Genomic DNA, 72,089 nt, shown 5'->3' with positions numbered 1-72,089 from the left:
TTACACCAAATTGGGCAGAACCTTAGAACTTTACTCAGAAAGCGTGCATTTGTTATTTGGTGTAAATATATTCAATTATTCTTGAGAAATTAGCATTTAAAGAAGTGCTCGGTAGGTATAAAAGAGTTAAAAAGTTAGTTATATTTGGACAGTTGGTCCAGCAGGAGTTCAGTGGTACTGAAAATTAAAACTAGGGAGCTCTGACTCACCAAGTGTTCTGATTGGCTGGCCACAACTCAGAAGAAAATGTTCCAGATACCATTACAGGACTATGGGACTCCGTCCCTGCATCTTGAAAATGTTTTTGATATAGGGCCTAAGGGGGCAGTGTAAAGATATCCTGATATGTATGGGAGGCCCACAGGGACCTCCTGAGAAGCTAAAAAAAAATGTCAGCCGTAGGTACTATAGTACTCTCACCATGCATTGCTTATGACCTCAAGTATTACATCGGGGCATGGCTTGGACGTCCATGCACTAAGATGTATCCTCTTCAAGCCCCCGAAACCGGGAGCCCCGGGGACCCCAAAATCCTGGATCCAAACAACTGCAGACCCCACCAAATCTGCAATGGCATCCTACAGATCATCGGGGGCCCCGCAAATCATTGGCGGGAACTCCAAAATTGCACTTAAATATCGGGAGCCCCGCTCAACCTGACCCCAAGATGGCTCCTGCAGTGTGCAACGCTCCAGATGAAAAGGTGAGGGCCCCGGGGGTGGGGGGCGAACAACGATGAAGCACAACTAAGAAGTGCTTCAGAGACTCTTGACCATGGGGCAGCTGCAAAATATTGCATACTCTTCCTAGCAATTTGTCTGGAGTCGTGTGGAAAGTGCCGGCCGGCGCCTTCCACGCTCATCGCACTGGCAGGAGAGACCGAGTGGTGAACTGGGAGGCTGGGGACACCAATCAGAAGAAACGCGGCACGACTGAGAGACACTGCAGTACAAAGGTGCAGCAAAAGAGAAGAGCCGAAGACCAAGCTGCCATGACTGCCTGACACTGCAACTATTGCTGACAGCACCACTGGGAGGAGTGCAGGAGCGGCTCTGGAAAACAGCTGCCTGTCTGCCCCCCAGCCATCTCCAGTCTAAATGAAATGCTCTAATCTGGTCCTTCTGAAGTACAACAGGCCAAAGATAATCTAATCCAAGGGTGAAAGGAGACAGTTGGCACCCTGTCTGCTAGCTTAGACCCAGAGAGCGACAACCCTAAAGTGGCCATTGGATGCTTCATGCCAGGTGGCAGAAACGTATTGAGACATAAGGGACTAAAACATGGTTCGCCACCAGGGTAAGAGAGAGACACTCCCCGATAGAGGGGCAAAAGGCCCAGACAGACGAGTATGATTGAAGATAGCACACCCCTGGCAGCTCACACAGCCACTATTGTACAAGCTATCAAAGTCACCAAACCATCTCTAGAAAGCCAAATAGCTGCACTGATGAGCGAAGTAGGGCTGCTCAGGTAGGACCATTAAAAACTATCAGACCAAGTCAAAGGCTCAGAGGACAAAATCAACATCACACCGCAAGTAACAGATCTTACCAAGAAAGGGGCAGCAATGGACAAAGATCTAACGGGCAAGATCAAAGACGCAGAGGGTATATCTTGACGACATAGCGTGAGACTGGTTGAAGTGCCAGAGAAGGCCGAGGGACCAAACATTGAGCTATTCATGGAAGAATGGCTGGTCAAGACGGTCCTATAAGGTAATCCTTCCCGCTTTTTCTCTGTCGAGGTTCCCTGCGCACCTGCCGAAACCGGGAGGGCCCCGGTCAAATAATAGTAAAATTCATGAACATTCGGGACATAGACATAATCCTACAAACAGCTAGGAAATATGGCCCTTGACTCATAGGTTGACAAAATGTACACAAATATCCAGACTACACAAATTTGGTACAGAGCCAACACAGAGCATTCATACCAGTTAAGACAATATCAAGGCAAGCTGGTCATACATATTCTCTACTCTTGTCAGAAAAGCTACAAGTGGAACACAAAGGGAAGACCTACTTTTTTATGGACTCACAAGATGCCAGGACATAATTTGAAAATCAGGGCCTGGGGAAAAACAAGGTACCAGGAACAGGAGGTGAACAGGAATGGAAAACAGTGTTGAAAAAACAGAGGAGCAGAGGTGGACAGGGGAGGACCTCTGCCTGTGCCACAAAGGCACAGATGAAAGCGGCACAACAGCAAACTGTTCAAGAGCTGAATCAATACACCAGCACCCTCAGCATAAAAAAATGGAGCTTCAAGAAGACGGCGGATTGTGGCAGCTGCCCAAAGCACACGGAGACTGAACTGGAGGAGGATGAAAGACCGGTGGTAATGCCCATGACAGCGGATCAACTGGGATGAGAGGCCCCTATCAATAGCAGGGTCGGGTAAGACACAACAGGGTCCAGGAGCCCTGGGAGATTGGACAATGACCTTTACTCTCCTTGAAAGGTAGAGGTACTGCAGGGAGCGCTAAGACAAAGTGAACTACTTGGCAGACATAGCCTAATATGTGTTAATTGTTAGTTTTGGTTTGGAATGTATATATACACACCGGTAATTGAGGTGTGGTTAGTTTTCAAATCACAGCATGTTGAGGTAGGGAGAGGGGTTGGTTGGGGGGGAAGGAGGAATTTGTTATGACCCTACACAGCACAAAAATCAAAACAGACCACGGGAAATGCTTAGTCAGACGGGCCAACCGGGTCAGAGGAGGGGAAATGAAAATACACACCATGACACTAACAAGCTCCTTATCATTGACATCATTAGATGTCAATGGCCTACAAAATAGAGAAAAGAGGAGGCTAGTCCAACGGGCTGTAAACAGGACCAAATCAGATGGGGACACTTGCAAGAGACTGATCTAATAGACAGGCAACACCATAGTATGGGGCATGGCAGATTCAAACTGACTGGCTACGCTCAGTATACCGCGGGTTCATGTGGGGCCATAATTTTGATTAGGAAAACACTTCCATTTCATGCATCACGCAATGGGCAGACACAAGTGGCTGTAACATAGCAATCTTGGGTGAGTAAGAAGAGGAGAGGATATTATTGGTTAATGTGTTTGCTCCTCAAGCCTACAAATGGAGACACTGAGGAAATCAGGTGGTGTACTGGCGGACGCCAGCCCAGAACTTGCACTGATGGAGGGAGACATTAACCTGGTGATGGACACTACCATAGACAGGGGGAGTGACAAGTTGGAGGGAGACTCTACCAGAGGGAAACTAGCGGGTTTTACAAGCACTGCGACTCTGCGATGTGTGGATGTCACTACACCCAAATGACAGAGGGTATTCCTATTACTCAGGGGCGCATAGCATGCACACAAGAATGTAGTATCTTTCACTAGTGGAGACACACACTCTAGATTTAGATAATTGGAATATCAGGCAAGAGGTATTAGTGATCACTCTCCATTGATGGTGGTCTTAGGCACCAAGGGGCATTTTAAGAGCACCTAGTGCAATTCCAAAGCCACATTAGTGTCATTTTTTGTATGCTAATGTGTTATTAGGAGGCCAAAAATGCTGCGCCATATTTATAAAGTGGTGCAATGCATGCATTGTACCACTTTGCAACCCTTTTCACTAAATTATGCAATTTTTGGGGCACTTTTAACGCCTGCCAGAGCAGGTGTTAAAAGGAGGCTTCCATTGGTTACAATGGACCTCTGGGTGCTTTGCAGGATTAGTGTCAGAATGTTTTATGCTAATCTTGCAAAGCGCTGGACTAGGATCAAAAGCCTGATGCTAGTTCATAACTACTGCCATGGTACGGACCACACAGGGGGGCACTAAGGGGCGCAAGAAAAGTTGTGCTACTCTGTGTGCAGCACCATTTTTCTTAAATATGCCCCCAAGACTCAAAAACCCAAAGAGAAATGGAGGCTGGAAACGTGGCCCCTCACCAACGAGCAAGAGGTCAAATGCCTAGATAAAGCAACCAAACACTATTTCAGAGAAAATAAACACTCAGTGAAAAGTTCATTGGTGTTGTGGGAGGCATATCATGCTACGCTTCGGGGTGTCATTATTACGGGGAAATAGGTGATAGACTGGAAAGCGAGAGAGACTGACTATCCTAGAGGAGGAACTAACACATCTAGAAAGGGAATACATGTGTAATCCACACCCTTCACGGAAAGAGGCCATGGATCTTAAACAAGCATAATATCAGTCAGTAGCAAGAAATGAGGTGAGGACGTCATACTTGGCAAAACAAAAATGCATCTACAATGGGGTGAAACAAGACATGGAAATCATTACTGAACGCAGACATCAATATACTGGCCAAAGTCCTGGCAAAGAGACTGAGGGAATTATTATGGGAATAGATATGCCTGCATCAAAATGGATTCATACTGGGAGGTTTGATCAAACTGAGCCTAGGTAGACAATATAATAATCTGGCTATGATCGAAGACATGCCAACAGGAAGAGCTATTGCGCCCCTAGATGCAAACAAAGCCTTCACTGTAGTAGAATGGCCATACCTCTTCGGGTATATTGGCTAAAATTGGATTCGGTCATAAATATATTTAATGGGTCAGACTTCAATACGACTGTCCCAAGGCTAGAGTGAATGTTAATGGATATTTGTCAAGGACATTCCACATTAGAAGAGGCATGAGGCAATGATGCCCACTCTCCCCATTGCTATTTGTGCTAGCTATGGGAGTGTTGGCAGCCTGGGTGCGAGTAGATGCACAGGTGGGGGGAGGTGAAATATATGTCACTATATGCAGATGACATCTTGTTATACCTGCCTAACATACTTAATTCCCTTGCTAGACTGGAAGCATCTTTAGAATAATTGGGGAACATTCCGGCTTTGCCATAAACTGGGATAAATCACTACTGTTCCCAATGTGAATTGGGACTTGGCAAAGTGACCCAAAACTTTACTGAGGGTGGAGACGATACACTTTAAATACTTAGGAATATGGCTTATGTGACACCCTGCCATGCTTTACAAAGCCAATCTAGAACCCCAGATTAAAAGATTAGAACAGGAGTTAAGGCACTGGCAGACTCTTCTGCTCTCCCTGCTAGGTAAAGCAGCGATGATTAAGATGGTGGCCCTCCTGCGCTTTCTGTACATCCTACAAAACAGCCCATATCAGATACCAGAGAACTTTTTTACTAGAGTAGACTCCCTGCTTCAAACCCTGCTCTGGGCAGGGGGACAAATCAGGATCACTCTGAGAGTAATGCAAAGATCAAACTGTGAGGGAGCATAGACTTACCTAATATTCGGACATATCATGAAGCTGGACACATCAGTGTGGTAAACGATTGGGCGTATGTGGAGTGGGAAGACCAGGCGTTTAGAAAAGACAGAATGGCGCTAGGTGAAAATAGTTACATGCATGTACTGTATGGGGATAAACTACCACCAAACCTATGTCCGGCAACCAAAACAGTAGTCATGGTATGGCAGAAACTAATATCAGAGATGGGCTGAAAACGTATACTGACCCCCGAAAATGCCACTGTGGGACAGGGCTCCAAATTCAAGCCAGTTTTGACATTGTATAGATTTACAGGCTGGAATGCCATAGGACTGTCCAGCTTGGCGGACGTGTAGGACGCAAACGGAGTGGTGCTCTTCAAACACTTAAGACTCAAATACAAGATGCCAGAAACACAGTGGTTGCAATATGGTAAACTGCGTCATGCGCTTAAGGCATGTATATAACCAGACACTGCAAACCAGGAAGAATCCCCACTAGAGACTAGACTCCTAAATGGTAAAGTAAACAAAAAAACTGATCTCACTGTCATATGGCATCCTCATGAGGAATACACAGACATCTCTTCTGTCCTTACAGGCCAAATGTCACGACTCACGTGCTGCTTGCGCCTGGAATTTGCAGATCTGGTGGCGTGAATCTTCAATGTTCGGCTTTGGCCCAAAAAGGGGCGACTCTTTCTGGTAGCCACGGTGCTGTAGGCAATGGAGACACCAAGAACAGACCGTGCCCTTCAGAAAGTAGCGCCAGAGGGAAAAACCCCTTCCAAAGGGGAAAAACCTCCAAACAGGAAAAGTCCTGGAGAAAAACAAGAACAACAAACAGGAATCCAAAAGGAGCAAAAATCAGAAAATACAGAATGCTGAGTCCAAAACCAAAAGGCAAGGAAATCAGGAGCGAAGACACCAACTGAGCAGAAAGTGTTGCAGCGCAAGGAAAGAGGAAAAACACAGCCCTTATATACCAACAAACAGGAAGTGACCCACAGGAAGTAAAAGGACACCATCTTAGATAGGGAAACAATATATAGAACAGAATAGTAGAGGAACCATAGAGAATAGGGAACAAGGAATGCTGGGAAAGCACAGGAATCTGGGAAGGAGGAAAAGACATAAAGAAAGGCACACAACAGACTGCAAACAGAAGAAAGGACAAGAAACGAAGAAAAACAGGTAAGAGGGTTCAGAGACCCCTGGGACAGTGAAAGGCAGAAGGAAGAACGAGGCCCCAAGCAAATCTGGGGCCTCGAAACGCGCAGGAGAGGCTGGGGGCGCGCCGCGTCTTAATAACGCGGTGCGCGGCCCGAGCCGAACGCCCGGCCGAAGTCGAGCTCTCGGCTCGCGCCGCACCGCGCGGCGCGACAGTAGGTCCCCCTCCCGAAGGCCCAGGTTTAAGAGGGAATAAACAGTGAAAGCGTTGAGTCAGGAGAGGAGCGTGAACGGATGAGGCATCTTCCCATGAACATTCACTGAGAGGATAACCCTTCCAATGAATCAGATACTGAAGTCGTTTATGAAAAAGACGAGAGTCACAGATTTCCTGCACTTCATATTCAGGAGCATCATTCACAAGGACAGGAGGTGGACAAGGAAACTGACGTGAGTAAGGATCAGGCACATAAGGTTTAAGCTGAGAAACATGAAAAACCGGATGGATCTTCCATGTATGGGGTAAGTGAAGACGGACAGTGACAGGATTGACCAACTGGAGAATACGGAAAGGCCCATAGTAACGAGGTGTGAACTTGTTTTGAGAGAGACGTGAGGGCAAGAATTTGGAGGAGAGCCAGACTTTATCTTGCAGATGATAATTTGGATTGGTTGTACGTCTCTTGTCTGCAGCCTTCTTCATATACCTCTTGGTATGTAACAAATTAGATCGAATTAGTTTATGGAGTTGGAGAAGGCGTTTGGAGAAATAGTTAATAGCAGGTAGAGGAGAGTTGGATTGTGGAGAAGTAGGAAAAGAGGTAGGATGAAAACCATAGGAACAGAAAAAGGGAGTGACCTTGGAGGCACTATGGACTGAGTTATTGTAGGAAAATTCAGCTAAAGAGAGGTAAGTGCTCCAGTTACTTTGGGTAGAATTGCAAAAGCATCGAAGATATTGCTCTAGTCCTTGGTTCAGACGCTCAGTCTGTCCGTTGGTCTGAGGATGGAACCCTGAAGACAGGGCTCTATTCATATTCAGTGTTTTACAAAAATGCTTCCAAAATCGGGAGATGTACTGAGGTCCTCTATCAGAGATTATGGTATGTGGAAGTCCATGGAGACGGAAGACATGATCTATGAATATTTGACCTAGTTCTTGGGAAGTAGGCAGCTTTTTTAGGCCAGTGAAATGAGCCATCTTTGTGAAAGAATCCACTGTGACCATGATAACCCGGTTTCCTGCTGATGGTGGGAGCGAACACATAAAATCAGTAGAGATAGTATGCCATGGGGCCGATGGAACAGGCAAAGGTTGTAGTAATCCTGCCGGTCTGGTGTGAGGTATTTTGACTTGGGCACATATGGGACAGGCCTGAACGTATCTTTCCACATCCAGTTTCCAGGTAGGCCACCAAAAAAATCGTGAAAGTAAGTCTTGTGTGGCTTTGATGCCTCTGTGACCAGCTACAGGGGAATCATGGCACATTTGTAATGCTTTCTTTTGCACCTTGTTTGTAGGGAGGAATATCAGGTCTTGGTAATAAAAATATCCTTGTTTCTTGTACAATAATGGTCTTAGTTCTTCTATGTCATGGTCCGATAGGTTGGCGTATTCTTGTTGTACTTCTTCCAGGAAAGACTGAGCCACTCCAATGATCTTACTGGGTTCTAGAAGATACTGGGATGAGGAAGGAGAACACTCTGGATATCGGCGAGACAGAGCATCAGCCAGAATGTTTTGGGATCCTGGAATATATGTAATATAAAAATCGTACTGACTGAAGAAAAAGGCCCAGCGGGCCTGACGACTATTCTGGCATACAAAATTTCTTAAACATTGTAAATTACGGTGGTCTGTCCTCACCTCAAATGGTTCCTTGGAACCCATCAGAAACTGCCTCCACTCAAGGCAGGCTGTTTTCAGAGCCAATAATTCCCTTTCAAGTACGGAATAATGTTGTTCAGCTGTGGAAAGGATATGAGACAAATAGAAAACAGGATGTTCAAGGCCATCATCCTCTTGTCGTTGGAGTAAGACAGCTCCGATGGCTCTCTCAGAAGCATCAGTTACTACTATAAATTGCTTGGTGGTATCTGGATGTCTTAAGATGGGGGCTTGGGTGAAGGCTCTCTTTAAGCTTTTAAAGGCTGCTTCAGCAGTCTCAGTCCAGACAAACCCCTTCTTTAAATTGTCCTTCTTTAAGGTGTGAGTTATGTGGCTAGTCTGACTGGCAAAGTCTAGAATGAATTGTCGATAGAAGTTTGCTAAACCTAGGAAACATTGTGTTTCTTTTATGGTAGAAGGAGAAGGCCACTCTAGGATAGCTTGTACCTTTTCTTGGTCCATAGCTATGCCGGTGGGACTTAAATGATAGCCCAGATATTTGACTTCCGTTATGTCGAACTCACATTTCTCTGGTTTGCAAAATAGTTGATGATCACGAAGTCTTTGAAGAACTTGTTTCACATGGGAAGTATGGAGTTCAGGATTTCTAGAATAAATAAGAATGTCATCTAGGTAGATCACGACTGTCTGATTAAGTAGGTCTGAAAACACTGAGTCCATAAATCTCTGGAAGATTGCCGGGGCGTTAGTAAGACCAAACGGCATAACCCTATATTCAAAATGGCCAAATGGGGTCCTGAATGCTGTCTTCCATTCGTCGCCTTCTCTTATGCGTAAAAGGTGGTAGGCTCCTCGTAAATCCAATTTAGTAAAACGTTGGGCCCCTCTGATTGCTTCCAGTATGTCCCTGATGAGAGGCAAAGGATAACGATCTTTAATGGTGATTTTATTCAGACCTCGAAAATCCAGGCACGGACGAAGATCCTTAGTCTTCTTGGGCACAAAAAAGAGAGGGGCCCCAGCCGGAGACGACGATGGAACAATAAGACCACTCTGTATATTTTCGTCCAGATACTCCTTTAGAACTTCCCTTTCGGGTTCCGTGAGGGAGTACATCCTCCCAAAAGGAACAATTGTGCCGGGTTCTAATGGAATTGCACAATCATATTCTCGATGTGGAGGTAGCACAGGTTTTGACGGTTTTTGGAAAATATCCTGAAACTCCAAATAGTGGTCTGGGACCCCTTGGACCGTATTAATGGACATACCAGTGGCACCTTCAGTAGCTAAGGATCTTTTCGGAGACCAATACTTGTCAGAAGTAAAACAGTTCTCGTGACAAAATTGCGAAGACAAAGAGACTGTCCGGGTAACCCAATTTATATATGGGTTATGTCTAATGAGCCACGGAATTCCAAGAATGATGGTATGGTTAGGGGACGTAATAAGATCGAAGGAGATGTGTTCTTGATGGTTTCCCACCTGTAGACTTAACATCAGGGTAGTGGTGTCTACAGGACCAGAGGATATCAAAGATCCATCCACAGTGTGTACCTGTTCGGGTACTTCTTTTGCTTGAGTAGGAACTAGGTTAGCAGCAGCCCATGTCTTGTCCATGTATATACCACTAGCACCACAGTCTAGTAATGCCATAGTCTTTTCTTGACGACCGTCAGGAAGTTGTAACAGGACAGGAAAGATGAACAAGGCAGTTGTATTGTCATTAAAGGAGCTGATGGAAGGTATAGCTGTAGATCCCGTCCCCTCCCTTCTTACAGAGGACGGGAGGTGGCGTTTCCCGAAGGTCTGGACGGACGTACTGGACAGGTACGGAGTATGTGACCAGCAGAACCACAATACAGGCACAACCCTCTCTTGCGTCTGTCTTCTCGTTCACTAGCAGAGAGCGGACCTCGGGTAGTATCCACCTGCATGGGTTCCCCTTCGATGTCTCTAGCAGGAGTGCGAGGTTCCTCGGAACGCTGCAGGTATGCACGGGAGCTACTTGGTTGGGTAAACCCTCTACTCCTTTTCTTTTCCGATCTCCGTTCCTGAAGACGATATTCGATGGACAGTGCTTGATCCATCAGGCCACGAAGATCTTCCGCTCTGGTAGAATGCACTAGTTCATCCTTTATTTCTTCTCTGAGTCCTCTACGAAATAATGTTACCAGAGTACGTTCCACCCAAGTGGTCTCTGCCGCCAGCTGACGAAAACGGGTTATATATTGCAGGACGTCTTGGGAGCCTTGTTGGATGTCGCACAAGGCTTCTTCAGCGGAGGCTTCCAATCCAGGACGGCTAAACATTTGTTTGAAGCGACTCACAAAGGCGGAATAGTCTGACAATACAGGGTCGTCGGAGGACACCATCGGGGTTGCCCAGGCCAAGGCTGGGCCGGATAAGGCACTGATAAGATAACCCACCTTGGTCCTGTCGTGGGAGAATTGAGTAGGTCGGAAGGCGAAATACACCGTTAAAGCATCCAAGAACTCGCGAAGCTTGGTTGGTTCACCAGAGAAACAAGGGGTAGAAGCGGAGATTGTCGGAACATCACTGGTGCGGAGGGCCAAAGCCTGTCGTAACGCAGCATTTTCATTACGTAGTTGTTGCAACTCCTGGGCTTGTTGCTGAATCGTGGTTAACAGAGATTGCTCCGGATCTGCAGCAGCCGCCACTGTATTATCCATGGTGTTTGAGACGTCGGAATGGTTAGGCGCTGCAATCTGTCACGACTCACGTGCTGCTTGCGCCTGGAATTTGCAGATCTGGTGGCGTGAATCTTCAATGTTCGGCTTTGGCCCAAAAAGGGGCGACTCTTTCTGGTAGCCACGGTGCTGTAGGCAATGGAGACACCAAGAACAGACCGTGCCCTTCAGAAAGTAGCGCCAGAGGGAAAAACCCCTTCCAAAGGGGAAAAACCTCCAAACAGGAAAAGTCCTGGAGAAAAACAAGAACAACAAACAGGAATCCAAAAGGAGCAAAAATCAGAAAATACAGAATGCTGAGTCCAAAACCAAAAGGCAAGGAAATCAGGAGCGAAGACACCAACTGAGCAGAAAGTGTTGCAGCGCAAGGAAAGAGGAAAAACACAGCCCTTATATACCAACAAACAGGAAGTGACCCACAGGAAGTAAAAGGACACCATCTTAGATAGGGAAACAATATATAGAACAGAATAGTAGAGGAACCATAGAGAATAGGGAACAAGGAATGCTGGGAAAGCACAGGAATCTGGGAAGGAGGAAAAGACATAAAGAAAGGCACACAACAGACTGCAAACAGAAGAAAGGACAAGAAACGAAGAAAAACAGGTAAGAGGGTTCAGAGACCCCTGGGACAGTGAAAGGCAGAAGGAAGAACGAGGCCCCAAGCAAATCTGGGGCCTCGAAACGCGCAGGAGAGGCTGGGGGCGCGCCGCGTCTTAATAACGCGGTGCGCGGCCCGAGCCGAACGCCCGGCCGAAGTCGAGCTCTCGGCTCGCGCCGCACCGCGCGGCGCGACACCAAATGGGAGCAGGAACTGGGATAATTAGATGAGGAAGACTAGCAAAAAGCGCTAGCACATCCCGCAGGGGTGGCTAGTAAGGCAGGTTTCAGATTGATTCAACTTAAAGTTTTACATAGAGTATACTATACCAATACCCTGCTCCATACGATAGGCAAAACAGTGGATGTACACTTCCTTAGAGGCTGTGGTATGTAGGGGACTTTCTTACATACACTGTGGACCTGCCCATTCATCCATCCCTTCTGGGTGGGAGTGGGAAGATCCATAGAAGAAGTGACAGTCATTTTGTTGGATTTGGCACCAAAACTGGTACTACTGGGATTGTGGGAGAATACAGATCACACACGTTATCATAAACACCTGATTAACTTGGGGTCTATTGTTGCGAAACGAGGCATCGCACAGAGATGGGGATCAGGTGCTCCCCCCACCCACAGGGATTGGAAAATGGGAATGGAATACTGTAGGGTGCTGCAAAAGGAGGTGTAGAGGGAGTGGGTGTGTGAACAAATTTGAGAATATATGGGGCGATTTGGGAGTTTATGGTAGATAAGCAGAGGGCCTTAATGAAATGTGTCCCCTGCAGGAACCAATTTCCTCTGCTTGTACTATTAGTACAAATATCCGGATTTCAAAGATCGAGGAAACAACTGTTGACTCACAGGATCACTATAAGGAACAGGAACCAGGTGGAGATGTCAGGATGGGAGGGGTAGCGATCGGGTTCTATGTTATTAATATCAGTGTAACAAATGTGAATAACATGGGTTGTAATAAATGTGATAAATGAATAACAATATATTTTTAAAAAATTACATCACTGATAGTATTACTGATCATTGATAACATCAATGATGATACGTTAAATTACCTTTTGATGACATCACTGATTACATTATCTAGTCATTCTAACAGCATTATATAGGTTTTGTAGACTTAAAGTAATTAAACATGCTACATCTGTGGACAATTTTCTGTTCACCTTAATGATGTTATCCTCTAACAGACTTCACAGGACCCACACTTTAAGTCAAGCAGTTTACAGCAGAGGTTCCTAAACTGTGTTCTGCGGCACCCCGGTGTGCCATCAAAACTAGCCATGGGCGCCACAAACATAGTTTGGGAACCTGTGATGAAGCAGAAAATGAAGGTTTTGATTTATTTACGCTTAAACGTAGTGCTGCAATTATCATGTGTGACTTTAACCGAACTAATAAAGATTGTACAGGGACAAAATGTGCCCTCAGAGTAGTTTGCCAACATTTATAAGCGTGCTTTATATAACGTGATGTATTAGAATTGCACTAATCCGACATAATCATAAACGTGTGCTACAATTTGCTTGTTTGAAATGTTTTAGCTTAGCATAACTTTAGTGGAGGCTTTGGCCTAGTTGCCTGGTCTCACGGTTTAGATGCTCGTATTTTTCCAATGTGCTATTAAACGTGTATTTTTGCTTGAAGCTGTACTTTTCCACTGAGATCGTTCACATGCTTATCTTAAGGTTTCGTGCCAGCCTGGCATATTTTCTCTTTACTCCAAGGTCGATCTGCAGGTGCGGACAATGGAGGCTCTGAAAGTGAGCTAATTGGTATAAAATGTTGCAACTTGCGTACCCATCTCCAAGGATAATGTATGCTTAAGTAAAAGCTTGAGAACTGTCGTTTTTGATTGGACAATTTGAAGCTAACCTATGAACCCTCCAATGGAAGACCCTACTGGATTTGAACTGTTGTCTATTTAAACCAGGTGCACGAGAAGAAAGTAGCCATTGCAGCCATTACTGGACATCCCGCCATTTTGCAGGACATTGCAGCTATTATGGCCCACTTTGCTGCGACGCCATTTTGAAAGAGACTTTTGATGCTTTCTCTAATCGAGAGGAAGAGACTTTAAATGATTCTTGCCCTAGAGACTTTAAATTTGATCCCTTGCATGAAGTAGTAGTTTTACCTTGCCGCCGTGAGGCAATTGCCCCGTCCACCTTGCCCCTTTGCCCCGTCCCATGCTGATCGAAACGGTACCCATGCTGATCGAGAAACGGTACCTGTGAGACGAAGACTTCCTTGTATGCTGATCGTAATTGGTAAATATGAAAGGAAATTGTACAATTGCATTGTGTTTCTTTTAGGTAACCAACTGCTGATTTTGATAAGATCCCTAGTTAGGAGTTTTCCAAATTTATGTTGCTAAATTGTTTTTGCATGAAGTCCCACATGCCGATGCTAATTTGAGGTTAGGTGAGGTTTCCTTTTGTTGCACGATGCAATTTGAGACCTTGTTATGCTGACTAAATGTATGCAATTAGCTCATTACAGATTATCGTATTAGTGATTTGCATTGCTATTATCGAATGTCTTGTGATTCAAATGCTACATAGATTGCACTTGTTTCGCCGTTATGGACAGCTATTCATATACGTTTATCATTTGGTGTTGAGACACATCTATATTGTGCTAGCTTTGTTAATATAGGGAAATAAATTTACTAACTTTGCAATAAACTGGTGTGGTTATTCCTGACTGAAAGGTCAGGATTCGCCGAAATGTATTCTGGATTAATTGTTAAGTGTTATGTTGATCAGGGTATTGCTTATGTCCGTTATTGATTATTGATGCAATTGATCGATATAGAGTACAGAGAGTCCCACTTAGTCAAAAGATTCATCGGCCTAAAGAGCGTCCGAATACAGGTAAATTATTACTACGGACAGCTCTATCAGTAGATGGTAGCAGAGGACGGTTTCGTCTTTTGGGACCCTGTACTCTTAAAGTACATGGTGTTGAATTAACGGTTACGCCCTTTGAGACCCCACTCGAGAAGTTGAATTAGATTTTTCTTGGGTAAAATAGATTGACAGAATGATGATGGGCTAGGTCCACCGCGACTTTCCCGGGATCTCGGAGCTTGCGAATGGAGAGAATGGAGGTGTGAGATCAGCGTTGGCGGTACTAGTGATGGTATGAGTGAAGTTAGGGTTTTGCGCTTGCACAGCTTATTGCCGCAGGGTGTGTGAAAAGGTTGCGAGGATTTTTCCTTTTAGAGGATAGCGGAGGTGCGACTCCGAGTGTAGAAGTAGAGAAGTCGTCGAACTTCATAGAAATAGCGGAGGTGCGACTCCGAGTGTGAGAGTAGGGAAGTCGTCGAACTTCATGTGCGTGTGGCGCTTTGTGCATAAAAAGGTCCACGTGGTTGTTGTTGTTGAGACGGGCCCTGCGAGGTCAAGAGACTCCGGAGTATGTTGATCCATGTTGTGGTCTGGGCGGTTTAGTAGGTTGATCGGGCGTGGTCAACGGGTCGGTACGTGTGTAAGGGAGTGAAAGAAACTTCGACTTCGGGCTTTGACAAGATTCTAAGTGCACTAGAATAGATCATTGACAAGTTGAGAGTAGGTCTGCGGGTCAGATTTGCTTGCGAACGTGGGGACCGAGAAAGACGGAATAACTGCCGAGGCTAGTGAAAAGTCCCTAAGGTCCTGAAGCGACTGTGTTACCCTTCCTGTAGTAAACCGACAGATCTGTCTTATTTTTTGGTAGCTCGCGATACATGCAAGAAGTTGTTACGAGAGGAGGTGAGTGAAGGAGGACTAGCCGCGAGGCTTTGTCAGCCGCAGTGTGTGTGAGTGTGACGTCACTAGGAGTCGCGCTGGGATAGGTTGGTTGCAGGGAAGGGTCGCGCACGGATTGGACGCAGTCCGTGGGGCTCGATTGGAAGGAGAAAGGCAAGCGAAGAGTATTCCGGGAATTAAAGTCACCTATTGATTACAAATTTTGTGAAATAAAAGACGAGAAAATGAAATTCTTTAAAGCATTCAGGAGTGCGATGAAGGGGGGGTCTTACATTAAAGCGAGCGTAGGAGAGGAGACGCCGCCCGAAGGTACACCAGCTTACATTGTAATGGAGGAAAAAGGGGTAGCCCCGTGCCTTTGGCTAAAGCGATGGCACAAGCTGACAGAGAAACATGGGAGCGTAGCGTTCCCGATACATGGGACATTCAACATAAGGATCCTAGAGAATTTGAGATTCACGATGTACGACATGAAGGTACCTCCAAGGCCAGCACAGTTTGAGGCTCTAGCGATTTGGGAACTGATGGCTAGACAGCAACAGCAAAATAAGTTCAAGAACAGGATAAGGAAGGTAGAAAAGACACTAGCGGATGCTAGGTGGGATAATGCACAGAAGGTGTGGAGGTCAGATGTATTGCAGGGGATAAAATTGTTCCCCGCAATTACTAAGGAAGAAGAGGAGACAGGTAAGAAAGCTACCTGTAAGACAAACAGGAAGTGTTCCAAGGATAGAGAGGACGAGGAAAAGTTGAGAAGAGAAGAGGAGTTAGAGGATGAGGAGTTGATAATGCAATTGCTGAACGACCGTCCACCACCCTATGCAGAGAGTGGACAAGGTCCAAGTACCAGTTCTGCCCCTCCGGCATCGGTACAGAATAATGAAACTCAGAGTTCAGGAGCACCATCGGGATCTAAGGACCCGAGTCTACTGTTCACCCCGCAGATACCGCAGGTTAGGAGAATATATCCAGATGTGCCCATGTTGAAACCAGCAGAAAATTATCAGCCGCAGGTCCCAAGATATTACGGCAGTGACAACAGTGCAGGAATGATTCTAGATCCAACCGTAAGGGGAGTACAGAATGGTCACAACCCAACAATGGCACAAGCTGAATCAACTCAGTTTTTGATGCCTCAAAAGCAGATGCAGGGGGGAACAGCACATGCTCAGATGACGGGGAGTCAGATGGGCATGCCGGCAATGATGACCCATGGTGTGGGAATGAACATGCCTCAGAACATGGGGAATGGACAAAACCCAGATGCAATATCGCTACCCATTACTGTAGGTCCGCCGGTACCTTTGTACAGTCAGCCTAATTTGGGTATGAGCAGTCAAGGATCAATGCTGCAGAATGGGACAGAAAGGAGGTGCATAGAAAACACTCCAGGGATAACTCCGATAGCGGCTCAGCCAAATGGATCTGGATCCTTGATGGAGTTTAGTCCCATATGTGCTCAGTCCACACTGGTGAGGTCGAGTCCCCCACTGATAATACCTCTGTCATCGAACACTGAAAAGTTGCCGCAACCATCAATGGCAGTCGATGTGAATGCTACACTGATGGGGTTGAACGCGCAACAGCTGACACAGTGGTTCAACAGCTTGAATTCCACACAAAGTTCAGCCAGTGGGAAGGGAGAAGATTATCTGAAAGGGTCAGGTTGAACATGGAAGCACAAGAATTGGTGGAAGGGACTATGGGTGTGAATAGGTTAGAGTCCTACTCGGAAGAAGAGCTGAGATATCTATGTCCCAGGATTACGAAGGAAGTGAACAAGGTACACAAAAGCTTGCAGGAAGTAGCTGACAAAAACGGGGTGGATATAGACAAGACAAAACACTTGAGCAGAAGCTACAGATTGGATTTTGGGACCACAGACTTTGAGCACATGAGGTCAGCAGGCATGAAGGCGCACCTTAGAGAATTGTTGCAGAGTGCACAAGTGTGGAGGTGCTTAGACAAATGGGAAAGCAGATGGGTAAAGAGAAAGGAAAAGAGGAAAGACAGTGTCCCAGAGCTAAACGAAAAGAGACCACAGAGTAGTGATGCAGTAACCATGTTACCAATGAGGGAGACAGCAGGGGGAAAATTAATACATGTACCATGGCATAGAAGCGACATTCAGTCTTTTACGGATGATTTTCCTAAACTGAGAGAGAAACCGATTGAATGGTATCAGCAGACTGACAGGTTTGTGAAGCTTGCAAAATGTCTCTGGGAAGACCTGAACACTCTCTTTGAGATTGTGGTTCCGGCAGATTTGTGGGAGGATTGCAAAAGAGCTGTAGGTTGGCCGACAAGTGAACCAGAAAGAGACAGGGAGACGGGTGCACCATCGCCTATGGTGATGAGCCTGTACTATAAGGTGATTGAGCATTTGAAGACGAAGGTTGCCGCGAAAAATGTGGATTGGCAGAAGATCGATCGAACCGCCCAAGAGGCTAAAGAGTCGATTCATAGTTACTATGAGAGGTTGTTGAAGACGTTCAAGAACTACAGCGGCACGGAAACAATAGAGGCGAAGGACATGCTTCATTTTGTGTTTAGATTTGTGGAAGGGCTGAGACCAGAGATAAGTCAGATGATAAAGTGGCATTTGATTTGCTGGCAGTCGAAACCGATTGATGAGGTGTTGAATTATGCGAAATACTGTAGCGACGAAATTGAAGTGAAACAGAAAAAGTTGAAAGAGAAGGTGATGATGATGCAACTTAAAGCAGCTCAGACAGGTCTGCAAGGGTTGCAAGGGTTGCAAGGGTTGCAAGGGTTCCAACAGCAGGTACCGCAACCGCAGCCGCAGTTGCAGGGAAACATGGCGTTTCAGCCACAGGCCAGAGGCAGAGGCAGAGGAGGTTTTGCGAATAATGGTCCGGATTTGAACACTGTTGTGACTGGTGTGCAGGCAATGAAGAAGGTGATGCCGTGTCACATGTGCGGAATTGTCGGTCATTGGAAACGCGAGTGCCCGATGGTGGTGCAGGAAGGTGCAGGTGCAGGTGTTGGTCAGCAAAACAATGATGTCAATGCATTTCAGACAATGAGGGGACCGAAAATGAGAGGTCCAAACCCAAATTTTCAGACCGTAAATCAGTTGCAGGGATTACAACCTATGCAGCCGCAGCAGATGCAGATGCCTCGTATGCAGATGACTCAAATGCAGCCAATGCAACAGCAGTTACCCATGGTACCTAATCAGCAAATGCAAATACCTTTGGCACCAATGAGTCAGCAGCAAGTGATGGTTCCTCCACAGGTCTCGGGTCAGGTAATGAGTACAAATGGCACAGTACAGCAGTTCCCACTACACAGTGAGAGTGGAATAAACAATGTATGGGAGAGAGAAAGCTCAGAAGAAGAAGGAGATTGTGTGCTTGCAGCATCCTTGGAAGTTGATCAAAAGGGTCCGTACGTAGAGGGAAGAGTAATGGGTCATCGTGTTTCATTCTTGGTTGACACGGGAGCCACACGTTCGACTGTTAAGAGCAGTGAAGTACCAAATTTGCCACTCTCAGGGAGGACAGTTCAAGTGGTGGGAGTAGCAAACAGGCACCTGACGAACCCAATAACAGATCCGGTACCAGTCAGCATCGGTAACTATCAAGGGGTGCATCAGTTTGTGGTATGTGACTCAAGCCCGATAGCACTGTTAGGAAGAGACCTATTGTGCAAATTGGGTTGTTCGATCATGTGTTCGAACGAAGGAATAACAATCCAGACGAGCAGTGATGGGGAAGAAGAGGACAGTGTAGAGGGGTATGAGATGGAAACTGTCGATGAAGAGTACCCTCTGATTTGTCTTTTCCCGATGATAACTGAAGAAGATATTCCAGCCGAATTACGGGAAACAGTCGGAAAGGAAGTGTGGGATATGACAGGGAAAGAGGTGGGATTGATGAAAGGAGTGGAACCAGTGAAAGTGACTGTAAAGCCCAATGCAATCTTTCCCCAGACCCCACAATACCACATGGCACAAGACACCCTCATGAAAGTTGCCCAACCTATTGACGAATTTGTAAAACAGGGGGTACTGAAAGAAGTGTTAAGCAGTCCATGTAATTCACCAATAATGGGACTAATAAAGCCAAGTGGAAAGGTCCGACTTGTGCAGGACTTGAGGAAAATAAATGACATCATAGTCAAGTGTTGCCCTGTCGTACCAAATCCCGCTGTGATAATGTTTCAAGTCCCTTCCGATGCCGAATGGTTCTCAGTCATCGACTTGTCACAAGCATTCTTTTCTGTGCCTCTTCATGAGGACAGCCAATTCCTCTTTTGTTTCAAATTCCTAGACAGAGTGTACAGTTGGTGTCGAATTCCTCAAGGGTTTTCTGAGTCACCGTCAATCTTCAATCAGATTCTAAAGAAAGATTTGGAAGCATTAGAATTGCCATTCGAGTCAACCCTAGTACAGTACATTGATGACTTACTGGTTGCATCAAAGACAGAAAGTGGCTGTACAGCCGATACCATTGCTCTGTTGAACCATTTGGGAAGGAATGGACACAAGGTGTCTCCTTCCAAATTGCAGTTTTGTCAGAAGAAAGTGAAATACTTGGGTCACCAGATAGAGAAAGGGTCACGGAGAATAATGAAGGAAAGAATAACAAGTGTGCTTCAAATGAGTCCACCCAAGACAAGGAGGGAGGTGAGGAAGTTTTTGGGAATGGTGGGCTACTGTCGCCAGTGGATTCCCAACTTCTCAACTCTAGCAAAGCCTTTACTGAAACTGACCCAGAAGGATGCCTTGGATCAAATTGAGCTGAAAGGAGATGAGATGGATGCTTTTGTTGAATTGAAAGAATGCATGTGTAGGGCTCCAGCTTTAGGTATGCCTGACTACACAAAGCCTTTCACATTGTTTTGTCATGAACGTGATGCATGTTCTTTGTCTGTCTTGACTCAAGCCCATGGTGGCATAAACAGACCAGTAGCGTATTTTTCAGCTACTTTGGATCCGGTTGCAGCAGCACTCCCAGGGTGTTTGCGCGCCGTAGCAGCAGTTGGTATCAGCCTCACTCAGAGTGAAGGAATAGTGATGGGACACCCAGTAACAGTCATGGTCCCTCACTCAGTTGAGATACTTTTGACCCGCTCCCGAACGCAACACATGACCGGAGCAAGACTCACAAGGTATGAAACGATAATTCTGGGCTCACCGAATGTGCAGCTGAAAAGGTGCACTACGTTGAATCCAGCAACTTTGCTCCCTGGTGAAAATGCTGAAATTGAGGACGCTGAAGACGTCGAGCATGACTGCCTTCAGGTGACAGAATTTTGCACAAAACCTCGACCTGACATTAAGGACACTAAGCTTGATGAAAATGATCAAATTGTTTTTGTTGATGGTTCATGTCTAAGAGATGGGATGGGAATTTTAAAAGCAGGATATGCTGTATGTACTGTAACAGGTGTCTTGGAAGCGGGATGGCTTCAAGGAGTCTATTCTGCACAAGTAGCAGAACTTGTAGCCCTTACAAGAGCATGTCAACTGTCCGCATTGATGAAAGTCACCATTTACACTGATAGTCAGTACGGGTTTGGAATTGTGCACGACTTTGGACAACTATGGTCACAGAGAGGTTTCCTGACTTCTTCAGGATCCCCAGTGAAAAATGGGGAGAGAATAAGGGAATTGTTACACGCCATTCAAATGCCAGCCGAAGTTGCAGTGGTAAAGTGCAGTGCTCATACAAAAGGACAGGACTATGGCCCATATTTATACTTTTTGACGCTAAACTGCGCTAACGCAGTTTAGCGTCAAAAAATTTTGCGCCGTCTAACGCCATTCTGAAGCGCCATGCGGGCGCCGTATTTATGGAATGGCGTTAGCCGGCGCAAGCAGACCGGCGCTGCCTGGTGTGCGTGGAAAAAAACCACGTAGACCAGGCAGCGCCGGCGTTGGGCAAAAATGACGTTAGGGCGTCTTAAAATGGGGCAAGTCAGGTTGAGGCAAAAAAATCGTCTTAACCCGACTTGCGCCATTTTTTAACGACGCCCATCCCCCATCAACATGACTCCTATCATTGTAAAGATAGGAGTCATGCCCCCTTGCCCAATGGCCATGCCCAGGGGACTTCTGTCCCCTGGGCATGGTCATTGGGCATAGTGGCATGTAGGGGGGCACAAATCAGGCCCCCCTATGCCAAAAAAAATTATTAAAAAAAAAAAAAAAATACTTACCTGAACTTACCTGAATGTCCCTGGGGTGGGTCCCTCCAGCCTTGGGTGTCCTCCTGGGGTGGGCAAGGGTGGCAGGGGGGGTCCCTGGGGGCAGGGGAGGGCACTCTGGGCTCATTTTGAGCCCACTTGTCCCTTAACGCCATGCCTGACCCAGGCGTTAAAAAGCGGCGCAAATGCGCCGTTTTTAGCCACGCCCACTCCCGGGCGTCTCTTTTGCCCGGGAGTATAAATACCACGTAAAGGCCTGGGAGTCATTTTTTAGACGGGAACGCCTCCCTTGCATATCATTAACGCAAGGAAGGGGTTCACGCTAAAAAATGACGCACATTCCGGGAACTTTGGCGCTATACGCCTCTAACGCCATAGTATAAATATGGCGTTAGTTGGCGTTAGTTTAGCGTCGAATTTGCGTCGAAAAAAACGACGCAAATTCGGCGCAAACGGAGTATAAATACGGCCCTATGTTTCTCTGGGAAATGCATATGCGGATCAAGTCGCGAGATTTTGTGCCTTGAACTGTATATTACTCAGGGATGAATGGAATTCGATAAGTGAGCCAGAACTCGAACCAGCTGAAGCATTTGCCTTGAAGGTCGTAGATACAATAGATGAACTAAAAGCATTGCAGAATAACGTCAGGGAGGATGAGAGAGATTCCTGGATTAAATCACAGTGTATAAAGAGACCAGACGAGTTATGGGTTTCAAATGAGGGAAAATTTGTTTTGCCAAACAGTCTCTTATCACAGCTTGCGCGGTTCTATCATGGGCAAGCTCACCTAGGGAGAGATGCCATGATAAGATTGTTCAAAACTGATTGGTTTAACCCCAGATTTCGTCAAGCTGCAGAAGCAGTTTGCCATCGATGTGTCACTTGCCAGCAGATGAACCCAGGAAAGGGAACAGTTGTGAACGCGAGCCACATTGGCAGAGCCAGTGGCCCATTTAGTCGAATGCAGATAGATTTCATTGAGATGCCTGTGCATGGAGGTCTGAAGTATGTGTTGGTGATTGTGTGCATTTTTAGTCACTGGATTGAGGCATACCCCACACGTAGAAATGACAGTCTTACAGTTGCAAAGCTACTGTTGAGAGAGTTGATACCACGTTTCGGATTCCCGATCTCTTTAGAATCAGATAGGGGAAGTCACTTCAATAACGAGGTGATAAAGTTACTCTGCGAAGCGCTGAACATTGAGCAAAAGCTGCATTGTAGCTATCGCCCTGAAGCATCAGGATTGGTGGAGCAGATGAATGGTACACTGAAATCAAGAATGGCGAAAATATGTGCATCGACAAATTTGAAATGGCCTGACGCATTGCCTTTGGTGTTAATGTCAATGAGAAACACCCCTGATAGAAAGACTGGATTGTCTCCGCACGAAATTCTCATGGGCAGGGCTATGAGACTTCCTGCAGTTCCCGCAAACGCGCTTTTGAATATTACAGATGATATGGTGTTAGACTACTGCAAGGGTCTGGCTGACGTGGTTCGCTCTTTCTCTCACCAGGTGGAAGCAACCACCTTACCACCGATCCAAGGTCCAGGACACGCACTGAAAGCAGGTGACTGGGTCGTGGTAAAGAAGCACGTGAGGAAGTCGTGTCTGGAACCCCGTTGGAAAGGCCCTTTCCAAGTGATCCTGACGACAACTACCGCTGTGAAGTGTGCGGGGGTTCCCAACTGGATTCACGCCAGTCACACAAAGTAGGTGTTGTGTCGCACAGATGAGGAAGTTGAAGCGCTGAAACTGCCAGTGCCTGATAAAACAGTGCTGAGTGCTGAGACAGAACAAAACCGAACTGAAAACGAACAGGCACAAACGGAAGAGAGAGAGATATTATTGGAGGACGAAGAGACTAACTCACTTGGGGAAGACCAAGGAGAAAGTTCAGACAGCGACGAAGCAGCTGAAGGTGACAAAGAACCTGAAGCAGCTGAGGGTAGCAAAAAGCCTGAAGCAGCTGAGGGTGACAAGGAACCTGAAGCAGCTGAAAGTGATACAGAGCCTGACGAAAGTAACGGTGACGAAGGGCTCGAAAAGGGTGAAAAAGCAGGAGAGCCTGATCAGAGGAGGGCTTTCCCAGAAGCAGACGATACAGAAAAAGAAAAAGAGAACGTGATCGATTCCCCAGAAGGAGGGGACAAGGCAGAACAGAACGAAACAGTTCAAGCTTCTACAGAAAAGGTCGCAGGTCCGTCAAATGGACACGGTGCAAAGAGGAGACTAAGTATATCACCAGTAAAACAAAGGACTGGAGAAGGTTTGAACGACGGAGAAAGGCCAAAAGTGATAGAGAAAAGAAAGGAAGTGTCTGTCGTGGTACCAACCTCGAGTGAAGAAAAAGACTTGACAAAAGAGGAAAGTACCAGCGAGGCAGAATCGAAAAGAGAAGCGAAATTGAAAAGGAAAAGGATACCCAACAGGAGATATTCCGGTCCAGAATGGGCATATGCAGTCAATGACGATTGGACTGACGAGTTTGTATCTCTAAGCATCGAGAACGAAGAAGAAGAGATACCAATAGAAAATAAAAGTTTTATGGACTCTGTTGATTGAAAGGGTAATAAATTATATTGCTTGCTACAATATAACGTGAAACAAACAACCAGCTGAGACATTGCTAAACCGGATAAGACACTTGCTGAACTGATAAAAGACTGAGTTATTGCCGAATTGAGACAAATGCTGCTAACTGATAAGTGACTGGCCTCCTGAAGAAAACTGTGTGAACATTGCGCTCATTCAGCTTTGTAACTGAATTGCTAAATACTGTAGTTTCATTTATAGGTGCTTCTAGCTCTCTGATTCTATACAGATCATGACGCAAAACAGTAGAAAGAAATATTGTAAATATGTGTGTATAGGCTTGATAATTGCATGTGTACTAATAATAATGGCAATAGTGCTTGCAATGCATGGAAGGGGTGAGAATGAGAAAATTGACGCTTCTACTTTTGCTCCTGTTACTGTCACTGAACTAACCGCACTGAAAAGACTAGAAATAGATGAGAGACTCTTGCATGATAAGAAGGAGCTTTCGTATAATGATTTCTATCGCTTGCTAACAGAATATGTTGAGACTATGGATGCGAAAGATTGTTATGTGTGTACACAGATACCAACATCAGTAAAGGAAGGGGTGACTTATCACCACATGCCTCTTACATACGAGATTACATGTAGTATAGTAATGTCTAGATTTTATGGTCAAACTAACATACAGTATTTTTACTCGAATTATGATGTTACCTTTGCATATGTTCCTATAATAGCGCAGCTAAGCCAGATTGATAAAGATTGGGATGCTAAAATAATGAGGGAATTTTTCGAGCCAATGCTACCTTTTGAAACGGCTCACGCTCATAGGGAAAACCTTACCTGCTCGCTCTCTGCAGTAGAAATAAGCTTTTTAGATCGCACAGATGATAGAAGGGCACAAATGAATGCGAAATTAGAAAAAGAGCTACATAAGAGGACTTCAGTAGATAATTATGATTTTGCCGCAATAAAGACACAAGGGAGAATTGCTTTAGATGCTTGGCATGTAGGGAAATTTTGTATATATCGAGGTGAATCTGATTATGACAACATTTTTGTAGGAGCGAGTGAGTGTAAACATACGTTTATCTTTAAGGCCAAATGGACATTCATGATGAACGGACTTGACCCTGTCATTCCAGGTGTATATTACATTTGTGGGTATAATGCCTATTATCGTCTTCCAAAGGGATGGTGGGGGAGATGTTATTTGGGTATAGTGTTCCCAAAGGTTTATCAGCTGGATGACCTATCGATGATTCAAAAGACATCTGGATCCCATCGTATCCAGAAAAGAGAGACCGCAGCTGCTGTGGTAGGAGATATATTTGGAGCCATGATTCCTTCATTGGGAGTTGTGTTGAATTCCATCAAAATAAGAAAGTTGTCTGCTATAGTGGATAACATGTTGACAAAGTTTTCAGGTGCTATAATCCTGATAGATGCTGAACTTGCAGCGGAAAGAGCTATGACTCTTCAAAATAGGCTTGCTTTAGACATTCTTTTAGCAAAGGATGGCGGCGTTTGCAAAATGCTTGGTGCGCGCCACTGTTGTACGTATATTCCCGACAATAGTGTGAAAATTAAAACTATGCTTGCTAATCTAACAAAAGAAAGTGCAGATTTGAAGGAATTGAAAGAACCAGGAGTGTGGGAGAAGGTTGGAAAAGGACTTGCTTCAGTGGGAAATTGGATTGGTGGAATTTGGAATGGGATACTGCTAAAAATAATAGAGGGAATTATGATAGTTATAATTTACGTAATTGGAATTTGGGGAATTTAAAGGGGAATAATAATGATTATGGAAAGAATTAAAAGAAGGAAGGAGGAGAAAATAATGAAAAGAATGGCAGAAGAATACAAAGCGAAAACTAGGGGAATTAAAAGGAAAAGAGAACTGACAGAATTTTAATGGAATAAAATTTGTGGGCATGATTTGGTGTGATGACAAGTAGTCATCAGAGGAGGGATTGATGAAGCAGAAAATGAAGGTTTTGATTTATTTACGCTTAAACGTAGTGCTGCGATTATCATGTGTGACTTTAACCGAACTAATAAAGATTGTACGGGGACAAAATGTGCCCTCAGAGTAGTTTGCCAACATTTATAAGCGTGCTTTATATAACGTGATGTATTAGAATTGCACTAATCCGACATAATCATAAACGTGTGCTACAATTTGCTTGTTTGAAATGTTTTAGCTTAGCATAACTTTAGTGGAGGCTTTGGCCTAGTTGCCTGGTCTCACGGTTTAGATGCTCGTATTTTTCCAATGTGCTATTAAACGTGTATTTTTGCTTGAAGCTGTACTTTTCCACTGAGATCGTTCACATGCTTATCTTAAGGTTTCGTGCCAGCCTGGCATATTTTCTCTTTACTCCAAGGTCGATCTGCAGGTGCGGACAATGGAGGCTCTGAAAGTGAGCTAATTGGTATAAAATGTTGCAACTTGCGTACCCATCTCCAAGGATAATGTATGCTTAAGTAAAAGCTTGAGAACTGTCGTTTTTGATTGGACAATTTGAAGCTAACCTATGAACCCTCCAATGGAAGACCCTACTGGATTTGAACTGTTGTCTATTTAAACCAGGTGCACGAGAAGAAAGTAGCCATTGCAGCCATTACTGGACATCCCGCCATTTTGCAGGACATTGCAGCTATTATGGCCCACTTTGCTGCGACGCCATTTTGAAAGAGACTTTTGATGCTTTCTCTAATCGAGAGGAAGAGACTTTAAATTTGATCCCTTGCATGAAGTAGTAGTTTTACCTTGCCGCCGTGAGGCAATTGCCCCGTCCACCTTGCCCCTTTGCCCCGTCCCATGCTGATCGAAACGGTACCCATGCTGATCGAGAAACGGTACCTGTGAGACGAAGACTTCCTTGTATGCTGATCGTAATTGGTAAATATGAAAGGAAATTGTACAATTGCATTGTGTTTCTTTTAGGTAACCAACTGCTGATTTTGATAAGATCCCTAGTTAGGAGTTTTCCAAATTTATGTTGCTAAATTGTTTTTGCATGAAGTCCCACATGCCGATGCTAATTTGAGGTTAGGTGAGGTTTCCTTTTGTTGCACGATGCAATTTGAGACCTTGTTATGCTGACTAAATGTATGCAATTAGCTCATTACAGATTATCGTATTAGTGATTTGCATTGCTATTATCGAATGTCTTGTGATTCAAATGCTACATAGATTGCACTTGTTTCGCCGTTATGGACAGCTATTCATATACGTTTATCATTTGGTGTTGAGACACATCTATATTGTGCTAGCTTTGTTAATATAGGGAAATAAATTTACTAACTTTGCAATAAACTGGTGTGGTTATTCCTGACTGAAAGGTCAGGATTCGCCGAAATGTATTCTGGATTAATTGTTAAGTGTTATGTTGATCAGGGTATTGCTTATGTCCGTTATTGATTATTGATTTGATGCAATTGATCGATATAGAGTACAGAGAGTCCCACTTAGTCAAAAGATTCATCGGCCTAAAGAGCGTCCGAATACAGGTAAATTATTACTACGGACCGCTCTATCACCTGTCCTATTCGACAATGGCACATAGAGAAGCTTTCAGTGAGAGCTTCTGATTTCCGGAGGCATGCGGGGAAGCCATGTTTAAATTAAATGATTTTTTGCACTATCGCCTTCCGTCTGCTTTCTATCTCTATTACTTCTGTTCTTGGCTCAAGATGCAAGGAAGAAAGTTTAGACAAAGAACAGATGGGTCGGGAGTCAGATCTTCTGGTCAGTATCTAGTGATCCTGTAGTGTAGCCACATATGGTAAGAATATTGAACCTTCATAGCAGCTCCCTACGGGTTTCAATCTTTATTTTTGCATTTTATAGAGATCATCTTTCAAGATGCACCATGTCTGGGTGAATACATCTGTGCCCTCTATTTTCAATTATAATTCTGGGCATATTTGAACATAGCTCTTAAAACACAGAAATCACGATCTCTCTGAACTGGAGATATTCATATTTACAATATAAATAGATGACAGAAACTGAGGTGATTGATGTGAGCGATCTGAGCTGATTAGGAAAAATAAACCTCAAGGCTCCAATACTGAACATGTTCCTATAAATTACTGAAATATTAATGTCTTGACCACTATTAACATCAATGGAAACTAGTCCCACCATATTCAGAACATGTCAGAGATCACTGGCTTTCTTTCCATCTCTGAAGCAATGTCGGGAAAAGATCAACTACATTTGAGCTCATTGTAAAATATCCCATTCTTAACAAAAATCTATAGTGAAATCTGTGTTGATCTAAAATTGCAGTTTATTCCAAAAATGAAATATTTCAAGTAAACCAAAGAAAAAATGGGGGGTCGAACTGTTCCAAGTGGTGGAAAACTAAATAGAAGAATTGCAGATTGGGTCCAGATGTAGTGTGGAAAAGTTTCAGATGTTTTTTTTCTTTTTTACCTTTAATGTTTTGGTATTTTTGAGGAATGAAATGTATAACAGATAATGTAGTCTTTGGCAGTAAAATGTAGTACAATTATAAGAGGTTATTGACATGACTTTCCTCAATATATTTTGGGGTTTAGGTCCCCTCAGTATTGAACTTTACCTATTGGTGCAGTTAAATACAAATATTTAATATGATTAAAGAGCTCTAGTTAATTGTTTGCTACACATGAACAGACAGGGTCGTACACTGTCAATTATTGTGCAGCCTGCTAAGGCAGTCACCAGAGTGCATTGCACGCACTGGCCTGTAAGATTAACTTTATTTTGAATGAACTAAAACAAATAAGGTTCTTTAATATACAACTGTTGTATTGTTATTTTGTTACATCTATGCTTGTAATACCTTCATTGGCTTCATCCCAATCATTTTCAAGGAGAAAAATTAAAGTACTCCCAAGGCAGGGGTTACATCCCCCCACCAGCCCCATAGGTCAAGGGAGCCGCAGGTTTAAAATGTTTATAACTACTGACTGTACAGGTATGCATTTGCCACTGAAAATACATCTTGTGTCAGTCCTCTTGACAACCCTCTATAATTTGTAAAATACACCATACTGAGAGAGGCACAATGAAATATAACCTTATTTGGACTATGGAAATACCTTTCTTGAAGCGACCAATGAAACACATTTATGTCTAAATTACAGATTGTACAGTACACAGCAGCCAAACTAGTATGCAATTCTCCTTATGGCTGTCCCGCTGCCCCTATCCTAAGTGCTATAATCTGTTTGCCCGTCAGAAAACGTGTGCTATTCAAGTTATGTTGTCTCACCCAAAAGCTCTGACTGTAAAAAGGCCTAATCCATTTGCAGAGTAGGCTTAGCCTTCACTGTCCTGTCAGACTGCTAAGATCAAAGGACAAAACCTTACTTCAGACTCCTCAAATTCGTACTTCGAAGAAAGTCCTTTTTGCACCCAGGGGCCCCTTTCTACTGGAACAAACAGCCCTTACACATTTGATCATGTTGGAAGCTGGATATATTCTAAAATATTTTTAAAGACATAGGCCCATATTTATACTTTTTGGCGCACAACTGCGCCAACGCAGTTGTGCGTAAATTTTTTTACCGCCGGCTAACGCCATTCCAACGCGCCATGCGGGCGCCTTATTAATGGAATGACGTTCGCCGGCGCTGCGGACTGGTGTGCGTAAAAAAAAATTACTCACACCAGGCAGCGCCGGCGTATGGGAAAATGGGGGTTGTGCGTCAAAAAATGGTGCACGTCAGGTCTGAGGCAAAATTCAGGCCTCAAACCGGATTTGCGCCATTTTTTTTTACGCCCAACCTCCATTGACATGACTCCTGTCTTCGCAAAGTAAGGAGTCATGCCCCCTTGCCCAATGGCCGTGCCCAGGGGACTTATGTCCCCTGGGCATGGTCATTGGGCATAGTGGCATGTAGGGGGGCCCAAATCAGGCCCCCCTATGCCAGAAAAAAAATCGGAAACAAATACTTACCCAAACTTACCTTTACTTCCCTGGGATGGGTCCCTCCATCCTTGGGTGTCCTCCTGGGGTGGGAAAGGGTGGCAGAGGGTGTCCCTGGCGGCAGGGGAGGGCACTTCTGGGCTCCTTCCAAGCCCACAGGTCCCTTAACGCCTGCCCTGACCCAGGCGTTAAAAAACGGCGCACATCAGGCTGTGCGCTGTTTTTTAAGGCCCACCCCCTCCTGTGCGTCAAAATGATGCCAGAGTATAAATATGGGGCACAGGCCTTAAAGTCATTTTTTGGAAGGGAACGCCTACCTTGCATATAATTAACGCAAGGCTGGTTCCCCCTTCCAAAAAATGCTGCACAAGGTGGAATTTTGACGCCCACGGGGTCGGACGTCAAAGTATAAATATGGGGCAAGGTTTGCGCCGATTGTGCGTCAAACATTTTGACGCACATTCGGCGCAAACAGAGTATAAATATGCCCCATAATTTTTTTAGTTTGCCTGCGTGGAGAGCCAAGATATACCTTCGGGTATGATTATTTGTGCAATACCAAGTGATGATAATATAATATAACATGCAATACAACCTTAAAGCCATGCTTACAATACCAGGCGTGAGGTAACCCACCACTAAATTATTCAACAATGTGCAGTGCCTCAAAATCTTCAGCAAAGCTCTAGAAATAAACATTCACACCTTATAACGGAGTTTGTAGCAGAGTATTACAGCTATTTAACATGGGCACTAGCCCAGATATCTACTTGTGGGTAATCTATTGTCAACAGAAGCTTTGGCTTTTTTGGAATAGGCTCCTTAAGCCACATCCTATTGTGAGACATACCTCTGCATGAAGAAAAGGCGACACACCTAGTAAACCCAACTCCTGATGTCCCATGATCACTACAACTCCCAATGAAGTTACTGTAGTGGCTCAGAGACTAACAGGACCAGCAGATTTAGGAGTAATCCCTCAGTGATTACAACCTCTGTCCCAGCAATCACAACATCTGTCTACCTGCCACCTGGGTAACCAGAACAGATATCCAGCAAGGTTAATCATGAGAAGATACTGAGAATTTGCAAATTTGATAATTCTCTCAATGAACCTGTCATTTTGGGCTACCTATTTTCTGTCTATATTAATTGCATTCATTTCTCCAAAGTACTGGATAAGTACTGAAAAGGAAAGTCATTTTATCATTCATACTTGACGTAATTGTCATGATATTGAAATGCACTGTTTACTTTGTTGTGTGATCTTGTGCATTATGGATATCTTTTAGCTCAGATATTGTGGTTAATCTACCTGTTGACATCGTTCGTATCCAAAATTGGGAGTTTTTTACTGATTGTCACACAGAGTACAATGTAGCACACCTAAAAGATATACTTGTGCATCACTTTCTAAATTTTGTCTTTAGTGGATGCATCTGGCATATACAGAGTGTAGAAGTCACAACTTGATATATTTTTGATGAATTATACCAAATGGGTCTCCTGCTATTTCAGCCCCGATGCACTGGATCAACAACTATGTGTTAAACATTATTTGATACCATTTGCTAAGATTTGATGGATCTTGCATATGAAGCAGTACTTTTATTTATGTCTTCACATGCATGTTCCACACAACAGGCATACAGGACAGTGCCCGGGTAGCTGTTGGAACATAGATAGACATCACATACCAGCTGTTATTTCATGTTTGTGACCCTTTGTGATTTATTATGATTTATAGAATGCAAAAGATGGAGTCACAGGCTTCTTCATTGTGAGGTGTGTACAATCATTCATCCCTGGAAAAAGAGATACTCTAGAACCTGCTCCTAATGTCTCTTTTTTACTGTCCAGGGCACTCAAGGTTGACAAAGGACGTCAAGTTTGATTTAAACACATCTATGATAAGTTAGATGGCCCTACAGAAGGAAGTCTGTGAAATGTAAAGTTAATATCCAGTGTATCTCTGAAGGGAGCATGTGGAATTGTGTTGTAGTGCACTGAACAGATTTTAGTCAGCAGACAAAGCATCAGGTCTGTGAAGAGTGCTGGTGATAATATGCAACCTTGTTTTAAGCCCTGATTGGTTGGTATTTTAAATTGAAGAACCATTGCCCTGTCTGTCTTTATAAGGAAGTCTTTGAATAATTGCTCCAGTATTCCCCAAGCTTTGTGTTTTATCCAGAAAGTGTTAATGTTTACCTTATCAAAGGCTACACTGTGCTCCAGGAAACATCCACAAAGAGAGAAATTCTTCTTTAGAGTCTTGTCGGCTTATGTACTGATAGCTGTGATATTTTCTATGGTTTTGCAGCCTTTCCTAAAGCAAGACTGGAAATTTGGAAGGATGTTCCGGCTGGAGACCCAGTCCTCTAGTTCATCCAGTGAGACCCTACCAGACACTTTTGCTTCCACATCCAGGAGATCAATTGTTCTTAAATTATGAAGATCATGTATCAGTCCCTTCTTATAGATAGGCAGAAGTATTGATCCGCACCAGTTATCAAGGATTATGCCCATAGATAAGATCCCTTTAAAGAGAATTAACAAAGAGGTTGTCCAGGTCTTTAGGTCGTGTTTGAACACTGCCATGGGGACTCCATTTGGATTCTTAGTGTAATTACAGCAGTGACCACTTTGTTACCTTTGGTCACTTATGGTAGATTGGTTAAGTTGATGAGGTCCACCATTATCCAATAGCAATTATTGATATTAGTTACTAAAATGTTGTCATGAGTTATTGGGTCATTTGCACTGTTAGCAAGATCTACACTTTTAGTTGACAGAGGTCAAAGGTAGTAGAGATTTGACAAGTGTTCCTCCATTGTCAGCTCATAAACAGTATTAGCTGGTTGTTCAGATGAACCTATTCTATGAGTTAGCATTCAGAACACCACAGTATCTCCAGCATGGCCCATTTGTTGACAGGGATATCTTAAACAATTTGGGGGCCTATGGCAAAACATGATTTGAGGGTCCCTGCTTAAAATAATTCTTAATTAATTATCCACTGTGTGCTCATTTTAGCCTGCAATGACTTTGGCTGTATCATTCACAGCCCAACATTACAGCAAACAGACCAGCCCAATAGAAAAAGAAAGTTTATCAGTCTGAACCAGCCCGCTACATGTGGCACTGAGGATTGTTGCCTCACCTTTTGGGCCTGTGTATACAGAGGTTTTTTTTTGTTTACTGCACTACAGTGCCTGATACGTGAGGAGCGGGGACTCTATGCCAGGTAGCACTAGGCTGGGATTGCACCAGCGCAGAATCATGGATGACGCATATAATACCACACTGCTCATTGACATGTAATTGACATGTAGCCTTCCTGCCACAAATGCAGAATGACTAGTGTTCTGATGTTAGAAATTGATTTTCTGTTTGACAGAGGTATGCACCTTGATCACGCAGGAACCACAGTCCTAGCCAGAGTAATTCACAAACACACCCTAAATTAACCTGTGCTCACCCTTTAATAGCTTAGGACAGAATATTCAGGCTTAACTTAAGAAGCAATGCGTAAAGATTTTGTGCAAAACTTCATACAGTAAAACAGTGAAAAGACCACACAAAAAGATTCCACACCAGGTTAGAAGACAATAACTTACTTTAATAAATAAGAGAAGACCAAATTGACAAAAATCCAATTAGTAGAACGTGAGTTATGAATTTTTAAAGATTAAACTGCAATATAGCACTTAGAAACAAAAAGCGACAATCGGAGATATCTGGTCGTGCAGGACCGGGACAAAGTCAAAAGATCAGGCTAACAGTGATGGAGCGCAGGCCAGATACAGGGACCCAGCAAAGTCCACTGAAAAACAGTACCTTAATCTTGGTTGCATCGATGTTGAAGGTGCGGGTTGAAGCAGAAGCGATGCGCCGGTGTCAATCCCCACAGCGGAGGAGATGCATCAATTTTCCCCATGCTCTAGAAGAGATGCATCGATTTTCTCCACGCTGTAGTGGTGATGGGTTGGTTCTGAGATGCGTCAGAACTGGAGGCGATGCACCAGGTCTTGTTCTACAACAGCTGTGATGCATCGTTTCTGATCCATGTACCAAGAGTGATGCGCCAGGTCAAATGCCTGCAACAGGAGTTATGCACTGGTTCTGATCCATGAAGCAGCAGCGATGCATTGGGTTGGGTTGACAGAACATGTGTTGGTTCTGCTGGAGCAAGCACCTCAACCATCAATTCTAAGAGTCCAGGACTGGAGTGGCACTACTTGGCAGAGGAGACTCACAGATGGCAGAGTCCAGGTGCAGAGGTTGGTTGAAAGTCTTTTATGTCGCTTAGACTTCAGATCAGGAGACCAGTTGGCTGGCCTGTGGAATCACTCAGGATTCAAGTGATGCAGTCCTTCCCACCCAGGCCTAGGAACAGCAGGCAGCAGGGCAAGACAGGAGTCCAGCCAAGCAGCAGTTGAGCAGCATGTCAGTCATTCAGCAGCACAGCAGTCACAGGTCCAGAAGTGTAATTAGCTGCCAGTACCTTTTCAAATGAGGGAAACTTTGGACACAGGCCTTTGAGGTGCATAAAAGACCTGCCCTTCTTGCCCTGGCCCCAGACTCACTACAGGGGGTGATGCAGCCCTTTGCACCTGGACAGGACACAGCCTATTCAGGTGTAAGTGAGGCTGTAGCCATTTGCTCCCTCCCAGCCTCCTAGGATGGCCCATCAAGTCACACTTAAACTCCCACTGTGTGTGGTTGTCTTGAGGGAATACACAAAGACCCACTGTCACCCACCCCAGACAAGCTATCAGAAACAGATGGCGGGTAACAAGGGGCATATTTATACTCTGTTTGCGCCGGAATTGCGTCGTTTTTTTTTCTCGCAATTCCGGCGCAAAACTAACTCCATATTTATACTTTGCCGTTAGACGCGTCTAGCGGCAAAGTCCATGGAGTTTGCGTCATTTTTTAGCGTGGACACCTACTTTGCGTTAATGACATGCAAGGTAGGCGTTCCCGTCTAAAAAATTTACTCTGAGGCATGTGCCCCGTATTTACACTCCCGGGCAAAATTCGCGCCCGGGAGTGGGCGGGTAAAAAAAAAATGCTTTTGCGCCGTTTTTTAGCGCCTGGAAAAGGCAGGCGTTAAGGGACCTGTGGGCTCTGAAGGAGCCCAGTGGTGCCCCCCCATGCCCCCAGGGACACCCCCTGTCACCCTTGCCCACCCCAGGAGGACACCCAAGGCTGGAGGGACCCATCCCAGGGACATTAAGGTAAGTTCAGGTAAGTATTTTTTTTAATTTTTTGGGGTGGCATAGGGGGGCCTGATTTGTGCCCCCCTACATGCCACTATGCCCAATGACCATGCCCAGGGGACAGAAGTCCCCTGGGCATGGCCATTGGGCAAGGGGGCATGACTCCTGTCTTTGCTAAGACAGGAGTCATTTCTATGGGGGTTGGGAGTCGGAAAAAATGGCGCAAATCGGGTTGAGGCGAAAAAATTTGCCTCAGCCTGACTTGCCCCATTTTTTGACGCCCAAGCTCCATATCCCCCTACGCCGGCGCTGCCTGGTGTACGTCGTTTTTTTTCACGCACACCAGGCAGCGCCGGCGGCTAACGCCGGCTAACGTCATTGATTAAATACGGCGCCCGCATGGCGCTTCAGAATGGCGTTAGCCGGCACTAATTTTTTTGACGCAAAACTGCATTAGCGCAGTTTTGCGTCAAAAAGTATAAATATGGCCCCAAATGGCTAAAGTAAGAAAATGGCAAATTTCTAAACGTGACATTTTCAGAATTACAATTTAAAATCCAACTTCACCATGATCATGATTTTAAAGTGTGATTCCCGAGCCACTAAACTCGAAAAGCTTATCTCTTCCAGATTGTGAGTTACACTTCTAAGATGCCATAAAGTAATCCCAATGTTATTCTATAGGAGAGATAGACCTTGCTATAGGGAAAAACAACTTTTGGAGTTGTTCACTACCATGACATGTAAAACATAAAAGTACATGTCCTGCCTGTTAGAAATTGGGTCCCACTACACAACCTAAATTATCCTGTGCTCACCCTCTGGTAACTTGGCACAGAGCAGGCAAACTTAATTTAAAAGGCAATGCGTAAAGAATATGTGCAATAACTCATACAGTAACACAGTGAAAATACCACAAAAGGTACTCCACACCAGTTTAAGAAAATAGATAATATGTATCTGAATAAAATAAGACCAAAATGATAAAAATCCAATATGCACAAGTCAAGATATCACTTTTTAAAGGATTAAATGAGTCTCAATCCTTAAGAATCAGTGGTTGTATCCTTTTAACACAAAGTGCCTGCAATGCAGAGGGGCCGCAGAGGAGGAGATGTGTTGAAAAATAGGGCAATGCATTGGATTTTCTGGCGTGGGACAGATGATGCGTTGTTTCTTTCCATGCTACAAGGTGATGCATGGATTTCCAGGAGCGCAGCCTTGGTTCCTCACTGTGATGAGGGGATATTTTGATGCCCATTGAAAATCCTTGATGTGTTGGTAAGAAGGAGCAGGCACTGTGTTGATCCGGTAGGTGATGCAGTGATTTGTCAGCCGTGAGGCAGGTGCTGCGTTGATTTCTACAGGCGCCGTGTCAATTTTTAGACCCACAGGGATCTTCTTTTCTTGGGTTAAGTCTTTGTGGCCCTGAGACTTCAGAACAGGAGGCAAGTCCAATCCAAGCCCTTGGAGAGCACTTGTAAGGAAGGCACAGTCCTTCCTGTAGAGACAGGGGCCAGCAGGCAGCAGGGAAAAAGCAGGGCAAGAGGCATTCCAGAAAAGCAGTCCAGATGAGTCCTTTGGGCAGCCAGGCAGTCCCTCTGACAGACTCCTGATGTAGATTCAGAAGTGGCTAATTTTGGAGCGTCACAGACCCAGTATATATACCCAAAAATCCCTTTGAATTGGGGGAAACTTCAAAGAGTGGTTTTGAAGTGCACAAGTTCCCCTTTCAACCCAGCCCTGTCTGCCAGGATCCCTGAGGGGGCTTGTCAGTCCTATTGTGGGGTCAGGCCACTGGCCTTTGAAGTGTAAGTGAGAGCCTCTCCACGCTTCCTGCCCAGGGAGACCCATTCAGTATGTCAATGGACGCAGATGTGACTCAGTGTCCTGTGTTTATGGCTGTCTGGGTGAAATAAACAAGGGGAACTCTCAACCAGCACAGACCAGATGTGGATTGGAGCCAGGCGATAGGGTACAGATGGCAGTAAGTGCAGAGAAATGCCAACTTTCTAAAAGTGGCATTTCTAAAATAGTCATTTTAAATCCACCTTCACCAGTAAGCAGGATTTTCTATTACCATTCTGGCCATACTGAACATGAAAGGGCTACTATTTCAGATCATAATCTACCACTTAAAAGTATATAAGGGCAGTTCTAATGCAGGCCTATGAGAGGAGCAGGCCTCACAGTAGTGAAAAATTAATTTGTGAGTTTTTCACTACCTGGGCGTGTAAAATACATAAGTACATCTCCTGCGTTTTACATACATAGCACCCTGCCCTATTAGTTACCTAGCCCTTGTCTTAGGGATGACATATGTAGAAAAGGGGGAGTTTAAGGCTATGCAAGTAGTTTTAAATTCCAGATCAAAGTGGCAGTGAAACTGCACACACAGGCCTTGCAATGACAGGCCTGAGACATGGTTAAGGGTCTATTTATGTGGCTGGTACAATCAGTGCTGCAGGCCCACTAGTAGCATTTAATGTGAAGGCCCAATGGCACCTCTAGTTCACCTTACTAGGGACTTACAGGTAAATTAAAAATGCCAATTGGGTAGGAGCCAATGTTACCATGTTTAGGGGCGAGAGCACATGCACTTTAGCACTGGTCAGCAGTGGTAAAGTGTGCAGAGTCCTAAAACCAGCAAAAACTGATTCAGATAAATGGAGGGAGGCAGGCAGAAAGTTAGGGGATGCCCACCCTGAGGCTGTCAGGTCTAACACTGCCTTTTAAGTACATTGGGGGTCATTCTGACCCTGGCGGTCATTGACCGCCAGGGTCAAAGACCGCGAGAGCACCGCCAACAGGCTGGCGGTGCTCTCAAGGGCATTCTGACCGCGGCGGTTTGGCCGCGGTCAGAAAGGGAAAACCGGCGGTCTCCCGCCGGTTTTCCGCTGCCCTTAGGAATCCTCCATGGCGGCGCAGCTTGCCGGGATTCCGACACCCCATACCGCCATCCTGTTCCTGGCGGTTCGGCCGCCAGGAACAGGATGGCGGTATGGGGTGTCGTGGGGCCCCTGCAGTGCCCATGCCAATGGCATGGGCACTGCAGGGGCCCCCGTAAGAGGGCCCCACAAAGAATTTCAGTGTCTGCCTAGCAGACACTGAAATTCGCAACGGGTGCAACTGCACCCGTCGCTCCCTTCCCACTCCGCCGGATCCATTCGGAGCCGGCTTCCTCGTGGGAAGGGGTTTCCCGCTGGGCTGGCGGGCGGCCTCCTGGCGGTCGCCCGCCAGCCCAGCGGGAAACACAGAATCTCTGCGGCGGTCTTCGGACCGCGGAGCGGTGTTCTGGAGGGGGAACTCTGAGTTAGAATGACCCCCATTGTGTCTAGCTCTCTGGGTTGTCGACTGCTTACCTTAGGAATGGCATATGTATAAAAAGTGAAGGTTTGAGCAAAAGGGTTACTTTGCTAGGTTGACATGGCACTTTAAAACTGCACATACAGGCTGCACAACAGCAGACCTGAGATATGGTTAAAGGGATGCTTAAGTGAGTGGCACAATCAGTGCTGCAGGCCCATAACTAACATTTAATTTACAGGCCCTCTGCACTTGTAGTGCACTGTACTAAGGACTTATAAGCAAATTAAATATGCCAGTTGGGATAAGGCAATGTTACTGTGTTTAAGGCAGAGAGCACAAGCGCTATAGCATTGGCTACCAGTGATAAAGTACACACAGTCCTAAAGTCAGCAAAAAGGAGGCCAGAAAATTTAAGGAGGTAGGTAAAAAGCTGGGGAAAGACTATGCTAAGGCCATCAGGTCTAACATCTGATTAAGCCTTCTACCCACAAGCTATGTTGTCACACTGTAGCTAGTCTGTCAGAGCTATTGGAGTACATGGTGCTGATGGGTATTTTTGTTTACTGCACCGCCTGTGCTGTAAGCGACACATATTTAGAGTCAAGGAGCAGCAAGCTATGACAGCACCACCAAGCAGCAGCCCCAAAAGGGAAATGCAATCACAGAGGAACCACAACATGCCAATCTTTATTGCACAGTAAGCAGCACAAGCTAAATAAACAGAAAAGGCCATGCAGCAAGGCTGCACCTATGCACTTTGAAAGATTAGCAGGTTTGCGGAATCAAATCGGAATAAAGTAAGTATTTTCTTTATGTCTATCTCTCAGGTAGGGACCAGACTGGCTGGACAGCCTGGGATGGCTAAAAAAAGAAGGTAAGTAAACAAATGTTATTTTTTTAAAGTTTAGACAGAGTAAGAGTTGTCCTGAAATGTTAATGAGGGGGGCCCTATATAGGTGGGGGCCCAAAGCCATGTTTCCCATGTTTTAAAACATCTCTCTTTTGTTGATATGAAAGCATCCCCTGGCCTAAAATTCTGATTTCTATTTTGTTACTAATTGCTGTATGGTTGGATGTTTTAAAGCCCTCCCTCGACTCTTGCAATGTTGCCTTTTCAGTTTATTAAGTTCTTTAGGGAGTGATCTTAGCTCCTCTGGGTACCAAGATAATTCTGCCATGTTTTCACTTTGCTCACATTTGTCCCATTCTGGCACCCTTCTTCGTTCTCCCTTTGGGCCAGATTTATGACTATTTCATTTTGCAAGTCTCCAATTGCAATTAATTTCGAATCACAATTAAAGTCTCTCAAAATGAAATGTACAAATGTGCCTCAGCCACATTTAGCGATTCCAAATGGTGTTGCAAATTACCTACCTTTTTTTTTTTTTATTTGAGTTCATTCGGTCTAGAAATCTAGACCATTTGAGGTAATAATAACAATCATACATAAAAGAAAAGAGTGATAAAAACATGGTAACAATGTAAAACCAATAGTCGTCAAAACATTCTAGCAATAAGAACAACAGGACAGAGCCTTTGATCAAATATATAAATACAATAAAGTAGGACATAAATAGATGTAGTAAAAAAAAGGGGACAGAGCTAAAAATTAAGGTATAAAACTTTTTGTCTGGGGGACCAGTGTGCACGACCAGAAGACAAAAAGACAGAGATAGTCTGATTAGATTAAAAAATAAAAAATAGAATAAAAAACATTATCAGAATACCAATCAAAAAACAGCAGTAAAAGCTATATGGGAAGGCTATATAGGCTAGTGCAGTCTCAGGAAATCATGAAGAAGGCAACAACTTCCTAATGGAAATTTCCTGCTAAAAACAATACAGGAAGATAAAAAGAGCAGATTAAAATCCTTCTAAAGACTAATATAGAGATGACTCAGGAGCTTTTAGATGCAATGAATTTGCGACGGATGTACCAGGTCTCCGATAAGTATTTGGTAACTGGAATGGCTACCCTGGGAGAGAAATCATGCGTGCAGATTCTAATGGCAGTCGCTCTATCCTGAAATGACATATTTTTACAGAGGGGAATAATCCACCTCTTTCTTGGTGTCTTATACAGAGGGCAGAAGAATAATACATGCTCTGATGATTCTTTACAATGTTGGCAGAAAATACACCTATCATTTGTAGCGATGTTAGATGGCCAATGGGCCGTGAACCCATTGATAGGCAATGTACCATATCTTAACTGCAGGTAAAGAGCGCGGGCATACGGAGGGATAGGGAGGTTCAGGAAATTCTCAGCCCAGGGTTCATGCTTAATTTGAAGAAAATCCATTGTTAACCTACCCGCCCCCTTTTGGTGCAAGGAATCTTCGTTAACTTTCTCCCAATATCTGCTTGTGACAAATCTCCTAGCCTTATCGGGGATTTGATCCGGGTGGTTCCAATAATGGGGAAGACCCATTTTATCCCAGGCGGTTTTCATCTCTTTCAGCCAAGGGATTCTCTCCAATGCCTTGGGGGCAGCTATCAACTCTCTTATAGCCAGCCTATATGGTTCAAGTTCAGCAGATTTCCATAGACGAATCCAGTAGGAAAGGGGTCTTAAGGCCGCTATGGTTTTAATGCCATTTAAACCAAGGTCAAGCCTTAAAGGGGTCATTGGTGTACCTGTACCTAGCCTGGACACCTGCCTAAGGAAAATGTTTTCCTTGGTTTGCAGAATGTCCAGGTTTTTGTTGGACCCCCAAAGTTCCGCTCCATATAAGGCCGCTGCTCTAATTTGAACATTATAAATCTCCGCGAGAATGTTCAGAGGGGGGCTCGGAGCCTTTCTAGATCTACGGACTAAGGCCCCACCTCTTTGGCTTATGATCAGAGCCCCTTTATCAATAGCTGCCTTCCATTTGCCTGATGTAGATAATCTGAGACCCAAATAGTCAAACTCTTCAACTTTCTCCAATGGGGTTGAATTCATCTTAATATCAGTACGCAATCGTTTTTTAGAGTTAGTGAATATCATGAATTTAGTTTTCTTAATGTTTACTTCTAAACCATAGTCGCTACAGTAAGCACAGAACTGGTTGATCAGGTGTTGAATTCCCATTGGCGATTTTGACAATAGGATCGTATCATCTGCATAAAGCAGACAGGGGATTTTTTTCCCACCCAGTTTCGGAGAATCATTTATGCAGTTCTCTAGGTAGTGGATACAATTATTAATGTAGAGCAGAAAAAGAGTAGGTGCCAAAACACAACCTTGTCTAACTCCTTTTTTGATAGCTACAGGGTCAGTCAGCTCGCCCCCTTGTCCACACCTGATTTGGGCAAAGGTATTTTGGTGCAATTGAGCTATAAGTTTCAGGAGGCCAAATGGCACTCCCATGTTTGATAAGGTTGACCACAGCAGATTCCTGGGGATCAGGTCAAATGTACCCCTCCCCAGGTCAACATTCTTCCATTTTATAGACATAAATCTTAGGGCTTGGTCAACTGTGCTCACTGCGGGTCTGAAACCCGCTTGTAAATCAGAAAGAGCTTCAAACTCAATAATCCATTCCTCAAGGTGGGACAGAAGATGTTTCGCATAAATTTTTTGAAAGTTATCGAGGAGACTGATTGGACGGTAGTTAGCTGGAGTGTTTGGATTTCCTTTTTTAAAGATCGGTACAATTTCAGCCCCTTTCGAAGTAGATGGAACTGGAGCGCCCGCTGCGATTGCATTGCAGATAAAATTGAGGTAGGGAGCCCATATGTCAGGTCTAGATTTATATAGATCACCTGGAATTTTATCTGGGCCAGGAGCCTTCCCCCATTTCAGGGAGTCTATTGCAGCTCTAGTTTCGGATAGAGAAAATGAAATTGGAATGATCTTTTGGTTTAATGAATCATTGGGGGGCCACAGAGAAACTTCTGGTGGACCTCCATAAAGTTGCCCAAAATGCTCTACCCAAGTTGCTGAGAGGATTGTAGAGCCAGGCGCGGCAGGAGAGTCAATGTCATTGTCAGCTATTAGTTTCCAAAACCTGGATGTATTATTAGATAAAGCTGAATCCAGAATAGTGGCCCATCTGGCCTCCTCCCAGCTTCTGCGTGCCTTTGAGCATTCCTTCTTATAAGCGCCCCTGGCTATTCTCAGTGTCGCAGCGTGGCCTTCTTTAATTGCGTCCAGGAGAGCTAATTGTGCTATTCTGCAAGAGTTATTGAACCAAGGAGCATTGTATTTTTTTTTTAAGTTGTTGGCAGTCTCTTTTATAAAAAGTTGTTTTAAAGATTGGAACAGATCAGTATGGGCTGTGAGAAGGCTGACGCCCTCCTCAGACTCGTCTAACCGGGTCATACACTCCATATGCTTTGCAAGCAAGCTATAAATAGATGCCAGATGATTAGGGGAGGAGATAACAGATTCCCATTTAAGATTGCATCTATTATTAGTTAGGGCTAGATGGGAAGCATTAGACCTAGGGTGAGATACTATGAGTGAAGGAAAAAGACCTCTGGTTGATAGAATCTGAGGATCGTGGTCGCTCATGGGCTGCTCCTCTACCCTCATATCTACCATGTATCGCCAAAGGCGGATATCAAGAAATATGTAGTCAATGCGACTGCTATATTCTCCGCGCCTAAAAGTGGGTCGCAAAATAGTATCCGAATGTGAGCGGCCATTACAGGCTCGGAGGCCATGGGCTAGTGCAATGTCAGCCAAAAAGCGCGCAGATTTGTTCAATCTTGGTTTTTTGTTGGAGACTAGTTGGGGGATGCCCCAATGGGCATCCTCTTCTTTACAAATTCCTTGGACTAAAGGATTGGGTTCAAAAGTAACATTAAAATCTCCTCCAATTAAGACAAAAAAGGAGGGATTGCTTTTAAGAAGATAGTCCAAATTCGACAGAACGTCAGGCTCAGAGTGGGGGCTCGCATTCCTGTTATAGATATTTATTAACAGGAGGGGTTTTTCTTCAGAAATCATTAACAATAAAGCTTGCAGGTCCGGGCAACCTGTATCTAATTCTTCTATCTTACATCTGAGAGAAGTGTTTAGCCACACAAGCAACCCTCCCGAAGGTCTCCCAGAGGATGACTTGCGGGCCGAAACCCAATAGCTTTTGAAACCGAGTCTATATTTGGGTTCTAATGCCCATGTTTCTTGAAAAAGACAGATCAAGTGATCATCAATAAGGTTACCCCAACCTGGGCTTTGTAATTTGCTTTCCAATCCAGCTATGTTCCAGCTGAGTACCTTATCGAGATCCTCTGAGCATGAGGACCCAACTTTATTCTGGGAATACAAAATACTAGGGGGGGGACTATTAAAGACCATGATGCTTCCCTCGGGTGGGTTAAGACCAAGAGATTTCTCGTTCTGTGTCTTTAGAACCACGCTAGATGTAACCCCAACACTGTTTGGATTTGGTGAAATGACCATACTGATGTGACCCAAGGTATAGGGAGCAATTGACAAATTAGAAATGCATTCCTCAGTTGCTTGACATGTTGAACTTGTGGGTGAACCCGGGACAACAAAATCTGCCAAGATGTTAAGGCCAATAGAGCAAATGGACTCAGCTTCACAGTTAGACAGTACCACATCCTGAAAGGCGTCTCCTAGTCAATCTGCCTCAGAGAGAGAAGATAGGGGACGTCTAGGACCAGTTACGGGGGTAGGCAGTGTATAAGTAACCGAACCAGCCCCGTATGATGGTGATGGTTGGGTGCTCCAGGACGACATGGAAGGTGGATAGAACACTTGTAACCTGCAAAGAGAAGTTTTGCCAGTTGTAGGATAAGGTCTGTTAGCAATTAAAGAAAGTCGTTGAACAAGATCGGGGGAATTAAAATTAATGACAATACAGTCCCCAGATCCAATCTTCGCTAGAGGACCTACCCACCCAACCCTTCTCACCATCAATATCGAAGGTGACATGGAAAAGGCAAACCCCGCATTCACATGCAACCAGTGAATAACCTTGTTTTTAAGTTCAAAAAAAGATTCAGAAAAATGAGGTTTGAGATCGGGAACATTGGATATAATAAGAACATAAGGGCATGATTCAGGTGGTAAATGAAGCACTTTAGGTTCTTGAGAGTCCCTACTCTTATCCTTCTTCTGGTATGCTGGTTGTGAGAATTCCCTAATAGGGGTGCCGTCTCCCGACTTAGTTACTGGATTATTCCATGAGGCAGTTCCTTTTGGTAAGGGAGCTAAGGCCATGTGGGGCTTATTCGTCAGGATACTGGGAGTTTTAGCGGAACTAGGCCGGTCGTGAGTTAAAATAGGAGGAAAAATTTTGGGTATTTGGCCAGTGTGACTATTGGAAGCAAAAGAATCATGATTAGGTTGAATTTCTACAGGTAAAGAAATTATAGGTAGCTGCCTGCTCGTGAGACTTTCAAGTTTGTCCTCAATTATTTGAAGACGGTTAGAGATAGGAAGAAGTAATTTAGAGAGCTCATCTCTTATGAGATCCCTAATAGACTCATTTACATAGGGGTTAGTGGTATTATGTAAGGAGATTGATGCCATATCATTAGTAGAAGGTTGGGCCAAGTTGGAGGGACTCAGGGTTCTGGAGCGTTTATTTTTGAGGACAGATTCCCTTCGCTTCCTTTTCCCTTTAGTATTGGATTCAGTTAAAGTAAGGGAACCTTCTGTTGAGGGACACTGGGCCAACAAGGTTGGTGCGACACCTATGGCAGGTGCATTTGGAGTTACATCTTGGATCTCTTGAGGAGTTTTAGACGGAGGAGGGGAAGGGATAAACGGTACCGACTGGAGCTCTAGTCGCGGGTGGGGCTGTGAAACTGGGCTATCATGGGCTAGACTTATGGATGCGGAAGGAGGGGCGGTAAGGCGTCGTTGCACTAATTCTATTTCTCTTTCAAGTTCCCCAACGGCCTTTTGTAAAAAGCCGTCCAGGGTTTTGTTAGAGTGCAGTTTCCCATCCAATCCCCCCCCACGTCGTCGGCCCATTTTGCCAAAAAACCAAGGGCCTTTAATGAGCTCCTGAATAATAGTGATGGTTGGGCCTTTTGGAACCCAACTTCTGCCCCAAGCAAGCGTTAAGTGGACTTCTCAAGTCCTGCTATTTGCGGATCTCAGGGACGAAACTACGGTCAAAGGCCCAGGTACATATATGTGTGTGTAGTTTGGCCCAATCCACTTTTCGTGAGCAGGCAGGCACAGGGCGGAAAATGAATGGAGAGTTCCAACCCCTGCGCCACGTTCCACCTACCCAAAAGACAAATTTACGGTTGGAAAATGTATGGGGATTAGTGGGAGATTCAAGTAGGAGCACAACGGGGCGAACAAAGGCGGGTTTATATTGGTAATTAACCACGAGCTAGGTAGAGGCCTAGAGCTTTGAAGGAAAACTACCCCAACACTGTGTGAATAGGCTTGAGTATGTCCTTCAGGCAGTCAAATACAGAGTGGTTATCTGGGACCACAGTTAAAAATAAGTGTCAGAGGGGTGGCCCTGCCCTGCCTCTTCCTGGCAATGACGGGCAAGGATGGGCCCGCCCTTGGCCCGGGCTTCGCCCGGGCGCCGCCCGCGCGCGTCCCGCGGAGCGGGAGCGCACACGCAGTTTTAAAGGGCTCCTGCCCTGATCAAAAGGCAGCTCACAGCTGCTGCCCGTCACCTCCTCCGGCCCCTGCAAGTTTCGGCGTTTCCCGCGGAGCGGGAGCGCACACGCAGTTTTAAAGGGCTCCTGCCCTGATCAAAAGGCAGCTCACATCTGCTGCCCGTCACCTCCTCCGGCCCCTGCAAGTTTTGGCGTTTCCCGCGGAGCGGGAGCGCACACGCAGTTTTAAAGGGCTCCTGCCCTGATCAAAAGGCAGCTCACAGCTGCTGCCCGTCACCTCCTCCGGCCCCTGCAAGTTTCGGCGTTTCCCGCGGAGCGGGAGCGCACACGCAGTTTTAAAGGGCTCCTGCCCTGATCAAAAGGCAGCTCACAGCTGCTGCCCGTCACCTCCTCCGGCCCCTGCAAGTTTCGGCGTTTCCCGCGGAGCGGGAGCGCACACGCAGTTTTAAAGGGCTCCTGCCCTGATCAAAAGGCAGCTCACAGCTGCTGCCCGTCACCTCCTCCGGCCCCTGCAAGTTTCGGCGTTTCCCGCGGAGCGGGAGCGCACACGCAGTTTTAAAGGGCTCCTGCCCTGATCAAAAGGCAGCTCACAGCTGCTGCCCGTCACCTCCTCCGGCCCCTGCAAGTTTCGGCGTTTCCCGCGGAGCGGGAGCGCACACGCAGTTTTAAAGGGCTCCTGCCCTGATCAAAAGGCAGCTCACAGCTGCTGCCCGTCACCTCCTCCGGCCCCTGCAAGTTTCGGCGTTTCCCTACCTCATTAATGTTCCTGAGGTAGGTTGCAATTTGCGACCTCATTGAGAATGGGCGCACTCACAGGTATGGCAGCCTGCTGGAGACAGCAGACAACCACGTCTGTGATTACTTTTTAAATATAGCAGTTTTTAAAAAAAATGCAGCCTATTTTCGTAAAGGAAAATGGGATGCATTTCAAAGAAAAAAAAGAAAAGTTTTCTTTTCATTTTTTCAGAGTAGGCAGTGGTCCATAGGACCACTACTTGCTATGAAAAAAATATTTTTGCTTCCATTCACAAAGGAGAAGGGGTCCCACGGGACCTTTCCCTATTTGGTGGTAAGTGCGATTTTTTGCGACTTCATTCACGGTCGCAAAAAAATCCTACATACCACTGCAACTCGCTATTTGAAAAGGAAGCCCTTGGCACACCTCTTCCAAATAGCAACTCCCAAACCTACTTTGAGATTGCGTAAATAGATTACTGTATTGCAAAAAGGGGTTGTACATACTAAAATGCCTTTTTCTTGTCACAAATGGGTTGATTCTGCTAAGCGGGCCATTTGCAACAAGAAAATAGCAACGTACATCTGGGCCTTAGTTTGCTGGAAGTCAACTATTTCTGTCATTCATTTTCTTTATTTTTTCTCATCCAGAAACGATCTGTTCATGTTTGGTCTATGTCATTTTATTAAGAAGATAGTTTTTCGGCATTTTCCACACTTCATGCTTGACTTGCAAATGAGTGTCACATCTTATTTTACACTAATGAGAAATACTATCCTCAGACACGATTGTTTTAACATTCTCAGTGGATTTCAAAGTCCATTTGATTTTAAACATTTGAAAATGATGGTCACTTTTGTCAATAGGGATTAGTTGAAAGGATTCTGTTAGCTCCAGTGAACGTGGAGTTACTAATGCATAGTCGTATAATGTATAGTCTGTCATAGCTGCTGATGCAAGGGAATTATCTTCTACATATTTTTTCACAAGTAATGCATTATGGCCCATATTTATACTTTTTGGTGCAAAACTGTGCTAAGGCAGCTTTTCGTCAAAAACTTTACAGCTGGCTTGCGTCATTCCAAAGCGCCAGCTGGGCGCCAAATTTATGGAATGCCCCAAGCCGATGCTAAGCTTGGACTACTATCAGAAAGAATGACGTTAGCCGGGTGGGGGTGGCAGTAGGGGTGAAAGGGGTTTTGCATCAAAAAATGACACTGGGCTGGATAGAGTAAAAAAAAATGGAGGACCTGGCTTTGCAATTTGGGCTGGACTGTTCCCATGAGGAACAGGGTAAAGACTGATTTGAATATGTCTGGGTCCAATCAGGGGTGGCGTGGTGAGCAAAAAAACGATGGATTCAACCCGGATCTTTGTGACTGGGGGTGAATGTTTGCATTGTTCAGCATTCCGTCCATCATCTGTGCTTTTTACATTGGTCGCCTAAAGCGGGAAGGGTATGCCCAGACATGGGTCCCGTGCTCACTGTGCCACTGGATTCAAGTTAGCTTAGCAGATGAAGGGTGATACCCTGAAACTGGTCCTAGGATGCTTGTTTCTGGTCCATGGAGGACCTGGCTGGACTGTTCCCATGAGGAACAGGGTCAAGACTGAGTTGCATATGGCTTGGTCCAAACTGGGGTGGCGTGGTGAGCAAAAAACAATAGATTTAACCCAGATCTTTGTGACTACGGGTGAATGTTTGCATTGTTCAGCATTCCGTCCATAATCTGTTCTTTTTGCGTTAACCATCCTAGCCTCATTTCCTGATGCACAACCATCCATGACACATGACTCCTAATTTATAAAAGACAGGAGTCATGCCCACCACCCCAATGGCCAGCTCAGGGGACCAGTGTAACCGGGGCATGGCCATTGCACCCAGTGCCATGCAGGGGTCCCCATGTCAGGGCCCCCAATGGCACATAGAAACTTATTTTTAAATACTTAACCTACTTACCTCTGGTGTCCCTCTGGTGTGGGTGGGGGTGTTCCTAGGGCTTGGGGTGTGCACCTGTGGGCCTATTCCATGGTTTTTGGCCATGGAAATGGGTCCACAGGTACCTTATTGCCTGGTCTGACCCAGGCGTTAAATAATGGCACTAAGCGAGCTTAGCGCCATTACTAAGGCCCGCCTCCCACCCGTGCATCATTTTTGCACAGGGGATAAATATGGTGCTATGGGCTTAGAGTCATTTTTTGGACGGGAATGCCAACCTTGCATCTCATTGACGCAAGGTGGGTTCACACAACCAAAAAACGAAGTTAACTCCTATATTCGTCAAAATATAAATATGGTGTTAAGTTTGTGCCGTTTTTGCATCAAAAACAATGAGGCACAAATGGCGCGAACAGAGTATAAATATGCCCCTATGTTCTGTCAATAATCACATGGTTTTCCTTACTGTTCCTTTGAAGCACTGCTTTGTCTGTAAATAAAGATCTCCATTATCTGCGCATGTTTTTATATTTACATAGAAAATACATTGCGCAAAGAGTTACAAAAGAGCATAAAACGCAAGCCAAGATGCCATATCACTTGAACAGAGAATCTATATCTTGCGCTTTAATCTTTTATTGTATTGCACTACAAAGATAATATTGCCCAGTGGTACATTTATAAACCTAAACAGTCATATTGTTTGGTTTCTGGCTTGTTTGATTTGATTTGATCTGATTTAATTTGTGTTTTATAAAGCCCGCACATACCAGCAGGTTTTCTGGCTGTAATACTAAAGGTGAACACAGCGGTGGAATGACTTTAAAAAAGAAGGGCCAAAGTTAATAAAAGTGGCGCTGCATCCAATGCAGCGCCACTTTTCTTGCCCCCCCCTGACGTCACCATGTGTGCGCTGTATTTATGATACGGTGCACCATGGCGGTATTAAGAACAATAGCGTCAACATTTTCAATGCTATTGTGGCGCTTTGCTCCATTAGTGTCTAAAATTTGGACGCTAGTGGAGCAAAGTGCAAGGAGGCCCATTGATTACAATTGGTGTGTTCTTTTAATGCCTGCTTTTTGCAGGTGTTAAAAATTACATAAAAAATTGCGCAATTAAATCTTGTGGATTTCTATACGCCATTTGTGTGGGCCTTCTTGCACCACAATGCTGCCTTTGCATGCGTTATGCATGGCGCATGCATAATGTGGCGCAAAGAGTACAAAGTGGCACAAGCAGGCATTGCGGAACTTTGTAGACATGGCGTGGGGAAAAGGCCACCTTAGCCCTGCCTTGGGATTTAAAAAATGATGCTAAAGTGGTGCTAAAGTGGCACAAGGTGTTCTTAAATCTGCCCTGAAGTCTTGAGAACCATTAGGAAGTGGAGCAACCTATGACCTGGTTTAAGAAAAGTGGAGCTACATTACATGTAGCGCCACTTTGCTTGCGGCCCCTTGCACCCCCCTACTGCCACCATGTGTGTGCCGTATTTAAAATACAGCACACCATGGCGCAGGGTAGGGGGCAATAGCATTAGAATTTCTGACGCTTTGATGTACTGTTCTTGGTTAGCGCCAAAATATCGGTGCTAACCCTGAACAGTACATAGGGGCTCTTTGAATACAATGGCATGCCCCAATTGAATGCCTGCTCTGAGCAAAAATGAGTTAAAAATGCTGGAAAAAATGACACAAAGAAATCTCTTAGATTTTCTTGTGCCATTTTTGTGGTCTCCCCTAACGAGGGAATGCCTCTTTGCAAACATTATGCCTGGCGCAGGCATCATGTGGCCCAAGGGGTTAAAAAGTGGTGCAATGCATTGCGCCACTTTATGAATATGGCACAACATTTTTGGCCATCTAACGCCACGTTAGAATCAACAAAATTAATTTAATGTGTCATTGTATGGCACTAGGCCTTCTTAAATCTCGGCCCTAGTTTTTGCTCTTACAGAGAAGAAAAGAGTGCTCCAAGCTTTGCAGCGATCACTGAAAAACCTTGGCCTCCTATTCTATTTTTGTTTAATTAAAAACTTCGGGACTTTCACTCGTAGCACAGATGCTGATCGAAGCGATCTGCTTGGTGTTTATTTCTCACCAAGCTGTGAAATAGAATGATTTGCATGGTTTTCAGAGTGTCTTGCTTTATGGGAATTGCAGAGAGCATCTCTTTCCAACTGGAAGCCAGCGGAGAGACTTCAAATTTTGCGACCTATGCTCTTTTTCTGAGATATTTAGAATTCATCTCGCCGCTGCATTCTGAATAACCTGAAGCCTTTGCTGAGCATATTGTGGAAGTTTCAGAGATAAGGCACTGGGGTAATCCAAACAGCTAATTACTAATGCTTGGATGAGCAGCTGTTTGTGTCAGGTATAAGTGGCAGTATCTTTTTCAGTGCTTTCAAGCAGGTGGAAACTTGAGCATTCAAAGATAATAGGCCAGATTTGCAAGAAACTGGTGCATCAGTACTGATGCGCCAGTTTGCTTGTGTCGCCTCTGCCCCACCTAACAACACCGTGTGTGTGCGTATTTATAATACGAAGCACCATGGTGGTCGTTAGGCCAATAGCATCAGAATGTTTTACACTATTGTGGCGCTTTGCTCCACTAGCATAAAGAATTGTGATGCTAGTGGAGCAAAGTGCAAGGAGACCCATAGGTTAATATGGGTGCGTCATTTGAATGCCTGCTCTGATCAGGTGTTAAAAATGACGCTAAAGATGGCGCAGTGAAATCTAGTAGATTTAACTGCACCATTTTTCCGGGCCTCCTACTGCTGGAAAGACCCCTTACGTACAGTATGCTTGACGCAGGAATAATGTGGAAGAAGGGGTCGCAAAGTGGCGCAATGCATGCATTGCACCACTTTATAAATATTGTGCGGTGAAAATTGCCTCCTTGAGCCACATTAGCTTAAACAAATGACATTAATATGTTGCAAGGAGGCAGTGGGGCCTAATAAATCTGGCCCAATATGCTGTCAAAAATGAAACCCAAATTGCGCACTTTTTCAACTGGTGAAGGAGGCATTCCCAAAGAGGATGGCCATCAAGAGGGATTTTTAAAGACAAAGGGATTACCAGGCAGAGGGATTTCCAAAGACAACCGCCTCTGTCTTATTGGTGTGTAAATAGAGAGGGTGGACATTCATCCAGGCTGCAACATTGGTGAGACCAGTCTTGAAAGTTTCTTTGGAGTTGCTTGACAGTCTAATTATAATCTCAGTGTTGTTCGCATAAGTATAGAATTTAAGGCCAAAATAGGCAATCAGACCTGCTAGTGGAGCAATGTAAAAATTAAAAAGTGTGGGGCTCAGGACCGAACCCTGAGGAACTCCACAGGTTTGCACTATTTTTTCAGACTGGAAATTACCAAGGGCAACTACCTTGCTCCTTTTGGTGCAAAAGAAAGTAGGCAAACTGAAAACCTCACCTTTCCCCACTACTTCTTGAGGATGATCCAACAAGATGTTGTGAGAGATGGTGTTGAATGCAGCCAAATGCCCTAACAGGATCAGCCCGGCCGTTCCACCTGCATCCAGAATCATTCTGATATCATTAGAGGCTGAGATCAGCACCCTGTCTGTATTCATAGTTTAGCTAAAAGCAGACTGCACTCTGGATGAGGTTGTTATCCTTAATGTGACATGAGAGTTGTTGATTGACCCAGCCGTTGAGGATCTTAGAAATTGCTGAGAGATTGATCTGTAATGGGCACAACAGGATTCAGCAAGAGTTGTTTTGTTTCAAAAGAAGCAGCACAACTGCCGCCTTGCAATAGTTGAGTAACTTGCCTGATAATAATGATTGATTGCAAATAGTAGTCAGTGGAGGGGCAATCATCTCAGCTATGCGTATTAACAGTTTCACCAAAATACAATATTATTATAACAAGTATACCTATCTGAATCATTACATCAGGTTTGTACACTACTGCCCAAAATAAGACCCCAAATATTTTCAACAACCTTTAACTGGTCGTTCATTTTATAGATTAACCACTCATGTGACACCATTATCATCACAGCTTCAGTCCATTCTTATCTGGGGACCGTTCTCATTTTCCAGTGGGGAAAATGCACACTTTGGAGCTTGCTGTCACAATCTCTTCTTATAATTCTTGATCTTTGGGATTCCCTGTGTACAGTGGAGTAAAGTGAGTTTACAGTGATGGTGTAATGTTGTTGCCAACCTATGGTCCAGAAGTTGTGCAAGATTTGGAAATGCCATAAGATATGTACTGTATCTCACTCTGCCCCATCTCTAGCATCTTGTGCACTAGGTTAGCTTTGCTTGGTGCAACTTGCACAGCAACCAGTGGCAGTCATGGAATATTTTGAAATTGCTGAGCTTTAGCCTTGCTTTCCTTAGTCCACGGTAATGACTGCATAAGAGGGCAATCATTCTTGTTAGTCTGGCATCCTTGGCATGGTCTCCCCTGTCTTTTTTGCCTCTGCTTCCCATGTTTTGACTGTGTGATGGACTCTGTTTTTGCTGTTTTTGGTACTCTGGGCACTTTACCACTGCTGACCAGTTCTAAAATGCAAGTGCTCCTATGTAAAGTGTATGTGTAATTCCCTTTTCCTGATTGGCATATTTGGTTTACTAGGAAGTCACTAGTAAAGTGTACTAGAGGTGCCTCGGGCCTGTAAATCAAATGCTACTAGTGGGCCTGCAGCACTGGTTGTGCCACCCACATTATTAGTCCTGTAAACATGTCTCAGACCTGCCATTGCAGTGTCTGTGTGTGCAGTTTTAAACTGCTAATTTGACCTGGCAAGTGGGAACCATCCCTTTCTATACATGAACGGCACCCCTAAGGTAGGCCCGAGGAAGCCCTATTGGCAGGGTGCAGTGTATGTTAATGGTGGTACTGATGTGTTTTAGATGTCCTAACAGTGAAATACTGCCAAGTTTGGGTTTCACTGTTGCAAGGCCTATCTCTCTCATAGGTTAACATGGGGTCTGCCTTTAAATATCCAGATAGAAATATGGAGTTTGGGGTCTCTGAACTCACAATTAAAAAATATATCTTTAGTGAAGTTGGATTTTAGATAGCCAGTCTGAAAATGCCACTTATAGAAAGTAGGCATTTATTTGCTTAAACCATTCTGTGACTCTGCCTGTTTGTGGATTACATGTCTGGGTCGGACTGATAGTTGGGCTGTTTGTGAATCTCTTCTAGACAGTGACACAAAGGGAGCAGGGGTGTAGCCTGCATATTCTGATAAGCCACCTGGGTTAGAGTGGAGGGAGGAGTGGTCAATTACACCTGAATGGGCTGTGCCTGCCCTCACACAATGCAGTCTCCAACCCTGTGGTGTGTGTCTAGGGCCGGGCCTGGGCAAGGCAGGATCTTGTGAACAACAGAGACTTTCCTTTGAAGTTTGCCTACTTCAAAGGCAGAAAGGGCTACAAGTAGTGACCCAAAACCCCAGACTTTAGATCACTGCTGGAACCAAGAGGAACCTCTGCCAAAGAGAAGAGCTGAGGGGAACTGCTGCCCCTGCCTGTGACTGTGCTTTGTTGGGCTATCCTGCAGTTTCTGCTTCTACCAGTAAAAGGGGACAAAGACTGGACTTTGTTGTACATACCTGCTTGAAGAAGAATCTCCAAGGGCTTGAACTGAACCTGCCTCCTGTTTTGAAGTCTCAGGGCCTTCAAAGACTTCCTCTGCCAGCACCTGGACTCTCTGCTGAGACTCCTACCCTGCCAAGTGGTGCCCTCTCCAGTCCCTGGGCCCTTCAAAGGTGAAGTTGGCAGAACAAAAGCTGAAATCCACACACAGAACGCCATGTGGGAACGTGCGCCAAGCACCATCTGCAACGCGGCTGATAAACGAAGTGCCACCTGCATTGCAGCTGGGAGAATGACGTATCGCTGCTGCAGAAACAACGCAACACCCACCTGCGGCTGCTGATAATGATGCAAACCCCACACATCATGGTTTTCTAACAATGTGTGACCGGATTTCTCACGCATGGACCCTGGGTGTCAAAGTCATCGTGAACCGGTGCAGATCGGAGGTGCCCCATCTGGAAATCGACGCATCGCCAACCCGACCGGAGAAGAAAACGACGCAAGGCCTCACTTGTAAGTAAGGAATTGATGTATCACTGACTTTTCCGATGCACGCCCACCTGGGCGACTTTATTTTTGACACAACCAGGTACTTTGTATAAAATCAACGTTTCCATTGTTTTCTAAATTAATATCTTGACTTCTGTTGGATTTTGTTGTTTTAGTCTTGTTTAATTTAAATAAATATTACCCATTTTTCTAAACTGATGTGGTGTCCATTTTGTAGTCTTTTCACTTTATTACTGTGTGTGTTGGTACAAATACCTTACACATTGCTTCTGAGATAAGCCTGACTGCTTTTGCGAATCTACCCAGGGGGTATGCAGGGGTTATCTAAGTGTGTTTGTCCATTGCCCTGACTAGAGTGAGAGTCCCTCCTTGGACAGAGTGCAAATTGACTGCCAACCAGAGACCCCATTTCTAACAATTCTACATTAGAGATTCTTTCTGACCCACATCTATTACAGGTAACTATAGCCATGGGATAAGCATATTACAACTTTATCATGGCTATGAAATTCAAACCCAGTTACACTATGGACATGACCCAGAAAAGGTCACCCCACTTCACTCCATCAAATGTTTTTTCTACATAATTTCGCCATCCTCCCAACTTGATTGTCACAGCAGGTGTATAAGTGTGCACTTGTGGCTTCGAGAAAAATGTCCAGGGATAAACCTTACTTGGTGTCTGTGTATTAATAACAGCATAGCTCTTTCCATTCTGGTCACCAGGACCTTTGCTAATATTTTGAGGTTCATGCTTATCAGAGAGATTGACCTATGATTCCTGGCTTTAGTATTAATGTGATGAGGGTTCCATGAAAAGCTGTACCTAGGCAGTTTATTTCCCTAGCTGCTCTGAGCATTTTTCCCGGAAGGGGATGGAAAACTTAGCAGTATTTTTATAAAGTTCTATTGAGAAGCTTCCACCCCCCAAGGACTTCACTGTCGGCATGGTCTGGACAGCTTCCACAATTTCCTCATCCAATATCTGCCCATTAAGCTCTTCTCCAAGTTCTACCATTAATTGTGGGATGGGAAGTTTGTACATAAATTCCATCTCAGTACCTTTGTCTAACGGAGCTTCTGACATTCAGAGCTGGGAGCAAATTCTTTGACAATGCCTCTAAGACAGGCCACCAATGAGCTATGCTCATCAAATTTTGGTGGTATAACTGAACTTGCTTCTCTTTGTTTTAGTTTTAAATTGAGATGCCTTCTGGCCTTTCTGTCATGGTCATAGCAACAACCTTGGATGTGACAAAGAGCTTTTTCCACTTGCAATGTCAGCCTATTATTTAGTTCATACTTCTTCAATGTCAGAGCTTTAAGATTATTCTATCTCTGGATTTCTCAGCATATTCTATACAGTTCAGACAATTCAGCCTCCAATGTTAATATCTGTTCATGAGTGCCTTCTTTGTCATCACAGCATCTTTCAGCGATAGATGCCTGATACATGATTTCTCTGCACCCCACAAAGTTTGTTGAGATCCAGTATTCTTGCACATAATGAAGAAGTTTATGTTTCTCTTCTGAAGTCAGTACCTCATTGTATTCATTCTTCAGATTCTGTTAGAGGTGCTGCAAGTTGCATATCTAACTGCAAAACATTGGAGCGAGATCAGAGATGGAACTAGAGCCTATTGCACAATCTTTTACCTTAACAGTTGTCTGTTGAGAGACAAAAAATAGTAAATTCTGGTCTCCGTTATGTGGGAATGATGAAAAAAAGTATATCCCCTTCCCGTTGGGTTCTAGAGTCTCCCTGGGTTAACAAGTGTGGATTTGACATTAGGTTCTTTACGATTAATCTTTCATTATTGCTTCTGAGCAATCTAGGATCAGGTCTATAGGTACATTCCAGTCCTTCCTAATCAGAATTGGTGGAGTACCTATTTCAGTTGGTACTGTGTGAAGCTTTGGAAAATGTCAGGTTTTTTGCCGCCTGAATTGAATATGCTGCACCTTTTGCCATTATCTGATTCTGGATTGCTAACCTTGCAGAAACGTAGACGACTGCCATATTCTACATATGTGTACCATTAATATTCTTCGAAGCAGAATTGCACACCACATTTCTTGTAGGTCAGAGTCGTATAATGTGAGTCACCTGGTAGTTTGCTACCCTGAGGCAGCTAGTACTGTTCACACTCAGTTTTGTTTGAGTTGAGACTGTTTGTGACACACAAGTCTCCTGTAACAAAGCAATGCCTGGTCTCTGAGACACAAGGTAGTACAAAACATTATTTTGCCATACCTACCTGGTAAGGCTATTACCAATAAGAGATCAAAGCAACAATGGCTTGATCTGTTGTATATCCCTGCTAATTGAGCTTGTCAAATATTTCTGGGTCATGTCAAATTTACAAAACGCCTTTAGATATATGTACATTCATAACTGTATAAGTATAAGGGTGGGCATTATCTCTAAGCTTTGCTTTGAAGCTCCATTTTGAACTGTTTGTCCACTCCATCACTTGTTAATAGAACGCAATAGGAACAGGAATTTCAGTAAGTCAGTTCTACTTCCCAGTTAAGGTGTACAGTCTTTAAGATAGCATCTATTTAGCCTTACATGGGGACCTCAATTTGTCCCTACACCATAGTGAAGCTTCCTTTTGAGGTTTCCCTTTGCCTCCATGGCTGGGATATATGTTTATTGCACCTTTATGCGATATTCATGCTGGTGCATTACCAGTTGCCGGTGCATTGCCAGTGTAGGAGGCTGTGAAACAATGACCCCCACAGCTATTTTCCACTGGCGCTATTTCCATCAATGGTTTCTCCAACAAATCTAGCAAGTGTTCCCTATCTTGCAGATTATAGCATTCCTGTGCTGTACCATGTAATGTCACTAGCCTGGTTAAAGAAGGCCATACCTGATACCTCTTTGCTGGAGGAGCGGTCGCTTTAGTAGGATTTGTTTTCTGAAGTACATTGCCACTGGTCTAGCTGAATCCTAATTGCTAACCACTAGCCAAATAACGATACAGGTTGTTATATGGTTCCCACTAAAAAGGCAGAGCTTCAGGGCTAGATGACTGAGTCCTTCTGTACCATCAAGAATTTTTGACTCGATTTCCTAGCTAGCTCACAGAGCCTCACTGGAATCCCCAACCTTGCCAGGGTAACAGATGATTACAGCAACCTCGAACATGACACTCTGGGGGTCATTACGACCCTGGCGGCCGGCGGTAAGGTGGCGGTAACACCGCCAACAGGCTTGCGGTGTTCCGCCAGCAATTATGACCGTGGCGCAAAAGCCACGGCCATACCGCCGGCCCCCCCAATTTACCGCCAGGTTTCCGCCTGGCGGTCATAATCATAGAAAGGATGGCGGTAAGGGGACTTGGGGTGCCCCTGGGGGCCCCTGCACTGCCCATGCACTTGGCATGGGCAGTGCAGTGGCCCCCAGGCATAGCCCCATCGCACATTTCACTGCCCGAATTTCGGGCTGTGAAATGCGCGACGGGTGCTACTGCACCCGCTGCACATCAGCATTGCCGCCGGCTCTATTACGAGCCGGCAGCAATGTTGATGTGACACTGTTACCGTCCGCTGGCCCAGCGGAAATGTCATAATAGGGAGCCAGGAATACCGCCAGCAATGGCGGTATTCTGTCTCCCGCAGCCTCGGCGGTCTTCTTGCAAGACCGCCGAGGTTGTAATGACCCCCTCTGACTCATAAGGAAGTTGTGGAAATAGAGCTTACCCCTTTCTTTGTTTTACTCCTCATGCCTAGGGAAAACACAAGAACGATACGAATAAAGGTTTTCAAACATTTATCAAAACAATTGTATTCTTCCATTGAGCTGCAATTACTAGGCAAATGAAACAAAGCATTGTAACCACCATTACATACGTGCTGAAAAGAATAAACAGTCCAAGCATGGTAACCTTAGCTCTATATCTTCCTACCTAGCACTATACACAATCTGAGGGCACAGCGAGTGTACCCTCTGCCCTTGCCCAACCTAGGAAGATAGCCTGAGACCCCCCTGTATCTGGAGAGCTGAGCCAGGGTGCCAGCTAGAGTGAAGTTGGCAATCCTACTCTACAAGATGGAAGATCACCATCAGCAGTGCTGCGTGTCAAACACAGGATTTGTTACAGGAATGTAGTGGCCAGAATGCTCCTTCGACCCCCCGGGGCAATGCACCATTTATATAATCAAAACCACACTGTGTTAGAACCACAGCACTGATGCAATGATTTTTCTAGATGTTAGAAGCTGTCTCCCAATGTAATATCTTGTGCTATGCTTCTAGCCTTGAACAGAGTGGACATATTTCCTTTTTGACAAAGGCTAACAAAAACAAGCAGCATGTATAATGTATTCTTGGAATAATATTATGCAAGAATAAAGTGTGTAAAATTGCATTACTAAAAGCGATGTCAACTAAAAATGTGTAAAATGTAAAATATAAAACTAAGCTAAAATGGAGAGGCAATGGAGGCCTAAGAAAGCCATACAACAAGATGATGGTAAATGTCTGGGTATAAATACTACTAACAACAAGCCATTTTAGTCTGTGCATCCTCTGGCATTCAATGGGTGGTCGTAATTCAATATTCATCAGCTCTGAAGATTTTCTCCCTTACTTGCTTCTGGAGCACCTTACAGAAGCATGTTGTCCCTCCTGTTTTTATCTTCAAGATCTGTAACAGTCTTCTATAAATTCCATATTTCCTCAGTCTGTGAAATCCAGTACTTTCTGCTCTTTGTCTTCCAGGCGCTTCTCTGCAGTAGTTAGGTGCATTTTAAATTGGGACATTTCAGAATGCATCAATTTCAGCTCTTGCACTGTTTCCATGAATGAAGCCTCCATAACATTCAGGGATGATTTAATCTCTTTCAGTTCCTTCAGGAGCACGTTCATAGTTGTTGAGTCTATAGTATGTTTTCAAGTCACTTTGTAAGTGCTAATTTTATTTCCAGTCAGTACTTCTGAAAACAGTAATTTCCTTGAGTCCTTTTGTCCAGACATTTACCATGATCTGCATGCTTATTTGCTCCGGACTGAATGTTAGTCACTAATGCTGTTATGTTTGAAAGGTCTCTGTTTTCAAGATCGGGAGTCAGTAAATGATTAGTGTATAATGATATGTCTAGTCTGTGAGAAAGACATTCTTTTAGCATGTTCACCCCCATGTTTTCTGAATGATACCAGTGATAACTGACCCTGGGATCTGCTAACCAGGCCCAGGGACATCACTCTGAATAAAAGGTATATGGAAAAGTGGCACAATTACAATTGATGATGATTGAGTCTTGTAAGTCCCTAGTAGATAACAGGGCAAGGGAGAATCAAACTACCTATAAGTCCCTAGTATATAATAGAGCAGGAAAGTGTAGAGGCCTATTAGATTTCCTGCACTGGAGTGTGCACCTCTGTGTTGACTGCTGGCATTTTTAAAGGCAGCCTTGCCTTGCAGACTGTCTTTAAAAACTAAAATGTGTGCAAATTTGACTTTGGAATTAAATGTACTTTCAAAGCGATAATCTACCTCTAAGGTCTCTCCTAGGTACCCCAGTGGTGGGGTGCCATGCAACTAAAAACAGGGACATTATAAAAGATGTTTTATATGTCCTGGTGAGGGAAAAATGTCCCACTTAATTTTTCCACATTGTAGATACTTAGGCCCTGATTTATACTTTTTTACGCAAAACTGCGCTAACGCAGTTTTGAGTCAAAAAGTTTAGCTCTAATTAGCACCATAATTTAACGCCACCTGGATGTCATATTCATACTATAGCGCTAGGTGGCGCTAAAAATTATTTAGTCATTTTTTTCGTCGTTAACCATTGCCCCTTGTCGTAAGGCAAAATTACGTTAATGCCGGAAAAATGACTCTAATCCGTTTTATGACACGAAAACACTTCACAAAACAGAACTGCACCATTTTTCCTGCAATAGCGTCAAATACAGGCCCTAACGGAGAAAACAGCACAAAGTAGAGGCAAAATGGACCCAGGAAGCCAGAAGAGACCCCCAGGGAGACCCCAATCAACCAGGAACCATCCACGAGGACACGGACTAGACCATGAGGGGAGAAGAAAAAGAGAAAGTGTTGTTTCAGTGCAGAGGAACATGAAATATTGGTGAGAGAGGTGACGGAGCATCAGCATCAACTCTCCAATACCTCAAAATTGCCAATTGGAAGGAGAGAGGCAATATGGCAGCAGATAGTAGACAAGATTAATAGTGTAGCAGAGGTCAGGAGAATCGTAACAGAGGGCAAGAAACCATGGCATGACCGCCATCGAATGACAAAGATAAAAATGGCAAAGAACAGGAAGGCAGCACTGCAACCTGCAGGAGGGGAGTCCAGCACCACAAGAGGACTTGGACAAGGTGGAGGAGATGGTTGCAGCAGTCATCCTGAAGGAACTTGTTAGAGGAATCACAGGACAGCGCATACTACCAGGAAACACCACAAATGTAGGGTAAGTTGCATGGGGGAAATTAATGCTAAAATGTCAAGTGCAAGAAGGGGGAGGCACAATGCATGTCAAAGGAGCACAGAGGGCCACATTGTACATCAAGCAAGTTGCACCATGCTGACGTAAGCTACACGTGTACCTATGCCTTGGTAATGCCATGCACCCTAACACATACACAACCTGGACATATGTCGATCACCAGGCCTAAATACCTACATGTACATATGCAGCACATGGGATGGATGGCATGTATAATCACTGTGCCTCTGGTTGTGTCATCACAACACCCCTTGTATATAGTCATATCAACCCTACCAACACGACCAAGACTTCAGAGACCAGGCAGTCAGTCAATACCATTCCTGGGGTAACGTCATGGTGGTGTCCCTTGCAGTAACACCTTGCAACTGCCTTGCCTCATTGCCCAAACCCATGGGTGCTGCATCTGACAGCACACAAGTCATTGCAACTGTCCCAACAATACCCAGACATGTGCCAGTAGCACCACCACCCAGCACATTGACAACACATCCACATAAGGCAGCCACCACTCCATCATGCAGTCAGGATGCCCCCTGGGTGCAGGGAACAATGAACTGAACAGGCGCTGGGGGAATAGCAGGCTGGTCCTGTATCATTGGCCACTACCCTGCCCAACTAAACTGGTGTAGTGTTGAACTACACATCTCAATGCTGAACAGAAATGTGCCACTACAGAAAATATGTACCACAGATAGCAAACAGTAGGTCACAACATTCAAAGGCTGAGCCCACAACTACTCTGACACAACCATGTGGGACACATATGAATGGGGAAATAAACACACACATATCACATGGGGTATGACTGTGAACACAATGGCATATAATTCCACATCGACGGTTGAGGGATGGTGCATGGGCAAGTCCGTGTTGGTAAGACTGCCAGTGCAGTGTACCCTTTGCGGTTGGCATGAGGAGCCACACATTAGGATGTCAGGTGGAAATCTGTCTGCTCATTGTAGCTCTGTGGGGTACTTAGTACAACATTGTTGATGGATAAAATAGAGTCAGTGCCAATTTTGGGGTGCATTGGGTGTGACAAGACACGCTGCACTTAGCCATGCAAATCAGGCAGTAGAAAGGGCAAAGTGCCAGGGCAAGGGACCCCCTGCACTACCCATGCCAGGTGAATGGGTTGTGCAGGGGCACCCAGGAGCACACCACACCACATCACCACCAACCTTGGCATTGGGGATTCACCACCATGCAAAGGCTGGTGGAAATGCGGAAACAGACCTGGAGGGTAGCATTGAGCGTAACACTGGTCGGTTGTCACAGGGTAGCTGGCATTGCTAGTCTGTAAGCTGCCGGAAACCTGCCAGTGCGAGGCCACTGGCCCATGGGGCATTCCCTATTGACAATAGTTGCCACTACCACCTGTGCTGTTGGGGCTGGTCAAATAGACAATGGCAGTCAGGTGCCCTAAGGACTGACGCACTTGAAATGATGGACCAGTATGACTACCTGCACAATAACCATCAAACTAGCTTCAGGCTCTGACCTAAGTTCAACTCCAGTTAACTGGCTATGCTCATAGACTCATCTACTATCAGGCACTGTCACATACATAATGATGTACACAGCAGAAATCTTATACCCATGCTGGCCATCCCTGTGTCTACCCTTGTGCCTGTGTCAAATTAGCTGCACTGCCACCATGCTGCATCCCATGTATCATAGTGCAAGAAGGGATGATATAGGTGTGTAGGAAGGCGAACCCACCTGCACAGACTGAAGATGAAATTGAACTCTGCTAGGTCCATGAGTGCTATGCAATGTAGCACACATACACAAACATCAACATGAGGAGCTACCAATGGTAACAAGAACATAGTGTCCTGGCAATGCCATCCCTGGGGTGGTGCAAGGTCTCAGCAATGCACGAGTGTATGTGAAACATGTAAGACTGGGACAGGGGAAAATTGCCATGTGTGGTGATGTGGCATGAGCACAGCAACACCCATTGCAAGGCCTCACCATGCAAATGGATGTATAGGGAGGGTTGACAACAACAAGAATGTGTCAAGCCGCAAAAAGGATATACATCACACCTAGAAGATATGACTCAGCCAATTGCGCAAACTGGGCTTCCCTATATGTGACACACAGGTGGGGCATAGAGCTGATAAACTGCAACCACTATGTACAGGAACAATGTTTGGGTACTAAGATGACAATGAGCCTCCAATAGCAAGTCAGTGACGTGACATATCAACTGCCACAACACAGATAGACTGATTCAACACCATGTCATTGCACAGGATGATGGCTCTCCTGCGGATCTATCTGTCTTGGAGCACCCCCTTGACCTGGATAACCTGCTGACAACCAAGAGACCCTCCAAGAAGTCCTTGTTTCCCTCCAGACACCACCTCCAGTTGCAAGAAGAACTCCCTTCCCATCCACCTCAGAAGATCTCCCACTCTATTGCAATTCAGAAAGGACCTCACATCTTGGTTCTTCACCTGATCCCCTCCATTCTTCAATGACCTCTCACTAACTGCCCCCCCCCCCAGTGCTATGAGACCCTAGCAGGTGACTAGTCGCGCTTTTCAAGTATTATGATTGATTGTTTGATTGAAGGAGTTGATGTACATAAAGTCCCAGCCCGGAAAAATAAACTTCCACAGGGAGAAAAAAAGTTTTTTTGTTTGAAAAACCCTCACCCACCAGGGTTACCCCTTGGTGGCATGCTTCATCATTGGGTTTCCTCCCGTTCTGCTGCAGAACGAGGCGTGCTGTTACCGACGGAATACATGGGAGCACAGTTGGTTTCAACATTGTGAATGGCAGAAAGGGATAGGAGTGGTGGGGTCTTGGTGAGTTAAAAATACTACCCTCTGGATGATATTACTAATTTAATACGTCTCACTGGGGTGGTATGACAAGGTTCCTACATGATGAACAACAATGCTGGTCACATCCCTTACAAGTAATTCGCTGAGTATGTCAAAAATGTTGAACACATATGTTTCACCCACTACATATGGCAGGAATGGCTATGAAACAGTTCTCGGGCAATATCATCAACTTGGAGTACCAGTAGAATACATTGGTGTGAAACAGAGGTTCTTAACCTCATCTGTAATTGACACTGGCCAGTTTAGCATGATAGACATAACATGTAGGTTGTTGTCAGATGTCCCACAGTGCCCAGCATTCCTACACAGGACACAAACAATGACTGCTGAATTACCACCATTGTCACAGGCTACTCGTCGTTTATGTGTTTGGCCCACTGGAACTGCAGAGAGGTCTTGATTCTTGCAGGTTCTGCCTTGACCGAGGTAGGAGCGGCCCTTTCTGGTAGCCACAGGAGGAGTCCGAGAGGAAAAAACCCAAAAGGGAAAAACCTATAAGCAGGAACTCCCTGGAACAAAAAGAAGCAAAATGGTAAGTCTTCCAACAGGAAACATAATACTGAAAGAAGCTGGAACAAGCAAGGAAAAAATAACTGGCAAAAAAAGTAGCTGAGCGAAGATCACCACCAAAGGAAGTGTTGCAGTGCAAGGAGAACAAGAATCACTCACCTTATACACCCAAGAACAGGAAATGACCAACAGGAAGTAGAAAGTCACCATAATGGATTGGGAAAGAAACATAAGAACATATAGAGAAAAGACACCTTGTTGAAAAAGGTTACTAAAGCATACAGGGAAAAAGAAGGCAAGCTGGGAAGAAGAAAGAACATGGCAGCTGAAGAAGCACATAAATACATGAGGAAAGGAAGAAAAAGAAAAGAAGGAAAGAAAAAAGGACAGGCTCGCCAGGTAAGTGAGGGGTGTGGGAGAAGGTGCCCAAGGAAATATTGAGGGCGCACCGCCCCCAAAACTCGCCGAGGCCCCATGCCCAATTTGGGGCCTGGAGCGAGAAAGTAGAGTACAGCAGGGGCGCGGCACACCCGGCCGCCATGAATCCCGGTCGCGCCCTGAGCCGAATGCAACAACTACCTGTCCAATACAAAGTTAACATAGTCACCTTGAGTGGTGGGTACACTGGATGGCAGATGCATAGACAAGTAGTTGTGTTGTAGCTACCAATGTGACAGCTCAGTTGTAAACAGGTGATGAACATGTGAAGAGAGGGATTTGGAGGCATGGTGGAATCTCTAGGCCAACACACAATTTTCCCTGTTCACTCATGGGAAGACCCTGAGACCCAAGCACATGACACATGAAGTAAGGGAATACCCAAAGATTTGAATGAAACTAAACTAATGAGAATGAAGAAAACCTATCATAACCTAACCTAACCTATCCTAACTATACTTAACCAACAACTGACCCTAACTACCCTATTCTAAACTTACCTAACACACTTAACAACACATTCTAAACATTGGCCCCACCCCCTTTATATTACGAGACACATGCAGGACAATATATACTAAATTACACATATACTAACTATCTCTAATATATATATATATATATATATATATATATATATATATATATATATATATATTTTTTTTTTTTTAGAACACATATATGCCCCAACTTTACCCCCACCCACAAAGTAACATGCAAAAAGTTAAAAACCCACCCCCCAAACTCACTTATCATCACTATCCTAACTATACTACTAACCTGTTCTAAACTGACACTAACCCCCTAAACCCCACTGTAAAACATTAAAACAAATGAGGAGGGAGAGGACAGAACTGGGGGTGACAGTTACAAAGCAAATTAGAGTGTTGCCCTCTAGAGATTTTTTTAATGAAATTAAGGGGGTTATTACAACTTTGGAGGAGGTGTTAATCCATCCCAAAAGTGACGTTAAAGTGACGGATATACCACCAGCCGTATTACGAGTTCCATAGGATATAATGGACTCGTAATACGGCTGGTGGTATATCCGTCACTTTACCGTCACTTTGGGGACAGATTAACACCCCCTCCAAAGTTGTAATAACCCCCAATGTCTTTTGGAGTTTGCTGCCACCTCCTTCTCCAAACTGTCCAACCTTTTCAGTACCAGTGTCACATCCCTCTGTAGATCTTGGATCAGTTCTGGATCGATGCCAGAAGGTGGTGTGGGCTGTGGTACAGACATGGACAGTATTGCAGCTGGGGATGTAGTGGTGGTGGCAGCTGTGCCCCCATGCACAGCTGTGGAGCTTGGTCTTCTTTGTGTGGCCACTGCCAGTGTGAGACCCGCTTGGCTGAATGCCCGCCATTCCCCGGTGGATCTCTCTCTGGGACAGTGGCGTGCCATCCACCGGAACCCAGATTCCACTGTCAGGACGTGTCTATAGCGGACTGCCCTCTTCTAGAAAGCCCGCAGTTCATCGTTGTTCATGTTGGCAGCTGTTAAATTGTGACAGGCAAACGTCAGTGTCAGCATTGTGTGGAGTATGTACAGTATGCACATGCACTCCAACTCACATTCTGTAAAAGACAATGGCCCTAATAAATGCAACAACAACACTGCCTTAGCATCATTTCATTGACACCAAAGCGATGAACAACAAGATTAGGAAACAAATCAAATTAGGTGTGCATTAATTTTGTGCCATGTGTAATAATACAAAGGCAGCGTCAATTGGTAACCATAAGGGGGTCAGTGTTGATAGGTACACATGCACACATGCAAGCCTGGTCAATATGACTATCACCTACACTGTGAGCATCACATCTACCTACAAATTTGTTGTTCCTCTCCCCCTGTACCTAGGGGGGGATGGCCATGCAATCCATCATCTCAACTGTCCTGTTCATCTACCAAGGCATGTCCACTCATACATGGAGTCAGAGAGTGGACCATATGTTAGGAGGCTGCCAGCTAGGAAGCTGGTATCCATAGGTCTATCACATCTACATTCATGTATCCAGGTGTAGACACACATCAATACCTGATCTGCTAATACAACTCCTTACACACCCATATCCATGCCAGCACACATCTGGCCTTGACCTGCATGCACGCCTATACCATTCCACATAAGTGTTACGTAAATGGAATACAAAATATGAAGCGCCATGCTGGGGGACATTTGCCCACCCAGCCCTACATATACATTACAATACAGGGATGCACCAAATTGGGTTCAAATTGATGCATCACTGTGTTGTGAGAATGACGTAGTGTTCCAGTGACAATATTCTCACAGTGTTGTACTTCTTAGTCACATATGGCCCTACATTTAGCTTGTCATCATCTTGTTTACACGATGCTGCCCATTGAGCACCACAAGCCTCACAAGATATGACTCTCTGCTCTTGCATGGGGAACCTTTAAATGGGACACAATTTCACCATCCAGCCTACTTTGATATCTGATCATTTGACAGCTGATCAGATCTAGCATTGTGTGCAACACACATGACTCACTCACACCAAACCCTGGATTACTTCACAGGACACACATTATCACACTTACTGGACACATCTGGGTCCTCAAATGATGCCCCTTCGCTGATGGTGTAGGGGGCAGGTCCACCTGCAAGATATGGATGGAAAACCATGCTTAGTGTCATATCACTGTCACTACTAGTGGACAACATATTACAGTGTGTACTATTTTAAAGGATTGAGCGAGTTATCTTGGTGTAAAACAGTGCAACAATGATATAAAGGAAACCGAAGGCCCAATAATTAAACCCAACTAACCCAACTTGACAACTATCCCAGACAGACACACCACTGCAAACTCACGATGACACTGATACTCAGGTGAGTGAGAGCCACACATCTGCACACTTACACTGGGCCTGAGACTCATGTAGTGCTACACCGTGAAACAACCATATGTGGCCAATCTATAGAAGATGGAACTCCATGGTATGAGGGGGAGTTGGGTGACAAATACATGACACTCATCTGATGCTTTGCAATACAATTGACTCAGGTATTCTGGCTTGTCCTGCAAGACACCCAGAGGCACTTTGTAATCGACATGCGGCTCAATTATTAGTCTGCAATGATCATACGTTGAGTAATCCATGACTGATGTGGCAAAGTTGATGGTATGAAATGCCCCATTCACATTGCCCCATAAGGCAGGTAAGCCCTCTTTGCTAAAATGATGGCAGGGATAATGTGTGTGAAATTATGACAATGTAGCGCTATACATGTATTGCTCTACTTTGTTGACACAATCCAGTTAAATATGGTAGGCTGGCGGTGTCTTGGCGTATCATACATGACACTATGCGGGGGCATAGATGTCGCCATGGCACCTGAAATGTGTGACTTAGTGATGGTTGTGCATGACTCACCAGACATCTGACCTGCATTGGTATAATGGTAGAACATGTGAACTCCATGTCTATACTGGCTCAGTTACACTTCATTCTGGTTGCATGCAACCTGTCCACAAGCATTGCATGCAGCACTATAACACATCTACTACTGCCATTCAAAAGCGGTGAACAGTAAATAGTATGCCAATGGGAGACTCACCAACAGGGCCACCAATCACCACACCAAGATGGTCAAGCAGAACCTGCTCCCTGGCCACCAGATCTGCCCAGCGATGCTTCAGCTGGTGCTCATTCCTGATGCTCCGAAATACCCTCTTCAGGTGGTGAAGCACCTTGCCCCACTGCAGCAGCCTTGCCTCCGTCTGGTAACCTTGAATTACCCAGCCCCGAACTCCAACATCAAAGGCAGGTAGTGGGCTACCAGCCACACAAAGCCACCCAACTCCTCCTCTCCCATCCTAGTCAACCTCCCCCTACAAGGCATATTAACCAAGTACAGGTTGACCAAAAGTAATAAAGTAGAAAAATAAAAATGATATAAAGGAAACCGAAGGCCCAATAATTAAACCCAACTAACCCAACTTGACAACTATCCCAGACAGACACCCCACAGTTCAAGTACAATTATACACAACAGACACACAAATTTACAGATATTGGGACAAAGTACAGGCAAAAATTGAATAAACACAACAGGAGAAACACCACAAGATCCAAAACGCAGGAAAATTACATCACCAACTCCAGAACACAACCAGACAGTCAAAAGAGGCACAGACTATAAAGAGAAAGTGAAAGTACACCCACTGTACCATGCTTGTAAACAGCATTTCCTATTACATCACTTCCTGTCCCCGTGCGTCACGTTTCTATTATGCGTGTATTTATTTGACGCATGCGATATCTGTGTGAGTATTTTGGTCGCATGACCTACGTGTGTTGTTTGTATTGATGCATTACCTTTATGCATTGAATTCACTGAAAATCTGCATTGAGAGGAGTGCATAGGTGGAATTCACGCGAAGGGCCCATGTGTCATATACTTGGCATTCGAGGAAGTTTTTAGACTCATTTGTGTCAATAGTTTTTACTCAATTCCTGATTGCGTGATTTTGTTCCTTTGTCTATGGATGCACCCTGTATCAAAATACAAATGAAATGAGCTGTGCTGCAGTGTGGCATATTTTGTATGGCCACACGTGGTAATCCATGAAACAATGTGATGAACTGTGATTGGTCTGTGACTCGGATGTGTGTGTTACATAGTCACCAGCTTGCAAATAGTTGCACGTCATGCATATGTATGTATGTATGACAACAGTGTATCCACATATGTATTGGGATTGTGAATTGTGTTTACTTATGTGATGTGTGTAGTTGTCTTACAAAGCATAACATTTGAGAAAACTGTATCAGGATGGAGGATACGACGGGCTCTAGGCCGATTATAGGGTCCCCCAGGAACACTCCGAACAGTCTGTTGCCGGATCCCAGACGACCGCATGATGACATCGTGGGAAGCCCAGAAGCAAAAGCCAGAAGAGGGCGGACGACAGGAGAGAGACGTGAAGACGAGGGAGACTGGAGTTGGAGGAGTGGAGCGCAGTTTGAGGAGAAGAAGATGAAGTCAATGGAAGTGGGCAGCACTGGAGAGACAAAGGATTCAAGTACTGTGGCAGAGAAGGAGAGCGGATAAGTCAGCCACGTCCCTGGAGCCTCGTGGCTTTTGCAGGTACGGGACCGCGTACACAGTCCATTAGCAGGCTTTACTGGGAGAGGCGGGAGGACACAACTACACAACCCTTAGAGATTACTCTTCACCTCTCACTCAAAGAAGAAGAGAAAGAGGTAGAACTCATATATGGGCTTGGTCTAACAGAAGAACAAAAAACACAATTGAGGAAAGTAGTATACGATAATAGAAAGGTATTCTCTAAAGACCCCGGCAAAATCAACTTAATACAACACCAAATTAGAACCCTAGAAGGGAAAGTGTCTAGGCAAAAACCTTACCGACTGCCGGAAGCCCGTTAGATGGTAGTATAAGATTTTGTATTGACTTTCGTCAGGTGAACTCTATATCTCAATTTGATAGATATCCCATGCCTTGGGTTGATGACTTAATCAAGTGACTAGGACAAACAAAATACCTGACGACATTGGACTTGACAAAGGATTACTGGTAAATCCCTTTAAACCCCACAGAAAAAGAGAAAACAGCCTTCACTACCTCTTCGGGACTATACCAATTTACGATATTGCCTTTTGGGCTGCATGCTGCTCCGGCAACATTTCAGAGGTTAATGGATGTTGTGTAAAAACCGCATCAAGAATATGTAGCTGCGTATCTGGATGATATTGTGATTTATAGTCAGACCTGGGAACAACGCGTTGAACAATTATACAGAGTACTACAAACTGTACAAAAAGCAGGCTTAACTGCAAATGCAGGGAAATGCAACTTAGCATACTCATCTATTACATACCTGGGCTACATCATAGAAGGTGGTACACTTAGACCACAAGTTGATAAAGTGGAGGCCATAAAACAAATACCTGTACCCAAAACCAAACAAGACATAAGAGTTTTTGTGGGAATGGTTGGGTACTATAGGAGAATCATTCTCCATGTTTCGACCATAGCAGCTCCTTTGACCAGTTTGCTAGAAAAAAACTAAACCAAATAAACTATCTCCCCTATCCACCGATCACTATCAAAGTTTTTTTTACCCTCAAAAACCTTCTCACTACCGAACCAGTATTGCAATGTCCTAATTTTCAAAAAAAAGATTTTCTACAAACTGATGCATCTGATCAATGGGTAGGAGCAGTACTTTCACAAGAAGATGATGAAGGACATTTGCATCCCATTTTATATATTAGCCGGAAACTATTGCCTAGAGAAAAGAACTATCCCACCATGGAGAATGTTTAGCCTTTAAGTGGGCTATCAAAGCCCTTTAATATTACTTATTAGGAAGACCCTTTGTACTTTTCACCAATCATGCCCCATTGATCTGGTTGGCTAAACATAAGGACACAAATGCAAGGGTTCTTCGTTGGTTCTTATCCTTACAGCCTTTTATGTTTCAGGTGAAGCATACTCCTGGCTCGTTGTTGACTAATTCTGACTTTTTGTCCTGATATCCTACGAACTTGTGGCTACAACAGCCACTCTCTGGGGAAAACGAATGTACCAGGTCGGATGAGACGATGGGGTCAAGGCCGGTTATGGGGTCCCCCGGTGGCACTCCGAACAGTCTATTGTCGGATCTCAGACAACCAAGTGATGACGTTGTGGGGGATCCCAGAAGCAAAAGTCGGTAGAGGGTAGACAACAGGAGAGAGACGTGAAGACAAGGGAGACCGGAGTTGGAGAAGCAGAGCGAGGTTTGAGGAGAAGAAGACTAAGGTGGTCATTACAACCCTGGCGGACGGTGCTAAAGCTGCGGTAATACCGCAAACAGGCCGGCGGACAAAAAAATGGAATAACGACCCTGGCGGAAACCGCCAACAAAGACACATCGCCCGCCAGGGCAGTACAGACAAACAGCGCG

This window comes from Pleurodeles waltl, chromosome 1_1 (assembly GCF_031143425.1).
Source record: "Pleurodeles waltl isolate 20211129_DDA chromosome 1_1, aPleWal1.hap1.20221129, whole genome shotgun sequence".
NCBI classification, from domain to species: domain Eukaryota; kingdom Metazoa; phylum Chordata; class Amphibia; order Caudata; family Salamandridae; genus Pleurodeles; species Pleurodeles waltl.
This window is presented reverse-complemented; position numbering follows the sequence as displayed.